Raw genomic sequence first — 70,768 nt, 5'->3', positions numbered from 1 at the left:
TGGTCAAACTGCATAACAACATACGTTGTTCCCTTTGTCATCGGTATGTTACTTGCCCGAGATTCGATCATCGGTATCTCAATACCTAGTTCAATCTCGTTACCGGCAAGTCTCTTTACTCGTTACATAATGCATCATATCGTAACTAAATCATTAGCTACATTGCTTGCAAGGCTTATATTGATGTGCATTACCGAGAGGGCCCAGAGATACTTCTCCGACAATCGGAGTGACAAATCCTAATCTCAAAATACGTCAACTCAACAAGTACCTTTGGAGACACCTCTAGAGCACCTTTATAATCACCTAGTTACGTTGTGACATTTGGTAGCACAGAAAGTGTTCCTCCGGTAAGCAGGAGTTACATAATCTCATAGTCATAGGAACATGTATAAGTCATGAAGAAAGCAATAGCAACATACTAAACGATCAAGTGCTAAGCTAACGAAATGGGTCAAGTCAATCACATCATTCTCCTAATGATCTGATCCCGTTAATCAAATGACAACTCATGTCTATGGTTAGGAAACTTAACCATCTTTGATTTACGAGCTAGTCAAGTAGAGGCATACTAGTGACACTATGTTTGTCTATGTATTCACACATGTATTATGTTTCCAGGTAATACAATTCTAGCATGAATAATAAACATTTATCATGATATGAGGAAATAAATAATAACTTTATTATTGCCTCTAGGGCATATTTCCTTCAATCTTCACCCGGACCAGTAGAGCAAAGAGTTGCTCCTCAACCTACTGAACGTACTCAAAATGTTTACTTTGAGATTCCTTCGGGTATGATAGAGAAACGACTAGCTAATCCCTTTGTAGGAGATGGAACATTACATCCCGATTTACACCTTATCTTTGTGGGTAAAGTTTGTGGATTATTTAAGCTTGCAGGTATTCCTGATGATGTTGTTAAGAGGAAGGTCTTCCCTTTATATTTGAAGGGAGATGCATTGACATGGTATAGGCTATGTGATGATAGTGGATCTTGGAACTATAAATGATTGAAATTGGAATTTCACCAGAAGTTCTATCCTATGCATCTTGTTCATCGTGATCGTAATTACATATATAATTTTTGGCCTCACGAAGGAGAAAGCATCGCTCAAGCTTGGGCGAGGCTTAACTCAATGTTATATTCGTGCCCCAATCATGAGCTCTCAAGAGAAATGATTATTCAAAATTTTTATGCTCGGCTTTCTCTCAATGATCGCACCATGCTCGATACTTCCTGTGCTGCTTCTTATATGCTGAATACTACTGAATTCAAGTGGGACTTATTGGAAAGAATTAAACGCAACTCTGAAGATTGGGGTTCCGATGATGGTAAGGAGTCAGGTATAACACCTAAGTTTGATTGTGTTAAATCTTTTATGGATACCGACAAGAAGACTTTTGTCCCATTATATTTGGTAGACCCTTATTGAATACTTTTAATGCTAGGATTGATTGTGAAAAGGATATTGTTACAATTGGCTTAGGAGATATGTCTCATGAGTTTAATTTTGCTAAGTTTCGTAGACAACCCCGTGATAAAGAATCGCCTAGTAAGGATGAGATTATTGGTCTTGCATCTATTGCCGTACCTCCTACTGATCCGTTAGAACAATGTTTGCTAGACCATGAAAATGATATGCTTATGAATGAAACAAGGGAAATAGATGAAGTATTCCTTCAACAGGGTCCTATTCTGAAACACAATTTTCCTGTTGAAATCCTAGGAGACCCCCCTCCACCCGAGGGTGATCCCGTGTTTGAGCTCAGACCATTACCTGATAATCTTAAATATGCTTATCTTGATGAAAATGAGATATATCCTGTTATTATTAGTGCTAACCTTTCAGAGCAGGAAGAGGAAAGATTATTGAAAACTCTGAAGAAGCACCGTGCTGCTATTGGATATACTCTGGATGATCTTAAGGGCATTAGTCCCACTCTATGCCAACACAAAATAAGAGTGGAGAAAGATGCCAAACCAGTTAGAGATCCTCAACGCCGGTTAAATCCTAAGATGAAAGAAGTGGCAAGAAAGGAGATACTAAAGCTCCTTGAGGCAGGTATAATTTATCTCGTTGCTGATAGTGATTGGGTAAGTCCTGTCCATTGCATTCCTAAGAAGGGAGGTATTACTGTTGTTCCTAATGATAAAGATGAATTGATCCCGCAAAGAATTATTACAGGTTATAGGATGGTAATTGATTTCTGTAAATTAAATAAAGCTACTAAGAAAGATCATTACCCTTTACCTTTTATTGATCAAATGCTAGAAAGACTATCCAAACACACACATTTCTGCTTTCTAGATGGTTATTCTGGTTTCTATCAAATACCTGTGTCAGTGGAGGATCAATCAAAAACTACTTTTACTTGCCCTTTTGGTACTTCTGCTTATAGATGCATGCCTTTTGGTTTATGTAATGCACCTGCTACCTTTCAAAGATGCATGATGGCTATATTCTCTGACTTTTGTGAAAATATTTGTGAGGTCTTCATGGATGATTTCTCCGTTTATGGATCCTCTTTTGATGACTACTTGAGCAACCTTGATCGAGTTTTGCAGAGATGTGAGGACACTAGTCTCGTCTTGAATTGGGAAAAGTGTCACTTTATGGTTAAAGAAGGCATTGTCTTGGGGCATAAGATTTCCGAGAGAGGTATTGAAGTTGATAGAGCTAAAGTTGATGCTATTGAAAAGATGCCATGTCCCAAGGACATAAAAGGTATAAGAAGTTTCCTTGGTCATGCTGTTTTTTATAGGAGGTTCATTAAGGACTTTTCCAAAATCTCTAGGCCTCTGACTAATTTATTGCAAAAAGATATTCCTTTTGTCTTTGATGATGATTGTGTAGAAGCATTTGAAGTACTTAAGAAAGCTTTGATCACTGCACCTATTGTTCAGCCACCTGATTGGAATTTACCCTTTGAAATTATGTGTGATAAGAATTAGGTGCTGTTCTAGGGCAAAGAGTTGATAAGAAATTGAATGTTATCCAGTATGCTAGTAAAACTCTTGATATTGCCCAGAGAAATTATGCTACTACTGAAAAAGAGTTCTTAGTAGTCGTATTTGCATGTGATAAGTTCAGACGTTATATTGTTGATTCTAAAGTTAGTATTCACACTAATCATGCTGCTATTAAATAACTTATGGAAAAGAAAGATGCTAAGCGTAGACTTATTAGATGGGTTCTCTTGCTCCAAGAATTTTATTTGCATATTATTGATAGAAAGGGAGCTGAGAACCCCGTTGCAAAAAACTTGTCTAGGTTAGAGAATGTTCTTGATGACCCACTACCCATCAATGATAGCTTTCCTGATGAACAATTAGCGGTCATTAATGCTTCTCGTACTGCTCCTTGGTATGCTGATTATGCTAATTACATTGTTGCTAAATTTATACCACCTAGTTTCACATACTAGCAAAAGAAAAAGTTCTTTTATGATTTAAGACATTACTTCTGGGATGACCCACACCTTTATAAAGAAGGAGTAGATGGTGTTATTAGACGTTGTGTACCTGAGCATGAACAGGAACAGATCCTACGCAAGTGTCACTCCGAACCATATGGAGGACACCACGCTGGAGATAGAACTGCACATAAGGTATTGCAATCCGGTTTTTATTGGCCTACTCTCTTCAAAGATGCCCGTAAGTTTGTCTTGTCTTGTGATGAATGTCAAAGAATTGGTAATATTAGTAGACGTCAAGAAATGCCTATGAACTATTCTCTTATTATTGAACCATTTGATGTTTGGGGCTCTGATTATATGGGACCGTTTCCTGCCTCTAATGGATATACACATATTTTAGTTGCTGTTGATTACGTTACTAAGTGGGTAGAAGCTATTCCAACTAGTAGTGCTGATCATAACACCTCTATTAAGATGCTTAAAGAAGTTATTTTTCCGAGGTTTGGAGTCCCTAGATATCTTATGACTGATGGTGGTTCACATTTTATTCATGGTGCTTTTTGTAAAATGCTTGCTAAGTATGATGTTAACCATAGAATTGCATCTCCTTATCACCCACAGTCTAGTGGTCAAGTAGAGCTGAGTAATTGAGATCTCAAATTAATTTTGCAAAAGACTGTTAATAGGTCCAGAAAGAATTGGTCCAAGAAACTCGATGATGCATTATGGGCCTATAGAACTGCATATAAAAATCCTATGGGCATGTCTCCGTATAAGATGGTTTATGGAAAAGCATGTCACTTACCTCTCGAACTTGAACATAAGGCATATTGGGCTATTAAAGAGCTCAACTATGACTTCAAACTTGCCGGTGATAAGAGGTTATTTGACTTTAGCTCACTTGATGAATGGAGAACCCAAGCCTATGAGAATGCCAAACTGTTCAAAGAAAAAGTTAAAAGATGGCATGACAAAAGAATACAAGAGCATGAGTTTAACGTAGGTGATTATGTGTTGCTATTCAACTATCGTTTAAGATTTTTTGCAGGAAAATTTCTCTCTAAGTGGGAAGGTCCTTACGTTATCGAGGAGGTCTATCATTCCGGTGCCATAAAAATCAACAACTTCGAAGGCACAAGTCCGAGGGTGGTGAACGGTCAAAGAATTGAACATTATATCTCAGGTAATCCTATCAATGTTGAAATTAATATTATTGAGACCGTAACCCCGGAGGAATACATAAGGGACACTTTCCAGAACGTTTCAGACTCCGAAATGGAATAGGTATGTGGTACGGTAAGTAAACCAACTCCAAAACAATTCTAATGGCAATTTTTCTCCATTTTGGAATATTTAAGAATTCTAGAAAGCAAAAAGTAATTCGGGAAGGACACGAGGCCTCCACGAGGGTGGAGGGCGCGCCCACCCTTACTGGGCGCGCCCCCCTGTCTCGTGGGCACCTCGTGTGCCTCCCGGACTCCGTTTTCTTGCACGTTACTTCTTTTGGTCAGTAAAAATTCATTATATAATCTCCCGAAGGTTTTGACCACCGTATCATGCAAAAATCTCTTGTTTTCGTTTTGAGCTATTTGTCTGACAGATTTATAGCATCATGACGTCACCCTCCTTCAACAATGAGGACAAGGATGCTTGGCTATTGAAGATAGAGCTGAAAAGGAAGAACAGGAGGAGATCAACAAGGATGAAGGGATCAAGAAGGCCATGGAGGATCAAGCTCCGGCGGCAGAAGAAGAAAACATTCCTCAACCTCTACCTAACCTCTTTACTCCAACTGAGATCGAAGCTTTCAAGATGATTGAGTTAGCTCGCATACAAAACAAGTATCTCACACAGGAAAATATTTTGTTGAAGGATCATATTGTCGGACTCAATGGCATTATTCGCAAGTTGGAGGAGCTTTTACGCTCGATGTGCGATTATCCACCATCATCATCACCACCTTCATCACCTCCGAGGACATAATCACATGGGTATGGGCACTCCCCTTGGCAACTGCCAAACTTGGGGGAGGTGCCCCGATATCGTATCACCATCACACTCCTATCTTTACCGTTTTACTTAATTCGATCCTTTTAGTAATATCTTGATCTAGTAGATTGAAGTTTTGGTATGAACTAGTTTTGAGTTTTGCTTTGCGATCCCTTCTATGTAATCGAGTCCGCGAGCTATTTATAATAAAGATTACTGTTGAGTCAAGGGCTTTGCTATCCTGCTATGATCTTGAGAAAATAGAAAGAATAAAAAGAAATAAAAGAGTTCATATTGATCTTATGGATAGTAACGACTTCACATATAAAGAGTATGAGGCATAAAAGTTGTTGAGAGTTGACGAACGTAGTTTTGGTCATCGTTGCAATTAATAGGAAGTAATAAGGAAGGAGAGGTTTTCATATATAAATATGCTATCTTGGACATCTTTTATGATTGTGAGCACTCATTAAAGTATGACATGCTAATGAGTTGATATTGGACAAGGAAGACAACGTAATGGTTTATGTTTTCTCACATATCAGTTAAAGTATATTGTCATGGATCTTTCGAACATGTTGAGCTTGCCTTTCCCCCTCATGCTAGCCAAATTCCTTGCACCAAGTAGAGATACTACTTGTGCTTCCAAATATCCTTAAACCCAGTTTTTGCCATGAGAGTCCACCATACCTACCTATGGATTGAGTAAGATCCTTCAAGTAAGTTCTCATGTTGCAAGCAATAAAATTGCTCTCTAAATATGCATGGCTTATTAGTGCGGAGAAAATAAGCTTTATATGATCGTGTGATATGGAAGTAATAAAAGCGATGGACTGCATAATAAAGGTTCATATCACAGGTGGCAATATAAAGTGACGTTCTTTTGCATTAAGATTTTGTGCATCCAACCCTAAAATCACATGACAACCTCTGCTTCCCACTGCGAAGGGCCTATCTTTTACTTTATGTCTTACTTTATGCAAGAGTCAAGGTGATCTTCACCTTTACCTTTTTCATTTTATCCTTTGGCAATCACCTTGTGTTGGAAAGATCTTGATATATATATCCAATTGGATGTAAGTTAGCATGAACTATTATTGTTGACATCACCCAAAGGTGAGTACGTTGGGAGGCAACACAATAAGCCCCTATCTTTCTCAGTGTCCGATTAAAACTTCATAACCATAAGTATTGCGTGAGTGTTAGCAATTGTAGAAGACTATATGATAGTTGAGTATGTGGACTTGCTGAAAAGCTCTATTCTTGACTCTTTCTGATGTTATGATAAATTGCAATTGTTTCAATGACTGAGATTATAGTTTGTTAGTTCCCAATGAAGTTTATGTTCCATACTTGACATTGTGAATAGATTGTTACTTGAGCATAAGAAATCATATGACAAAATCTATTTATGTTGCTGTTATAAGAATGATCATGATGCCCTCATGTCCGTATTTTATTTTTATCGACACCTCTATCTCTAAACATGTGCACATATTTTTCGATTTCGGCTTCCGCTTGAGGACAAGCGAGGTCTAAGCTTGGGGGAGTAGATACGTCCATTTTGCATCATGATTTTATATCAATATTTATTGCATTATGGGCTATTATTACACGTTATGTCACAATACTTATGGCTATTCTCTCTTATTTACAAGGTTTATCATGAAGAGGGAGAATGCCGGCAGCTGGAATTCTGGCTGGAAAAGGAGCAAATATTGGAAACCTATTCTGCACAGCTCCAAAAATCCTGAAACTCCACGAAAGTCACTTTTGGAATTAATAAGAATTATTGAGCGAAGAAAATACCAGAGGGGGCCCACACCCTGGCCAGGAGGGTGCCCCCCCCTACTGGGTGCACCCCTGTCTCCCGGCCCCCCTGTTGGCCCTCCGGTGCCCATCTTCTGCTATATGAAGGCTTTCACCCTGGAAAAAAATCAGAGGCAAGCTCACGAGATGTAACTCTGCCGCCACGAGGAGGAACCTTGGCAGAACCAATCTAGGGCTCTGACGGAGCTGTTCTGCCGGGGAAACTTCCCTCCGGGAGGGGGAAATCATCACCAACGTCATCACCAATGATCCTCTCATCGGGAGGGGGTCAATATCCATCAACATCTTCACCAGCACCATCTCCTCTCAAAACCCTAGTTCATCTCTTGTATCCAATCTTGTATCAAAACCACAAATTGGTATCCTTGGGTTGCTAGTAGTGTTGATTACTCCTTGTAGTTGATGCTAATTGGTTTACTTGGTGGAAGATCATATGTTCAGATCCTTAATGCATATTAATACTCCTCTGATCATGAACATGAATATGCTTTGTGAGTAGTTACGTTTGTTCCTGAGGACATGGGTGAAGTCTTGCTATTAGTAGTCATGTGAATTTGGTATTCGTTCGATATTTTGATGAGATGTATGTTGTCTCTCCTCTAGTGGTGTTATGTGAACGTCGACTACATGACACTTCACCATTATTTGGGCCTAGAGGAAGGCATTGGTAAGTAATAAGTAGATGATGGGTTGCTAGAGTGACAGAAGCTTAAACCCTAATTTATGCGTTGCTTCATAAGGGGCTGATTTGGATCCACTAGTTTCATGCTATGGTTAGGTTTACCTTAATACTTCTTTTGTAGTTGCGGATGCTTGCAATAGGGGTTAATCATAAGTGGTATGCTTGTCCAAGAAAGGGCAGTACCCAAGCACCGGTCCACCCACATACCAAATAATCAAAGTACCAAACGCGAATCATATGAGCGTGATGAAAACTAGCTTGATGATAATTCCCATGTGTCCTCGGGAGCGCTTTTCTCATTATAAGAATTTGTCCAGGCTTGTCCTTTGCTACAAAAAGGATTGTGTCAACTTGCTGCACCTTATTTACTTTTATTACTTGTTACCCGTTACAAATTATCTTATCACAAAACTATCTGTTACCTACAATTTCAGTGCTTGCAGAGAATACCTTACTGAAAACCGCTTGTCATTTCCTTCTGCTCCTCGTTGGGTTCGACATTCTTACTTATCGAAAGTACTACAATAGATCCCCTATACTCGTGGATCATCAATCATCATCTTGTGCCTTTGATCTCCATCTCCAAAGCACTGTCATGATCTCCATGTCACCGGCTTGATATCTTGATCTCCATCGTAGCGTCGTTGTTGTCTCGCCAACTATTGCTTCCACGACTATCGCTACCGCTTAGTGATAAAGTAAAGCAATTACATGACGATTGCATTTCATACAATAAAGCGACAACCATAAGGCTCCTGCCAGTTGCCGATAACTTTTACAAACCATGATCATCTCATACAACAATTCATATCTCATCACGTCTTGACCATATCACATCACAACATGCCCTGCAAAAACAAGTTAGACGTCCTCTACTTTGTTGTTCCAAGTTTTACGTGGCTGCTACGGGCTTCTAGCAAGAACTGTTCTTACCTACGCATCAAAACCACAACGATTTTTCGTCAAGTGTGCTGTTTTAACCTTCAACAAGGACATGCCGTAGTCAAACTCGATTCAACTAAAGTTGGAGAAACAGACACCCGCCAGCCACCTGTGTGCAAAGCATGTCGGTAGAACCAGTCTCATGAATGCGGTCATGTAATGTCGGTTCAGGCCACTTCATCCAACAATACCGCCAAATCAAAGTAAGATGTTGGTGGTAAGCAGTATGACTATTATCGCCCACAACTCATTGTGTTCTACTCGTGCATATATCATCTACGCATAGACCTGGCTCGGATGCCACTATTGGGGAACGTAGTAATTCAAAAAAATTCCTACGATCATGCAAGATCTATCTAGGAGATGCATAGCAACGAGACGGGAAGAGTGTGTCCACGTACCCTCATAGACCGAAAGCGGAAGCATTTAGTAATGCGGTTGATGTAGTCGAACGTCTTCACGATCCAACTGATCCAAGTACCGAACATACGGCACCTCTGTGTTCAGCACAAGTTCAGCATGATGACGTCCCTCGAGCTCTTGATCCAGTTGAGGACGAGGGAGAGTTGCGTCAGCACGATGGCGTGTCGACAGTGTTGATGATGAGATCCGCGCAGGGCTTCGCCTAAGCACTACGACAATATGACCGCGGTGGTAAATTGTGGAGGGGGGCACCACACACGACTAAGAATAACTGTTGTGTCTTTAGGGTACCCCCTGCCCCTATATATAAAGGAGGCAGGAGGAGGCCGTCCCCCTAGGAGCGCGCCAAGTGTGGGGAGTAGTCCTAGTAGGATTCCCCTTTCCTTTTCGGAGTGGGAAAGAAGGAAGGAGAGAAGGAGTAGGAAAAAGCAAGGGGGGCGCCGCCCCCTCCCCTAGTCCAATTCAGACTCCATGGGGGGGTGCGCGCCACCTCCCTTGGCCTGCCTCCTCTTCTCTCCTATGGCCCAATAAGGCCCATTACTTCCCCCGATGAATTCCCGTAACTCCCCAGTACTCTGATAAAATATCCGAATCACTCGGGACCATTTCGATGTCCGAATATAGCCTTCCAATATATGAATCCTTACCTCTCGACCATTTCGAGACTCCTCATCATGTCTGTGATCTCATCCGGGACTCCGAACAATCTTTGGTCATAAAAAACACATAACACTTAATACAAATCATCATCGAGCGTTAAGCGTGCGGACCCTACGGGTTCGAGAACTATGTAGACATGACCGAGACTCATCTCCGGTCAATAACCAATAGCGGAACCTGGATGCTCATATTGGCTCCTACATATTCTACGAAGATCTTTATCGGTCAAACCGCATAACAACATACATCTTTCCCTTTGTCATCGGTATGTTACTTGGCCAAGATTCGATCATCGGTATCATCATACCTAGTTCAATCTCGTTACCGGCAAGTCTCTTTACTTGTTCCGTAATGCATCATCCTGCAACTAAATCATTAATCACATTGCTTGCAGGGCTTATAGTGATGTGCATTACCGAGAGGGCCAAGAGAGACCTCTCCGATACACGGAGTGACAAATCCTAATCTCGATCTATGCCAACCCAACAAACACCTTCGGAGACACCTGTAGAGCATCTTTATAATCACCGAGTTACGTTGTGACATTTGATAGCACACAAAGTGTTCCTCCGGTATTCGGGAGTTGCATAATCTCATAGTCAGAGGAATATGTATAAGTCATGAAGAAAGCAATAGCAATAAAAACTTAACGATCATTATGCTAAGCTAACGGATGGGTCTTGTCCATCACATTATTCTCTAATGATGTGGTCCCGTTCATCAAATGACAACACATGTCTATGGCCAGCAAACTTAACCATCTTTGATTAACGAGCTAGTCAAGTAGAGGCATACTAGGGACACTCTGTTTGTCTATGTATTCACACACGTACCAAGTTTTCGGTTAATACAATTCTAGCATGAATGATAAACATTTATCATGATATAAGGAAATATAAATAACAACTTTATTATTGCCTCTAGGGCATATTTCCTTCAATTTGCCCAAAAGAAAATTCCACTGATCAGTGCACAAACACTTTGCCAAATGCCACTTATTAATGACACTTGCTCTTGGGAAAATGCCACTGACCAGGGGACTTGCCCAACAGCAAGTGCCACTGATCAGTGATAGTTGCCCATGAGCAAATGCCACTGATCAGTGGCATCTGATTTTCTGCAACTGCCACTCATCAGTGCACTATCCTAAGCATGGAACATCTAAAAATAGCACCCATGTGCACCCATGCAAATTTGGCAGCATCCTAAAATGGTCCTACTACATGCACGTATAACAATCTAGAGTATGCAGCACAAAACCTAGCTTGAATATGTATAACAATCTAGAGAATGCAACATGAACAACAACATGAACATGATCCTATCTTGAACATGAAGATGCCATTTGCATGAACACAGATCCTAGCAAGACCCTAACTTGAACACAGATCCTATTAAAGCACACTAGCATTGGGGATTCTAGCATGAACACAAATCCTAGCATGAACACAGATCCTAGGAAAGCACTAGCAGAAGAACATTATCCTAGAACACACATTGTAGCAAACAAGAACAGGTCGGTCGGATTCGATTCGATTGGGATCGCATCGAATCGGATCTACTCGAATCCTATCGAATCCACTAAGTACTAGCACATGCCTAAGAAAAAAAACCTGATCTACATCTACGAGCAAGCATTGGGGATTCTTTGACTCACCGGAGCTTGCGCAGTCGCAGCAAACTGAGGCTGCGGTGAAAACCCCGGCGGGAAGGAGAGAGGTGGCGGAGCAGAGGAGGAGCCGGCCCTGGCGACGGCCTGCGGCATCGGCCCCGTGCTCATGGCCACGCCGGAGGTCGAGGAGGATGGCACGCCGACAGGAGAAAACCCTTGGACAGGGGTCAAGAAACCCCCCCTGCCCAATGGGGTCCCAAGAAGCGGCGGCTCCATGGACGGCGAGCCCAGGACCACGAGGTCCGGAATCGGCGGCGGAGCAGGAACGACCGGCACCACATTGGCCGGCACTTGTGGTGGCTGGCAACAGATGGGGGACGACGCTCGCAGTGCCGACGCCAGGTCCCCGACCGAGTTCTGGAGCCCGGCCACCCAACGCTCCTGGATGCTGGCGATGCGCAGTCGTCGTGGGTCAGAGGGCGGCGCAGCGGTGGGCGAGGCAGAGCCATCGAAGGAGAGGAGAGGGAGGGGGGTGAGGCAGAGAGGAGCGGTGGGAACAGTGCGGGCGGGGAGATGACAGAGAGTGTGTGTGTGGGGGGGGGGGGGGGGGTTATGAGACGCCCCCTTCGTCTCCCTCGCTGCCCGAGGTGTGCAAGCCCCTCGCACGCGTGGCTGCGCCGAGCAAGGCTCGCGAGAAACTGCCGATTCGGTAGTTTCCGCCGGGTCAGACTCAGGCCTGCTTTAAGGTTCGTACGGGCTACGAATCGCATGCAGTCCAGCCAACCAAACAGACCACGCACATCCGATGCGGGTCTGGTTGGGCTGCATGCGGGCAACCAAACAATAATGCTATTTGGCTACAGCCACATGGGATTTCCTTTCCACAAAGAGTTTTTTTGCCACTGACTAGCAGAATTAAGAGGAAGGAATGGGAGCCATTGGATTGGAATGGATGACTGATCTAAATACCTAAAACACCGGTACAGTATGAACGTAACAGCAGAGTTGCCAAACTCACACAACTTAACTGAAGGAAAAATCGACTGATGACAGAAAGCTCCTAATATACAGTAGGAAACGTTCCAACTCTCATTAGGAAGTTTCTAAATTAGAGTTGAACTCATGAGCAGCAATCCCAGCGGTACGCGACTGCCCTGGTGGTAGTGAAATGATCTTCTTGGAGGGAACTCGGGTTGACCTGCTTTGGGTGACTCTGCTTTTACAGGGAGCTGAGTGGCTTCCTCGGAAATGATAAAGAACCATATGACACCGCATGCTTTTACCATGCTGGAAATAATTCTGAGCAGCTGCTAGAGATGAAACTGCGAAATTTCACATACATTTGCTTTATGTGAGCAAACAAGAGTTTCTTTACAAAATACTCCCACTGTCCGGAAATACTTGTCATCAATGGATGAAACGAGATGTATTCAAAATGGATGAAAAGAGGCTTAATGGCTGCAACACTTTATGTGAGTACTTGTCTCTTCCTGCTCGTGGACGATTTATAACAACATAAGAAACTTATAGATTCTATATTAATTGTAGATTTTATTTTTTTCTGCAAGAAGACTGTGCTAACGACCAGTCGACTGGTCGTTAGCAACAGATCCGCACGATTAGTTCGCTATCTTCCCACGCTCGCTTTTCACTGATTTTTTTCCTTCTCTTAAAAACCGTGATAAATCGCTAATGGTTTTTTCTGGTTTTTCGCTGCATAATATGAAAATAAAATAAAAGTGCTTGAAAGAGGATTCGAACCTAGGTCTATGCAATACCTATTGAGCCTAATAACCAACTAAGCCACCTTTTGTTGTTGTCTATTGTAGGTAAACAATGTTATTTGAACCTTTCTTATTTCTGCCATATCAAAAAATAAATAAAGTTTGGCTTGGTAACTTTGGCATGATCAGCATGATAATTAGGGTATGAGCAACATAATAACTATACCATGATAAGGCTGATAACTACACTACGAGAAGGTTAAGGCATGAGGAAGTATGGTAATTTAACACATAAATTACCGATGAAAATGTTTAAAAAACTTTTTTCCCTTGGATGAAAGATACCATGGTGTTTAAAACGTAAGATATTAGTTATCAAATCTGTGATGTATACATTATCATGTTTTTTACATAGAAATTACCGGGTGTATATTTTTCAACAATAAAAATTCAGGTCAAAAATTATAATGGCGTTTGTATATGAGTTATCAGCTTAGTATGTGTCTATTAATAAGCTATTTACATTTAAATTACCGGGGTTGCTCCCCCCCCCTCGCCACAGACGCCAAATTATCAAGTCTGCGATGTGTGAGTTATCATGTTATTTGCAGAAGAGTTATCGTGGTATGGTTCAACAACTCCTTCCACCCTACCCCCCCCCCCCCCCGATAAAGTTATCAGGATTGGGTACATAATTTATCATTTCTACGATGTGTGACTTATCATGTTATTTGCATAGAAGTTATCGTGGTATGTTTCAGTGACTCCCCCCCCCCCAACCCCAACCCCACCAACAAAGGTACCAGGACTGGGTACATAATTTAATGTCTATGATGTGTGAGTTATCATATTATTTGCATAGAAGTTATCGTGGTATATTTCAACGACTCCCCCACTCCGGCCCCTCCGACAAAGTTACCAGGACTGGTACATAATTTATCATGTTTACGATGTGTGAGTTACCATGTTATTTGCATAGAAGTTACCGTCGTACGTTTCAACGACACCCCCACCCCGACCCCTCCGACAAAGTTATCAGGTCTACCATGTATGAATTATCATGTTATTTGCACAGAAGTTACCGTGGCATGTTTCAGCGACTTGCCCCACCCCCATCCTCGCCGACCAAGTTATCAGGACCAGGGTACATAAGTTATCAGGTCCGCCATGTTTGAGTTATCATGTTATTTGCACAGAAGTGACCATGGCATGCTTCAGCGACTTGCCCCCACCCCCACCCTCGCCGACTAAGTTATCAGGACCGGGGTACATAAGTTACCAGGTCCGGCATGTTTGAGTTATCATGTTATTTGCACAGAAGTTACCGTGGTATGTTTCAACAACTCCCCCACCCTCACCCTCGCCGACAAAGTTTTTAGGACCGGGGTACCGGGGTACATAAGTTATCAGGTCTATGAAATTTGACTTACCATGTTATTCACACGAAAGTTAACGAAGGATATTTTATCACCCCCCCCCCCCCCTTCGGTAAAGTTACCAGGAACGGGGTACCTAAGCGCGGAAAAAATCGAACACTAAATTAACTCGTTTTTATGCATACGTAGTAGAGGAGACATGTTAAATAGCCCATTTACTTTCTTTTGTTTAAGAAAGGGATCGTAGGTCAGGTGGTAGGCTAGTTGAGTTGGCTCACTAGTGGTGCAAGGATCGAATCCTCTCTTGTTCACACCAATTTTTACGTGTGTGCATGCAACAGAGAAAACAAAAGGAAACTGTGCCGCTCGGGAGGCTTTCGCGGGATCGTTCGATGCGCATCTGACGACAATCAAAGCGTGTGTGCCTATCGCTAACGAACAGTCGGCAGGAATCTTTTTGTCAAACAAAACCTACGACGATATTTGTACATAAGCTATCAGGTTTGTGGTACATATAATTATCAATCTCATTACAAAAGAATTTACCGAGATATGACAAACGAGAAGACCGTTGTTCAAATTCTATAGGAGTGAAACATTTATTTCTTTAAAAAACATTCATCACTACAAAAAAAAAGATAAATGGAGTACAAAACACGTTGCACCGGCCCTTTAAAAAACTTGGAGCAAATGGTTTTGTCTCCTCATCAAAGGCGTTGTGGTCATTTTTTTCTCGCTCTCATTTACCAAGGTAGAAATACAGATTAACCCGCACATGAAACACAACAAGTAGTCAGCTCAGCTAGTAATGAGTCATGGCCACGACCAACAGGTTGTGTGTTTGAATCCTAGCGGTGGCGCTAATTTTTTGAAGCTCTTTTTACATGACAAAGCAGAGCCGATCAGAAAAGAAAGATCGAAAAAAAAGCAATCGTACGTGCCTGGCGCTAACCGTGCCTGGCGCTAACTAACAGTCGGCAGGAAAATAGCTTTCCCCTTCAATATATTCACTTTCAATCATGACAGTACAACGACACTAAAAATAACTGAAGAATTTAACTACTAGAAGTTTTTATTTTTGGGTGAGAAATGGAGAATTTAACTAGCGAACACACAGCGAATTTGCGATGTAGGCCCAGTGCTTTTCAATTAGACCGGACACACAAAATGATATGCCACATCAGTCCGTAACTAGAAAGTCCATTGTTGGTGGTCCATGTGTACTGGTAGGAACGCCTTCACCGGCCACTGATGCTGCTGCTCAGCACCAAAGTTCCCGAAGTCGAAGGATTAGTCGGCGGCCCATAGGTCGCCACCGGCATCTTTGCCGGGAGGCTCGGCAATGGCGCTTCGAACCGCAGCACGTTCATCGCTTGCCTGATGGATGGCCGCATGCCACGGTCAGGATGCGCACACCAGAGCCCCACGACCATAACACCCTCCATCTCCGCACCATCAAATTCCCCCCTAAGCCGCTGGTCGGCGGCGGCACGGATTGATCCTCCGCCGTACAAGTCCCACACCCATGACACCAGGTGGACGGCACCACCGTCTTCCTGGACTAGAGCTGGCCGCCGACCACATGCGACCTCGAGGAGGAGGACCCCGAAGCTGTACACATCCGACTCGACGCTCGCTGTGCCGGCCAGCACGCTCTCCGGGTCGATGTACCCCATCGTGCCGGCTGTGTCAGTCATGTACGATATCTGGCCATCATTGATGAGCCGCGCGAGCCCGAAGTCGCCGAGCTTGGCGGTGAAGGAGGCATCTAGCATGATGTTGCTTGGCTTGATGTCCCTGTGCACCACACGCTGCTCCGTGTCTTGATGCAAGTACATAAGTGCGGAACCTATGCCGAGCACTATCTCGTACCTAGTATGGCAGAGAATGAGAGAAGTGAGGAATTGCTTCTTTATTTTGACAAGGAGTGAGGAATCCCTTATAAGTACCAAATTATTGTGCTAAGTTTTGTTCAAACGATTGATTAACTAGAAAGTAGCAACATACTTTTTTTTTGCGACGAAAAATAGCAACATACCTAACAGGCCATGTCAGCACGTAGTCGGATCTGTACAAATGAGTGTCGAGGCTGCCATTATGCATCAGCTCGTAGACAAGGAGGAGCTCATCGCCGCCATGGCACCAGCCGATGAGCTGCACGAGGTTGCGGTGCCTGAGCCGACTAATGATCCGCACCTCCGAGAGGAACTCCTTCCAGCCCTGACGAGATGTCTCTGACACCTTCTTGACAGCCACTTCGCGGTTCATGTCGCTCATAAACCCTCGGTACACAGACCCAAAGCCTCCTCTCCCGAGCGCCCTGTCATTGGAGAAATTATCCGTCGCTGCAGCGAGCTCCTCGAAAGAAAATCGTCGGGGCCCAGAGAGTCCTTGGTCGAGCTCGCCATCGACAAGTTCGCCGCGAAATAGTGTTGTCAACGCTTTCAACGATTGTTTGGTTTTCTTCATGTTACTGCGCCTTCGACGGTGACAGCAGAGGCAGAGGCAGACACAAGAAATTATGCAAAGAGCAAGTATGAGCACGACCAAAGCCCATGTTACCAACACGGCCCCGACGATCGCCTTTGCCCATGTTGGATCTGCATGGAAAGCATGGAATCGATGATGAAAGACAAACATGCGAGAAAGTATCATTTTAGTTATTTACAGGGCCTTGTCTAACACTTACGGAGAGAATTGGTCTCCCTGGGATGATCACCACGATAGTCTTGATTTAACATAATGTCTTCAAAGTTTTTGAACACTTTCATTTTTTTTGTCAAGTTTTGACAAATAAGGGGTTGAATATGTATTCTTCTTGTATTTTTTAATCCGTTTGGCAAAAATAACTGAAACTTTTCTAGAATGATAATCATGGCAGTGTTGATTTTAGAGAATTATTTCAAAATTCTGGATACTTTCATTATTTTTGCAATACTTGGTGACATGACAATTGACTAGGCGGCTGACTGGGTGGTCAACTAGTCAAAATCACTTCAACCCATCAAAAACTGGTTTCAGAAGAGAGCGGGGTTGAAACTTGACTTGTTTTGACATTTCGTAGTTGTGACGTAGATGGTTACATAGTTCAGACTTGATTCTTAAACATTTGTGATAGCTTAGGGTTGAATTATGGACTTCTTTTTTGTTATAGGTTTTTGTCTTATACCAATATTGAGTGCCAAAACTCAAAACCAAAAGCTATAAATAAATGATTCTTTTTTCGTGTGTTTCTAGGTTTGATTCTTTCTATCTCTAGATCTATACTTCTGTTCGTCGGGGGTGGTTACTGTTATGGTGCGCTAATTCTGTGAGGCCTTATCGTTACAATTTCCTAACTGCCTATTATAATAAGTTTGGTCTGGCTCCAGTGGGGAGGGACGATGATGGTGGCACGCTTTCTATAGATATTATTTTTGTGTTCTTTGTACACTCATGACCACTATTCAAGAATCCGTTCGATTAATCAGTTAACGGGCCAGTTAATCGTTACTCGCAGGATGACCGCATTGATTAACACCTATTCATCGTGTTAACTTGTTAGGCTGATTAATTGGCTAGTTAGACCCATTAATCGTGGTTGTTAGGCCGATTAATCGCTGATGACCCATTAATTTCTGAAATTTTCCCCCTGTAACCCCTTCCACCCCCTTCTCGCTCCTCGGTAGCTAGGGATCGACCAAATAGTAGCATATTTTGGTATTACATAGTTGAGAGCATGAGAGTATGGTATAATACATAAAAAACTAGATATATGTTGGCAATTCGTATTTAAACTACAAATTAATAGTCGATTGGTTAATCCAGTTAATAGGCCGATTCACCGATTAATCACTATTCCCAAGCTGACCGAGCAGCTATCAGTTACCGATTTCCTGAACAATGGTCATGACACGGTGAATATATCAAAAGTATTCACGCAAATAAATAAATAAATAAATAATGAGCTAAAGTCCATTTGAGGCACACCTAGTCTCGCCAGCGTCGGACCACTGTCCTCTCCTCCTCAGGTGCGATCTGGATGAGGAGCAGAGACCAAAAAGCAGTCGGAGATATGAGCTAATGTGGGAAAGATCTCCGGCGTTGGAAGACATAATTGCCAACTCCTGGACAAGCAAAGGTACGAAACGGAACCTAGCTGATGTTCGGGAGGCCCTCGCATCAGTAATGAATGACTTGCATGTTTGGAGTAATAAAACATTCGGCAATGTTACGAGAGAACTGGAGAAATCACGGTCACGACTGGAGGAGCTCACTCATATGAACGCCGACCGGCGGGAGATAAAAGCAGAAATGGATAAAATGAATGAATTACTATATAGAGAGGAGATGTTGTGGCTTCAGAGATCGAGAATTCAGTGGCTAAAGGAGGGCGACCGGAATACTCAAATGTTTCATCGTAAGGCAGTGTGGAGAGCTAGGAAAAATAGAATAAAAAGTCTAACAGATGAGCAGGGTGTGGTACACACCAAACAACATATGATGCTACAGCTCGGTAATACTTATTTCTAGAATTTATTTTCAGCTAACCCTCTGCTTGATCCTGGAGATGTGTTACAGCTCATTCAACACAAGGTATCCAGCGCAATGAATGACGAATTATGCAGAGAGTTCACGGACGAGGAGATTTTCAATGCTATGTTCCAAATAGGGCCGTTGAAAGCGCCCGGACCCGATGGTTTTCCAGCTAGATTTTTTCAGCGACATTGGGCGGTGTTCAAGATTGAGATTACAGCTGCTGTTAAGTTGTTTTTTGATACAGGGGTGATGCCTGAAGGAGTGAACGCCACCACCATTGTACTAATCCCTAAGGTTGACACCCCAACTCGGCTCACAGATTTCCGACCGATTAGCCTCTGTAATGTGATTTATAAGGTCATTGCCAAGTGCCTAGTGAACAGGCTACGACCTATGCTGGATGAGCTCGTATCCCCGGTGCAGAGCGCCTTTGTACCAGGGAGGCTAATCACCGACAACGCTTTAATTGCCTTTGAGTGTTTTCATGCAATAAAACAGGAAAAGGATCCAGAGCGGAGTTTTTGTGCGTACAAGTTGGACTTATCGAAGGTGTATGACAGAGTGGACTGGGTGTTCTTGGAGCGAATGATGCAACAGTTGGGTTTCTCTCATCGGTGGGTGTCGTGGATAATGGAGTGTGTCACCTCGGTGAGATATAATGTGAAAATCAATGGAGCCCTCTCGGATTCGTTTGCGCCGTCCTGTGGGTTACGACAGGGAGACCCCATCTCGCCTTTCCTATTCCTTTTTGTCGCTGATGGTTTGGATGCTTTACTGAAACAGGAGATTGAAGCTACCCGTATCTCGCCGCTGCGTGTTTGCCCTCAAGCCCCGGGCATCTCCCACCTCTTATTCGCGGGCGACACACTTTTGTTCTTCCGAGCTAATGCAGTGGAGGCTGCTCATGTGAGGGCCGTTCTTGAGAGGTATGCAGCAGCGACCGACCAGATTGTAAACCCGAACAAGTGTTCCATTATGTTTGGGCCAAGCTGTTCGGAGGTGAACAAACAGGAGGTGATGCACACTTTGAAGGTTGTCAATGCGAGCTTTGAAGAGAAGTACCTTGGTTTTCCTACTCCAAATGGCCGGTTATCTAAAGGGAAATTGAAGAGCGTTCAACAGCAGCTTACCAAGAGAATAATCCAATGGGGGGAGCTCATGTCTCAGGCGGGAAGAGAGGTCCTTATAAAGGCCGTAGCACAAGCCCTTCCGACGTTCCTTATGAGCATTTTCAAGTTTCCAAGAAGCACATGCGATGACCTTGCACGCATGATCCGTAGCTACTGGTGGGGCGCATACAGAGGGAAGAGGAAGACGCACTGGAAGGCTTGGGATCACTTGCTGCGGCCAAAAGCTGCTGGTGGGATGGGTTTCAAGGATTTTAGGATGTTCAATCAAGCCTTGTTGGCAAGGCAAGCTTGGAGATTGCTGGTCAACCCTGAGAGTCTCCGTGCAAGAGTCTTGAAAGAACGTTACTATCCCAATGGACGGCTAGAGGACACGGTTTTCTCCACAAATGCATCACAAACTTGGCAGTCCATCGTCCATGGGTTGGAGCTTTTGAAACAAGGCCTGATTTGGCGTATTGGTAATGGCAGATCGGTTCGCATTTGGAGGGACCCTTGGATCCCTCACCCCACTGGTCGCCCTCTAATATCGCAACAAGGTAGATGTATACTGCGAAGGGTCAGCGAATTACTTGATGAAACGGGTGCATGGCGGCCAGACTTACTGCAGCAGTACTTTTTGCCTGTTGACGTCCATCATATCATGAAGATAAAGGCCTCTCCACGGCTAGGCGATGATTTTATTGCATGGGGGGCTGAACGTACCGGTATCTTCACCGTACGTAGTGCGTACCGGCTGGCACTCGAGGACAAGTTACGTCCCTCTTCAGTCGCGGCGAGCAGGGCACCGGACGGGTGACGTGCCGTCTGGGCATTTTTATGGAGGTGCCCTGCTCCTTCAAAGGTGCGTGTTTTTGGTTGGCGTGTGGCTACGAATGCTCTCGCAACTTGGGCAAATAAATTTGCACGCCAGATGGAGCTTACTGACATGTGCCCTCTCTGTGGTCTCGAGCGCGAGGACACGTTTCATGTGTTTTGCAGGTGCCCAAGAGCTGTTGATCTGTGGCAAGCCATGGCGCAAGTTTGGCGGATACCTGATGTTAAATCAATCCGCAATACAAGACCGGAGTGGTTCCTGAATCTCATCGCGGAGTGCGACGAGGGTGACCGCCTTAGAGTCCTCATGCTTATGTGGAGATGCTGGCACGTGCGTAACGAGATCCAACATGACAAGGCACCGCCACCCATGGAGGTGTCCCGACGGTTCCTTCAAAGCAACGTCAACTCACTGTTGGGGATCCAACAATACCCGGCCGGGGACTGGGACAAAGGAAAGATGGTCATTCAACTAGAGGGAGCGGAGCAGCCAATATCAAATGTGGACGTAAGCTGGAAGTCTCAGCGCAAGTGGAGCCTGCCTCCGGAAGGTTGGGCGAAGCTCAACGTGGATGGGTCATTCTCACACGAGGATGGAAGTGCCGGTGCCGGCATGATCTTGCGCGGGCACGACGGTGCCATCATTTTCTCTGCATGCCATTGGCTTCGGTCATACCCGGACCCATTGCACGCTGAGTTGGCCGGGTGCACGGAGGGACTCGGCCTAGCTTTGCAGTGGACGGAGTTGCCGATTATCCTGGAGTGTGACAGTATGCAAGCCGTGCAGATGATCAAGGCAAAAGGACCGGATCGTTCCCAACATGCGATGGTGGTCTCAGAAGTAAAAAGTCGTAAAAAGTCTTATGGGTACAAGGGAGTGTTGTGTTACTCACATCTCTAGAGAGCAAAATAATGTTAGTCATGTGTTAGCAAACTTCGGTCGAACGGAGAACCGTACTGTGGTCTGGCTCTGCTCTGGACCTGCTAATGTCCCTAGTCTGTGTAGGGATGAATTCGTGTGCTCTTGAGTAATACAATCCTTTTACCCCCGCAAAAAAATGAGCTAAAGTCCAAAAGCCGAAAATAAGGATTTTTTTTCAAAACTATCACCTTTTTTATAGCTAATTCGGAAACTATAGTACCCATTGCCAATATACCAAAAATATGACCCTGTCGGTCTCGTGGTGGCCGAAGTGGTAGTTTTCGGCCAGAACTAGGCCGAAAAGAACTTTTCGTCCAGCTGTAGGCCGAAATGAGCCTCAGTTGGGCCGAAGAGGTCTCGTCGGTTGGGGCTGGGCCGAAAATAGTAGCTTCGGCCAGGCCTAGACCGAAATGGGCCGTTTTCGGCCAGCCCGCAGCCGAAAAGCTTTTCGGCCAGGCCTAGACCGAAAAGGTCTGGATAAGGCCAATCCCGTCGTCACCTTCCTCTTCCTGCTCGCCTCTTCTTTCTCTCGTTCCTCTCGTTCTTCTCTGTAGAGCTCCGGTCTCCTCCCTGATCTCCTCCAATTTGCACTCATTTACACAACCAAGGCACAGAATAGATAGATCATAGCATTCTCCACCGGCCTACGGTGTTTTTTTTGTTATGGGATAGTTTTTTGTGCGCTTGGGGGAGGAGCCATGGTGGGGTGGAGGAGGTCCGGTTGGGAAGGAGGTGGTGGTGAGGAGGAGCAGCAGCTGTGGAGGAGGAGGTGGTGAGGAGGAGGAGCAGCTTGGGGGGTGACCGGAGTTGAACCTCCGGCCGTCGAGTGGGCGGCGCTGCCGTTGTCCGGTGGCCAGTGCCGGTGACCGGAAGAGACACACGCTTCGAAGGTATAACCATGGCGTCACAAATTTTCTCTAAATTGTATATGTTTGTGATTGGCGGGACACGGGTGGCGGGAACATATGGCGGGAAGGGGTTGGCGGGAAACGAGTGGCGGGAAGGGGTTGGCGGGAAACGGGTGGCGAGAAAATACATTTCAGCATGAGCCATGCAACTTCGGCCTACACGAGACCGAAGTAGTACTTTTCGGCCTAGACTTAACCAAAAAGTCTATTTCGGCCAAGAGTTGACCAAAAATTAACTTTTCGGCCAGGTGCCCCACTCTTCGGTCAAGTGTTAGCCGAAAACCCTACTTCGGCCTAACTGTGGCCGAAAACTTCTACTTAGGCCAAAAGATGGCCGAAAACTACTACTTCGGCCAGAAGATGGCCGACGGGCTACTAGTTTTGGTTTTTTTGCATTAGGTCCTATAATTTCCGAAAATGCTATAAAATATATCATAATTTTGAAAAAAAATCACCAAACAGCACCCCCAGGTAGACTTGCGACCCCAGCCTACGGGGATTAACAAACATGCCCGTGAAACAGAATCAGGGGATGTGGGCAGTGCTTACCGACGTTGCATCCGTCCCCAGCCGCGTACCCGTCGCCGTACAACCCCAGCGTGCACGCGCATCGGTACCCGCTCTCCCCGCTCGGTGTCTCTACGTCGGAGCACGTCGCGGTCTGTGGGACGCACCGGCCGCCAGGCTCACCGCCGGCACATGTGCCATTGACCCACCACCCCAACTCCGCCGTCTTATACTCTTATACTCCGGCGACACCGTCCCCTCCGCCGTTTTCATCAATACGGCGGAGGTCAGCACGTCGTCACACTTTTGCTTCTCCACCTTCTCCCAGAACAGAGACACCGCCCTCGCCACCGTGGCGTTCGGCGCAGCAGAAGCAACGCACGCGACCACGGTGGAGGTGTCGTTCCTGCCGCACTGCGCCGTTCGGAGCAGCCTGGACACGGCAGACGCCGGCACGCTACACCCAGCGCCGGCCGCTGCGTCGCTGCTGCCGCGGCAGCCACCGCGGAGGATCAGAACGGTGCGGAAAGAGACGTCGTAGCTGCGGCCGGAGAGCGCCTTCCTGACGTCGGAGACGCTGCGTGCGCACGACGGCGGAAGAGAGACGACGAGGGAGGATGTGGTGGAGTTGAAGGACACGACATGGTACGGCGACGTGCCGTTGTCGCCTCTGTACTGGAGGATCGGCGTGGAGGTGTTGGCGTCGCAGGACAGGGCGATGGGGCAGCCGTCGGAGAAGCCGAAGGGGTAGGGGACCTTGGTGCTGCCGCACGAGCGGTTACACGATGCGGCCGCCGTTGTGCCGGAGAGGGTTTCATGGCGAAGCAAGAAGACGAGCAGGAGGAGGGAGCGGCGGTGCATGGTCGGCCTCTCGCCACTTGGTGCAAGAGGATTATGAGCCTTGTAGCCATATATTTACACCCATTTTTCAGTGGAGGTGTTAGAGTCAACCTGTGTCCCTTTCAGAATTTCAGGCCAAGCCATATAGATCAGGCCAGGAGAGGGGGCGATTTGGAGTTTAGCAAGAAGTTTGCTCCGAGGCTCCGGCGGAGCTCGTCGATGGCCGACTGCAGCAGCAGAACTGCCCGACCGATCGACACAAGTTGACGCATCCTAAAATTCAGTGTACGAACGTAACCCAGAGAGGAACTTACCGAGCTGCATAGTACTGTACCTCACAGCTGATTTGATTAAGCAAGCATGACCAAGATTCATGAATAATCAAAAGGGGGACTCTTCCAATTAATGCAAAGACAACAACTACTCTAGCAAGAAGGAAAGCTGAAATCATATATACCTGCACACACACTCAACGTACGGATCAAATTTCATCTGAATCACATTGAAAACATTGAACATGCAGGTCGGGAATATAAATCCCCTTTTCAAATAAGCAAACAAAATTTGATGTACTTTGGTTCAGTCTAAGCATACATATACAAACAAACTTTTTTTTTTGAAGCAGATACATACAAACTTAACGAAGTGATTTTACTAGTAGTTCTTGAAAAGTTTAGACGATACTAAAACGTCCTAAAGGCCCGGATTGGGATGCAGTTGTCTCGAGCTGAATGAGTCGAGTCGGCCCTCACGCTGTCGCTAGTCACCGATGATGAACTAGAAGAATCATTAACCGGCGGCCAAACGTGTGGTGGATAAGGTCTCTATTTTATGGGGAGGCAAAAAACTGAGGAGGAAGAGGAAGAAGTGGTGCATAAGGACATCAAGCCAAGAGCAAGAAATTGAGGAAGAGGAAGAGAAAGAGTTTACTTGCAAATAAAGATTATCTGGCAATATACATGGTGTTTGTTTCATAGATGCTCAATGGAGGCAACATTTTGTTTCTGTATATTTGTCTCTTCCTGCTAGTGCATATTTATAACCGACACAGGGAACTGAGACCCGGCAATAACTAGAAAATTTAACTAGTGTTCCGGTCGGACCGCCATCACCGGCCACTGACTCTGCTTAGCACCAAAATTCCGGAACTCAAAGGATCAGTCGGTGGCCCATACGTCGCCACCGGCATCCTCGCCGGTAGGCTCGGCAATGGCGCTTCAGAACGCAGCACGCTCACTGCTTGCCTGATGGATGGCCGCATGCTACGGTCAGGGTGCCCACACCAGAGCCCCAAGACCATCACACGCTCCATCTGCTCGCCATCGAACTCCCCCTTAAGCCGCTGATCGGCGGCGTTGAGGACTGATCCTCTGCTGTACAAGTCCCACACCCATTGGACCAGGTGGACGATATCACCGTCTTCTTGGATCAAAGTTGGCCGTCGCCCACAAGTGACTTCCAGGAGGACGACTCCATAGCTATACATGTCTGACTCGACGCTCGCCCTGCCGGCCAATACGGTCTCCGGATCTATATACCCCATCGTGCCGGCTATGCCGGTCGTGTGCGATCTCCGGCCGTCGTTGATGAGCCTTGCAAGGCCGAAATCGCCTAGCTTAGCAGTAAAAAACGCGTCCAACATGATGTTGCTTGGCTTGATGTCCCTGTGCACCACGCGCTGCTCCGTATCTTGGTGCAGGTACAGAAGCGCCAAACCTAGGCCGAGCACTATTTCATACCTAAAAATACTACTCCAGTTAATTAAGTAAAGAAGTGCCAAACCAATTTATTTTTCAAATGATTAAAAGTAAATATACCTAACCGGCCATGTCAGCACACAGTCTGGTCTGTAGAGATGAGTGTCGAGGCTGCCATTGTGCATCAGGTCGTAGACGAGGAGGAGCTCTTCGCCACCATGGCACCAGCCAATGAGTCGCACAAGGTTCCGGTGCCTAAGCCGACTAATGATTCGTACCTCCGAGATGAACTCCTTCCAGCCCTGCCGAGAGGTCTCAGACACCCTCTTGACAGCCACTTCGCGGTTCATGTCGCCCAGAAACCCTCGATACACAGACCCAAAGCCTCCTCTCCCGAGTGCCCTATCTTCGGAGAAGTTGTCGGTGGCGACCGTGAGCTCCTGGTAGGAAAATGGCCGGGGGTCACTGACTCCTTGCTCCAGCTCAGCCTCCACAAGTTCATCATGGAAGTGTGTCATTGCCTTTTTCGGCATCTGTTTGGTTGTCTTCGTCATGGTATTACGCCTTCTCCGCCGGTGTATGAGGAAGAGGGAAAAGATGCCGAGGGAAAAGATGCCGAGAGAAAAGCTGACGAGCAGGGGTAGTCTTCGTCGCTTCGAGCTTGAGACACCACGCAGGGGATGCACCTTCTCCATAGAAAAATGGGAACAACAAACAATAACAGTCGTCAAAGTTAAGTCTCTGAGATGTAGTGTAGTTTTTCTGCTACTGCAAGCTTGTTTCGAGGAATGGTTTTTCTAATTCTTAGTCGCCCTGCCTAAGTGGCTTTATTAATTTAAAGTCGGACGCGTCTAGCGTCTTCGTTCCAAAAAAAATAAATCTTAGTCGCTTCAGATATTCGAGGCGGCATCTTGATGTCTCATATGGAGATTCATTCAGGGATGAGCGCAAATCAAAACTAGATGAGACGGCTAGCATCATCGCTTAGATGTAAGTAACTCTTTAGCGGGCTAAGCTTTTTTGCGTTGTCATGGGGAGGAGCGCCTATAGTCAGCCCCCGGAAATGTAGCCATATCAACGAACCTCGTTAACAAATCTCGGTGTCAATGCCTCGTATAATTGTTTGGTCCTCGGATGATCGATGAATTGCCTCGGATTTATTCTGACATCGCCTATCGCAAGGACATGCGTACGCGAAAGGCCGCCGCGTTCTTCAACATGGAGCTAGGAGAAGCGTCGACCTGGGACTTCAACAATTATCGGTATCTTGACGCCTTCATTACAACGTCGTCGTCGGAGGAGGACACCGAGTCGGAGGAGGAGGAGGACAACGACGAGTAGTTGAACTATCTTTTTTTTATCTATCTATGCTAAGAACTATCGATGCTAAAACTAACTATGTATCGTTTTTAATTTATCTATGTATGCCTATCTATGAGTATCGAGTCGGAGTCGAAGGAGAAGACCACAAATATATCGCGTCTGCTAGAGCGGCGCGCACGCGCAATTTTTTGCAGAGGACGCGCAAAAACTGACTATTCCCGTTGGCGATGCTCTTATGAGACAAAGGGAGTAGGAGATTGGGGACAGCTCTTTTGGCCGATTCTTTTAGAATCTTGAGAATTGACCCTTCATTTATCTTCTTCCAGAATCTTAAACTCATATTTTTCTTGACGATCTTAATTGTTTCGTGTATTTATTTTTTGGCCAAGTGTGAACTGCTAGGTGATTGGATTATGTCACACATTTTTTTGTTTGCCAAGTGTGAACTGCTAGGTGATTGGATTATGTCACACATTTTTTTGTTTGCCAAGTGTGAACTATGGAGATTGGATTATGTCGCGCATGATCGACCTCAGGCACGACTTGTGAGTGCAGCTGACATGGTGCACAGCGGCACCTGGTCCCACCCAGCAACAGAACACGAGATCGTATGGCCTGCATATCGAATTTTTTTAAGCTCTCAAGACTCACCGAGGTAGCATCCGTCGCCGGCCGAGAAGCCGTCGCCCTCCATCCCCGCCGCGCACTCGCACCGGTGCCCCAACTCCCCGCCAGGCGTTTGTACGTCGGTGCACGTCGCGTTCGCCGCGCAACGCTCCACGCCGTCGGCGCACGTCCCGTTGAGCCACCAGCCGAGCTCGGCCTCGCCGAACTCCAGCGTAGCCGTCCCCTCCACCGTGAGCACCAACACCGTGGAGGTTAACACGTCGTCGCACTTTTGCTTCTCGACCTTCTCCCACAGAAGAAACTGGTCATGCACCGCCGCGGTGGAGTTTGCCGGACGGGAAGCGACGCACGCCACAGCGGCGGGCGAGGTGTCGTTGCCGAGGCCGACGCACTGCGCCGTGCGGAGCAGCCTGGACATGACGCCCATGGGCACGCTGCATCCGGCGGCCGCCGACGCGTTGATCCCGCTGCAGCCGCCGCGGAGGAAAAGACCGGTGCGAGACGACACGCCGTAGTTGCCCCCGGAGAGCACCCTCCTGGCCTCGGGGACGCTGCGGCTGCACGACGGCGGAAGGCCGACGACAACGGTGGAGGTGGTTGAGTTGAAGGCTATGACGCGGTACATGATGCCGTTGTCTCCTATGTATGGGAGGATCGGCGTGGAGATGCTGGCGTCGCACGACAGGACGATGGGGCAGCCGGGGGAGAATCCGAAAGGATATGGGACGGTGGTACCGCCGCACCGCCGGCTGCACAAGTCGCCGCCGCCGGAAGCTATGGCCGTGGAGTAGCTGGTTTCATGGGGAAGCAAGAAAACGAGGAGGAAGAGGAAGAGGAAGAAGTGATGCATATTGGATCTCTCGTGCTAGAACGAGATGGCACGGCGATGATGAAGTTGGTCTTCTAGGCGGGTCTTGTAGGCTTGTAGCCACAAATTTATACCGATTTTTTTTCCAGCTAGAAGTAGAAGGCGATCTTGACGCAGTGGATCGGTGTTTCATCCATACATTGATGGCGACGGATCTTGACGGCATGGCGCAGTGCAGATTCGGAGTTCGATGTGGGAGGATGGACTCGCGCAGGAGGACGACGCTGTCTGGCGTCGTGGTGACGTCGATGGCAGAGAGATCTGGCATGGTAGATGCAACAGTACAGCTCTAAAGATGGACTCGTGGCAGGTGGCTGCGGCGGCCTCATACCCGGCAGGCGTCCTGGTTGAGAAGTGCGCCGGACTGGTAGGTGCCCCATACCAGGCAGGCGTCCTGGTTGGAACCTCAGGTCTTAGATGTTTAGGTTTGGCTGCGATGTCTGTTTGGTATTAGGCCCAGACTATCAGCGCCCCTTCATCATTTGGATAGGCGTAGCGACAGTTGTTGCTTAGACGGTGGCTTTAGTCTTGCTGTTGTATTTCTTTGTAAGGTCTTGTGAGAATAATTAATAAAGTGACCGTATGCATCGCCCAGATGCAGAGGCCGGGGGTCATCCTTCTTTTTAAAAAAAAAAAGAAGTAGAAGGCGATCTTTCAGTTGATGAATAGTCGACCTGTGTCCTCAGAAATTTTAGACTAGGTAGGCAGAGTCAAGGTAACTTGGACTTCAGCAAGTTTGACAGACCGAAGAGCCGGCGCCCACTGCCCAGCGTCTTCTCCGGCATACGGCAGCGGCACATCGACGGGCAGGCGGGCAGCCTCCGGGTGCACATGATGGCCGGCCATGCCAATGCAGCAGCACAACCATCCCATATATATACGCAAGTTGTGCGTCCTAAGATTTAGCGCGCGCCAGAGATGAAATGACTTGGAGCTGCATGTCTCAAATTCTCGATCAAGCAAACTGTAAGCCTGACAAAGAAGACTCAACTCCAATTAATAGAGCTCCCTCCCACACGAAGGCAACAACAACTCAAGCGAAGCACGCCTCCTTCAGGCCGTGGAGGCCCTTTCCCCCTTGGCCCCCGCGTCGCTCCCGCAGGGGCGACTCGAGCGGCGCTAACCCTAGCCCGCCGCCGACCACCCCTCTCCCTCGCCACCACCGGAGGGGGTCGCCGAAATGTCGCGCGTCCGCCGGTGAGGGTGGTGGCGAGGATCTGTCCGCCCTGTCTCGCACAGGGGGCTTTGGAGCTGGGGCGGCGGCCTCGGGTGGTGAAGCGACGTCGACCTCAGCTAGCGGCTGTTGCTGGTGCTGGCCGTCCCCCTTGGCCGCGCGGGTGGCGAGGCGGCGGCGGGTGGTGGCTGTGGGGCGTGGTGGCCGCGGGGGCGTCCGCCCCGGATCTGACGCCTCTGCCCCCAACCCTTTCGGCCCCTGTCAGATCTGGTCTCCGGCCGCCCTAGGTCGCCGGCGCCGCGTCTATGGTCGGGGTGGGGGAGACGTGGGGCCTAGAGAAATTCAAGGTTGGCTCTGCTGGCCACGACGACAGCGATGCCTGAGGGCGCCATCTCCTACTTGTAGGCGCCGTCAAGGTTATCCCTTTCTCCCTTTGCCTCTCCCCTGCTCGTGTACCGGGGTGAAAACCCAAATCCCTCTGGATTGGGCGGCAGCTACGCTCGCGGTGACGTCACCTTCATGGAGGTGGCGCCTTCAGTGAGCATGGGGTGGTGGTGAGTTCGGTCTGGTTGGTGGGCGTTCGGCGGCGACATGGTTGGAGTTGGTGGTGTCTTGGTGGTTCCTTGTTCGCCTTTCTGCGGTCATGGCGCCGTCTGCAAGTTCGGTCATGTGGCTTCCCTCCATTGTTGCTCTGTCATCAGCAGCCCCACTGTGCATTTTGCTTCTCCTTGCGTGTAGGTTCCTTCCCAGTGCCATGTTTCCCTTTGTGGAGCTTGGCGACGCGTGTTGGTGGTGCTCTGGTATGGCTTTCTGGGTGGCAATGGCGTTGGTTGTACACCTTTGCTCTTGGGAGAGCGTTTGCATCGTCCGACGGATCGACACCTCGTGCCAGGCAAGGGGCTAGGGAGCCCCTTTCAGAGATGTAGGAGGTTGTCTCCGATTCGGCCGTAGCCCATGGAGCTGTCAGCGTTACTTTGACCAGCTAGTTGGGTCTCCTCAAAGCATGCTGGTGTCTCGGCGGGGTGGATTGCACTCGGTGGGGGGGCTTCATCGTCTTCAAGTTGTTCTTGTTCTTTAGATTCTTCATCTTTGCTTGTAGATGGTAGGAAGCCTATTAGCTGCTTGCACAGAACTCTGTACCCTTTCAGTTGTTTCTTTGTTTCGACTCTGTAAGTTGATGGTGCTGTAATCCTGACCGATTGATGGCTTCATTAATTCAAAGCCGGGCTCGACTTGAGCCTTCGTTCTAAAAAAAGAAACTCAACCGCAATCATGCTTAAATCATACCTGCACACAAAACTGATTGAATTTCATTCTCATCTGAATCGAATGAAAAAGTAGCCATGCCATCATCGTCAATTGGTGCAGAACTGCAGATGCATGCATTTTTTTGATTTCTGAAGTAGCTCAAATTTTGTCCGAGCTTGGTTCAGTCCAAGCATACATTAAACGTCCAAAGTGATTTTATTAGTACTTGGAAATTTCTGAAATGATCTTACAGGCCCAGATCGGCGATGCAGTTGTCTCATCTAGTCAGACTTTGTCTCGCGCCAAATGAGTCGAGCCGGCCTCCACGAAGCCGCTGGGCACCGCAGAACCAAAAGAATCATCAACAGATAAGGTTTCATGAGGAAGCAAGAAACAGATAGGAAGAGGAAGAAGTGGTGCATTTTTCGATAAAGGGCGCTTTTATTATCTCAAAATGTAGCATCAAAGTGATACAAAGCATTAAGAGTATCACCCGGCCTCTGCATAACTAGGATGCACACAGCCAAACACCAGTAGTCTGATAAGTAGAAAGATAAAAGACCGACAATTCGGCAACAGTAGAGTCTATAGACCGACACTATGCCTATGTCGAAAGAGATGGTGGACCGAGCCGGAGATTATGCTGCCATCCATGTTGGGTAAAAACCTCCGTAGCCACCTGCTCCAACAGCGTACACACCGCCTTGAACAACGGTTGGTACTCCGCTCGTTGTAGCGTACACCACGTACGAAGCGAGTGCGTACAACGGAAAATAACCTGCAAAGGCAAAACAGTTTTGTCATTAAAAACAACATCATTTCTACATAGCCAAAGCGACCATAGTAAGGCATACGCTCCCACCCTTATTAGCGTTTTGTACCTATTTGAAATACCGTCCAGCCAATGACCAAAAATATTGGCAACACTTGTGGGTGGATACAAATTTGACGCTATTTGGATGGCTGACCACGTAGAACGCGCAAACTTACAGTGAAAAAAGAGGTGTTTAATTGTCTCGTCGTGAGTACAAAAACAACACTTCTTACTTCCCGACCAGTTGCGTCTTGCGAGGTTGTCTTTTGTTAGCACAACTCCCCTACGGAGATACCACATGAATATTTTGACTTTAAGTGGTACCTTCGCTTTCCAAATTATTTTGTTATTTCTCACCGGTACCTCAGAATGCGAGAGTGCACGATACATAGAGTCTACTGTGAAAGACCCCGATGTAGTAAGGTTCCAGCGAAACACATCACGACCTTGTGTCAGGATAATCGAATCCAGACGGGACAATAGATTATTCCATGACATAAGTCGGGTGCCAATCAAATCCCGCCTAAACGAAATATTTGGCGGGGATGAGCTGAGCACTTGCGCAATAGTATTATTCTTATCGCGTGCAATGTTGTATAGGGCTGGGTATTGTTCTCGGAGGCTAGCATTGCCTAGCCAGATGTCTTCCCAAAAACGAATCTCCGACCCGTCCTTTATCGCGAAAGACCCAAAGCGAAAGAGATGTTTCTTTGCCGCCATTAGGCCGGCCCAAAAGTGTGAGTCTCCAGTTTTCCAATATACCTGAGACACCGCCTTTTGGCCTATATACTTATTGCGCAGCATGGTTTGCCAAACACCATCCTCAGTAAGAAGTTTGAACAACCATTTACTAAGTAGGGCCTCATTCTTGACCTGCAGGTCATGAATACCGAGGCCGCCCTGGTCTTTCGGCCTACAAACCACACTCCATTTGGCCAGCCTATATTTTTTCTTTTCACCATCTCCTTGCCAAAAGAACCTGGACCTAAAATAGTCCAGTCTTTGCAAGACCCCTTTTGGGAGCTGGAAGAATGAAAGCATATAGAGAACCATATTTGTGAGGACAGAGTTTATTAAAACCAGTCGTCCTCCAACCGAGAGCAACTTGCCTTTCCAGCTGCTCAAGCGTTTCTCTAGCCGCTCCTCTACATGCTTCCACTCCGCAATGGTGAGACGCCGATAGTGAATTGGTATTCCCAAATATTTGATTGGGAATTGTCCATGTGCACAACCAAAAAGGTCAGCATAATCGGCCGCTGCCTCAACGGCTTCTCCAAAGCAGAACAATTCACTTTTATGGAAGTTAATCTTAAGACCCGACATTTGCTCAAACGCTGACAGCAGAAGTTTCAGGTTTCTAGCCTTGTCTAGGTCATGTTCCATAAAGAGAATTGTGTCATCGGCATATTGCAGAACAGAGAGACCACCATCCACTAGATGTGGCACTACTCCTGTAATTTGCCCGTCCTGCTTGGCGCGCTCAATCAGAATAGCCAACATGTCAGCCACAATGTTAAATAACATTGGGGATATGGCATCACCCTGTCGTAGTCCTTTTTTTGTCTGAAAATAATGGCCGACATCATCATTGACTTTGATGGCCACACTACCTCCAGTTACAAAATTGTGGATCCACTTGCACCATTTATCGGAGAAGCCTTTCATCCTTAGGGCCTGTTGGAGGAAAGACCATTTGACCTTGTCATAGGCTTTTTCAAAGTCTATTTTGAATACTACTCCACTCATGTTTTTCCGGTGCATCTCATGGACGGTCTCATGCAGGATTACTACGCCATCGAGTATGTTCCTTCCTTGCATGAAAGCTGTTTGAGATGGCCGAACAACATGGTCAGCTACCGAGTTTAATCTATTCGTCGCCACTTTGGTGAAAATCTTGAAGCTGACATTAAGGAGGCATATGGGTCTGAACTGTTGAATCCGTTCGGCCTCCTTAATCTTCGGCAACAAGACAATCTCGCCAAAATTAAGTCTGAATAGGTCAAGTTGGTCGGCATGAAAACAATTGAACAACTCCAAAAGGTCGGACTTGATGATATCCCAGAAATTCTGATAGAATTCTGTGGGGAAGCCATCAGGGCCTGGAGCTTTGTTATGTTCCATTTGGAACACCGCAGCTCGTACCTCCTCTTCTGAGAATGGTGCCGTTAGGATATCGTTTTCATCTGCTGTGACATGTGGAATATCATCTATTCGGGTTTCATCAAGGGTGAAATTCCCTTCAGTCGGCGCTCCGAAAAGAGATTTGTAGTATTTGGTGATATACTTTTTGAGCTCCTCCTGACCTTCGATCCTCCCCTCATCTTGTTGGAGACTGTAAATACATTTCTTCCTATGCCGCCCATTGGCGATCAATTGGAAGTATCTTGTATTACTATCACCCATTAAAATGAAATCAGCTTTGGATCTCTGGTAGTATTTGATCTCCTCTTCTCGCAATAGACGGGCAACCATCTCATTAGATTGATTTTTCAATTCAATCTCTTGCTGAGACAATGTGCGCGTCTCTGCAATTTTGTCGAGGTCATCAATGATGGTACAGAGCCTTTGTTTTTCTTTTTTATATATTCCGTTGGTGTGTTTTGCCCATCCAGAGAGGTGTCGCCTCATGGCTCTTATTTTAAAGATCCATCGTTGAATAGGTGTACGACCAACAGCGGGCCTCTCCCAAACATTCTTGATCATGTCTACGAATCCGTCCCTATTCAGCCATCCCAATTCAAATTTGAAAGGGCGTCGGGTGGCTGGGTTCGTAGAGTTAGAATCCAGAATGATGGGTGCATGATCCGATAAGGCCTCGATACGCTCTAGGGCTCGCACGGTTACCAGAGGGAATTTTAGTTCCCATTCGGTATCCATTAGTACCCTATCGAGCTTCTCGTATGTCGGCACAGATCGGTTGTTCGCCCAAGTGAACTGACGCCCCGACATACTGGCCTCCCGAAGATCCAAACTGTCTATCACAGCATTGAATAGGAAAGGCCAATGAGTGTCGAAGCGGTCATTATTTTTCTCTTCCTGGTACCTCAGAATGTTAAAGTCCCCCCCAATAAGCATTGGGTACGGGTTATTCTTAGCCAGGTTAACCAATTCCCGAAGGAAAGCAGATTTATGCTCATCTTGGGCAGCCCCATAGACAGCGACAAGAGTCCATGTAAAGTTGTCAGCTCTATTCCGCAGGTGAAATTTTATATGAAATTCACCGATCGAAAAAGCCAACAAGTCCATGGTTGTTGTCATTATCCCAAGAAGGATTCCTCCAGATCTTCCACGAGCTGGTAGACTATGCCATGCGTAGTCGAAACCACCTGATAGGTGATCGAGGACATGTGGGCGAAAGTCGCACTTGCCAGCCTCAGAAATTGCCACAAAATCCAAACCGTGTTCCCGGACACAATCACTGACGTGTTTATGTTTAGCCAAGTCTGAGAGACCTCTGCTATTCCAAAACATGCCTCTCATGTGGAAACTTGTGTTTGTGTTGAACTCTTCGCCTTCTTGGGCGGTTTTTGTTTCTTTTTAGAGGAGTGCGATTTAGATTTCCGCGAAGACGCCATGAAGTCACAAAACATGGACCCAGGTCTTGCATCATCCAATCCAACCTCCGTAACCTCACCAACCAAGTGGGATATAAGCGGGCCATCATATTTGGCATCCGCTTCATCCTCCTCCTCGGTTTCGGGGTCAGGTATGGTGATTTTACATTTCGGAGAAACCTTTAAGCGGTCGATCTCCATATGTTTAAGCACCCGTACCGACAAATTAATTTCATTATCATTATTTCCCATAGATACACCGACTTTATTTAAACTGGTAGAAATATGGTTGTCGGACAAAGAGAGAGATGACTGAGCAGACGAGGTACCTGTCATGGGGTCCAAATTCCTCGAAGCCTGGAGACGCATTGCCTTCGCAAGAGAGTGCTCATCAGTCGAGGAAGAACCATCAACATTGAGGGAGTGACGGTTACTACGTCGCAGGGGTGTAGCCAACCCTCCGGACGTAGTCCCCGTCAAAGTCTTCGACGGAGTAGTTGATGTAGTCCTCTGCAAAGCAGGCGTCGTCCGAAGCGTCCCAAGGGTTGGTGAAGAGGGAGGCGTCGTGGCTCCCATCCGAACGCCCGCATCAGATGCCGAAGAAGATCCTCTAGCACGATCCGCCGCTGGGCCAAGTGGCACCATGGCAACGGCCGCACGAACTGGAGACTCCATCATTGGCGATGTCTTGGATTCCCGCACGCCAACCGAAGCAGGAAGTATCGCATGCGCTGCTGGGGTCAAGGTTGGCTGTAGCGGCGTCAAAGCCGGGGTAGCACCATGCACAGTACTGTGTGCGTTTGGTGTCGTGGCCAGATGCACGGCCGACTGTGCGTGCCCAGCAACACAGACAGAAATTGCCGCGGTTGGCTGCGCCGGTGGCCCGTGAACAACTGTTGTTGCCTTCACGTGAGCAGCCGAGTCGTTTCCAGCATCCGTTACATGCATAGTGGTGCACCTTGTGGACCCGCCCTTCTCCAACTCGTCTTGCATTGGTATGCATGCATCCATGGACTCCTGCACCACCGGTACGTGTATGTGTGTATCCATATTCTCTGGCATACTCACAACAGATGACTCAAGAGTAGCAGTATGCACTATTTGTTGTGTAGACTGTATGGGGACTGCAGCACTTACTTGAGACCCCGACGCCGAATTTTGATCAACAGCTTGGATGCATTTTGACCTCTTGTTAGCATCCCTATCAGGCATATCCTCATCTCGGTTAGCGCCGTCATCATGTCCATTATCATGGTTTTCCCAAATCCGGGGAATAAAATCAACGTCGGGAACAAAATCTTCCTCCTCCAGTACAAACCGAAATGCATACCCATTAAGCTTTATATAGACATCCGAGGAGACCGAGGCTTCATCAGAACCATCTTTTTTGGAGAAAATATCCAAAGAGTGGACCGCCACCTGGATGCGCACAATACCATGACGGCGCAAACAAACCAAGTCAACGTCTTGCGTGGCGCCAATGACTGATCCTACCGCCCACAAACCAAGAAAATGGCGGAGAGGTGGTGGGACACCGGTGACATGTACCCAAACAAGTTGCAAAGGGAGAATCGATGAAACCTCTTCAACTTTCCATTCACTAAAAGCAATCTTCACGTCTTGTGATTTGACATTATACTCAAAAGCTGACACGCGCTTCAAAACCTCCACGGACGGGAAACAAACTAAGAAAGCATTGTCTCCATGGGGTACGGCTTCCCACTTCCAAGATGCCTGAACCGATGCGATCTTGGCGATCTCTACCTCAACCACAGCAGCGGACAGAGACCCACCGGAGATCGTAACCAAAGCAGTCGGCAGGGTTGGAGGTGCAAGGTGCTCCTTGAATAGCAAGTCCGGCAACTGCAGGAACATAGCGTTAACTAAACCACATCCACCGAGCGACGCGGTAGGCCTCGGTTGCTTAAGCACATGGCACCGATGCAAAGGGTGCTTGTAATTGTCGCAAATATGACAGAAATGAATCGCCGTGCAGTCCTTGGAAAGATGATCATCTGAACGACATTTGAAACACCAAAGACCAGTTCGGTTTCCTTTCGGCCCACGTCCAGTGGCTTCAGCGGAGGGCACAACCATCGGAGCAGTGTCTCGAGCCTCAGGAACATGCTTGGTGGGGGCGGGCACCGTAGCAGGCGGCGGGAATATCGGTGGAGGTCGCGCAGCCGAGGGGACGGCACCGGCAGTAGCGGCTTCACGGCGCCCCCCCTTGCGCTTGGTCTTATTGCGGCGAGCAGTAGCGTCCGGCGCAGTCTTGTTGCCGGCCCCAAAGACAACCGGTGCCGGCGCAGTCGGAGCAGCCCGCTGTCCGGAAGGATGGGCAGACGATGACGAAGCACCAAAACGGAAGGGTCCGGCAGCAGCACCAAAGCCGGCGGGTGGCCCGGGGTTCGGCGTCGCAACTCCGGCCAGAGGAGGCCCCTTAGGCGCGTTGCCGTTCCGGCCAGCCATGAGCTGCGGCGAAGGCCGGCGCAGGGCAGCAGCGTACGTTGGCGGCGCAGTCCGAGAGTACGCGCAGACGGAGGCAGTATTAGGGCGTAGATGCGTTTGGCGAAGAAATACGTCGGCCCTTCTGATAGTACGTCCCAAACGAGCAGCATGGCCCTTGCTGGGCCCTTCCGCATGCAAAAGGCCCATGGGACGAAGCGTTGTTTGACCGGATGCATGATCGTTGCATGCATGCGCTGCCGCGAGCGTTACGGCGCCTTGACATTGCTCCGCCGAAGATGACGGATCGGCCAGCGCATCCGGCATGAATGCGGCCAGCGCCACCGGCGGCGTGATCCGCGGACGGGGGAGTGGCCCTCTCCAAGGCTTGATGCATACCCCTCGGCGCTGCCTTGGTGTCGCCGGCGATGGCTTTGGCGATTTCGGCGCTCCATCTGGCCGAGCGGACGGCTCATGAGACGAACCCAGGCACTCCTGGCCGGCCGATGTCTCCGGGGACGCGGAACCCCGACGTTCCCATACTCGCGACGCCGGCGTCGGAAAACCGACGTCGTTCCAAAATTCCTGCACTAGCTCCTCTTTTGATTTCTTCCGGCAAGACACGGAGGTCCAAGGACCGCCCTCTTCATCAAGATCTGCTTGGGAAAGGACCATATTTGCCGCCTGGACCGCCACCCCCTCCGCTTCAGGCAGATCGGCGACTTCGTCCATGGCCAGGGGCTCAAAACGTGATCCCGCAGCAGGCGACTTTGCCGCCGAACCACAGCTAGGATCAATGGCCCCCGGCGCCAAGGTGAGTCTGCGCCGCGCCGGGAACAGCCGGTGGCCAACGCGAATGAGGCAGTCCAATAGCACCATCTCAGTTCCAGGCGAGATCCATTCCTTCTTTCGCAGCAGTCTTCCCTCTACGATCTTCCCTCCATCATCCCGTAGGAAGAAAAAGTTGTGTGGCTGGTCGAGGAAGAGGGTTCCGGGGCGCCAGTCCGTCCTGCCGTCTAGAGGAGCCGACGAGAACGTCGCCGACCACCGCAGGGGCGGGGGTGGCTCCGGGGGTGGCATCTTCAGAATTAGATGCTAATGTTCGCGCATACCCTCTCACCCAGAATCTTTGTGTGACGGCTGCCTACCGCCCTGTTAGAGAGCTCATTCAGAAAGAAGTGGTGCATAGGGACATCAAGCCAGGTGCAAGAAACTGAGAAGGAAGAGGAAGAGTTTCTTTCCAAACAAAGATGATCCGGCAATATACATGGTGTTTGCTCTGTAGATGCTGAACGGTGGCAACATTTTATTCGTGCATACTTGTCTCCTGATCGTGGACGATTGGTAACCAACACAAGGAACTAAGATTCTATTAACTGGAGAATTTAACTATTGTTCTGGTGGGAACACCATCACCGGCCACTGACGCTGCTCAGCGCCAAAGTTCCGGAACTCGAATGATTAGTCGGTGGCCCATAGGTCGCTACCGGCATCCTATCCGGGAGGCTTGGTAATGGCGCTTCGGACCGCAGCACGTTCAACGCTTGCCTGATGGATGGCCGCATCGCACGGTCAGGGTGCGCGCACCAGAGCCCCACGACCATAACACGCTCCATCTCCGTGCTGTCAAACTCCCCCTTAAGTCGCTCGTCGGCGGCATCTAGAATTGATCCTTTGCCGTACAAGTCCCACACCCACTGCACCAGGTGGACGACGTCACCGTCTTCCTGGACTAGAGCTGGCCGCTGCCCAGAGGCAACCTCGAGGAGGACAATTCAAAAGCTGTACACATCCGACTCGACGCTCGCCCTGCCGGCCAACAAGCTCTCAGGATCGATGTACCCCATCGTGCCGGCTATACCGGTAGTGTGCGATTTCCGGCCATCATTGATGAGCCTCGCGAGCCCAAAGTCACCGAGTTTGGCGATGAAGGAGGCGTCTAGCATGATGTTGCTAGGCTTGATGTCCCTGTGCACCACGCGTTGCTCCGTCTCTTGGTGCAGGTATAGAAGCGCCGAACCTACACCGAGCACTATATCATATCTGAAATGTTAAAAGTATCAAAGAGAAGTGAGGAATTGCATATATATTAATTGTTGTAAGACCACTAGTAGAAAAAGGGTCAAATCTGAGACACAATAGTGCTGGTTTGATTCTGAGCCGGCACTAATGTGTCCATTAGTGCCGGTTCCAACGGCTAGCCGGCCGCTCTCATTAGTACCGGTTTGTGGCGAACCTTTAGCACCGGTTCGTGCCACGAACCGGTACTAAAGAGAGTGGTGGCAGGATGTTGTCAGTCTGGGGCCCTCCAGCACCTTTAGTACCGGTTCGTGGCACCAACCGGTACTAAAGGTCGTCATACATAAACCCTTCATCCACCCGAGCTCGCTCTGTTCTTCTCCTTTCCCCTCACTTCTTCTGTTTTTCCCCTCTCTTCCTCGAGCTCATCACAAATTTTGCCCAAAAATTGTCAAGATTTGAAGGCCCCCATCCATTCAAATGATCACAAAGGTTAGCAACTTTGTCCTTTCATCTCTCATTGCTAGACTAGCTCTTGCAATGCTTTGTATAGTGATTAATTTGTGAGTTTAGTAATTTGGAAGGAATTATATGTGCTAGTATTTGATTTATATGCAATTTAAGGTCAAAAATAACACTTAGTTTGCATTTGTAGGTGTGGTTTACTTAGTGCCTTCTAAATCTCCATCGTAACCACCGTCGATCGCCCGCACCGTCCCGCTGCCGGCACCACCTTGTGGTGTGGCTCTTGTTCATGAATGTTTTACATTAACAAATTGATGTTTGTGTGATTTGGATATATAGTTACTCGTATAATTATCTTACCCGGTATGGCATAGACTATGAGGACACTTTTAGTCCGGTTGTTAAAGCTGCTACTATTCGCCTCGTATTGTCTATTGATGTTTCCAGGTGATGGAGTCTCAGACAGCTAGATGTACAGAACGCGTTCCTTCATGGTGTTCTGGAAGAGGAAGTATACATGAAGCAACCTCCTGGGTTTGAAAGCAAAAGCAAACCATCTTATGTTTGCAAACTTGACAAAGCTCTATATGGACTAAAACAGGCTCCCAGGGCGTGGTACTCACGACTGAGTCAGAAACTGCAAGCACTTGGCTTTCTCCCTTCAAAATCTGACACATCCTTGTTTATCTACAATAAGTCAAATACATCTATATTTGTTCTTATTTACGTTGATGATATCATTGTCACAAGTTCATCTAATGAAGCTGTGTCAGGACTGCTAAAGGATTTGAGTGCTGAGTTTGCTCTTAAGGATCTGGGAGACCTGCATTACTTCCTGGGTATTGAAGTTAAAAGGCATGGAGATAGCCTTCATCTCTCTCAGGAAAAATATGCCACTGATCTGGTAAAGAGAGTTGGATTGCAAGGATGTAAGCCTTCACCAACACCACTATCTAGCACAGAAAAACTGTCACTTTTTGAGGGAAAACCTTTGAGTCAAGAAGACAGTACCAGATACAGAAGCTTAGTGGGAGCTCTTCAGTATCTAACCTTAACAAGGCCTGACATTTCCTTTGCTGTTAACAAAGTATGTCAGTTTCTTCATGCTCCCACTACAAATCATTGGACTGCTGCAAAACGTATAGTGAGATATGTAAAAGATACTATGGCCCTTGGTCTTACGTTCAGCAAGTCCTCTTCAACCCTTGTTAGTGTTTTTTCTGATTCTGATTGGACAGGATGTCCAGATGACAGACGCTCCACTGGAGGTTTTGCAGTATTCTTTGGACCAAATTTAATATCTTGGTGTGCAAAGAAACAAGCCACAGTGTCACGATCAAGCACAGAAGCTGAGTATAAAGCACTAGCTAATGCCACAACAGAGATTATCTGGGTTCAGTCCATGTTGAAAGAGCTTGGTGTGAAGCACACTCGAGTCCCGTGTCTATGGTGTGATAACCTTGGTGCTACCTATTTATCTGCTAATCCAGTTTTCCATGCCAGGACCAAACATATTGAGATAGACTTTCACTTTGTTCGAGAAAGGGTGGCTAATAAGCAATTGGAGATTCGTTTTGTGCACTCACGAGATCAAGTTGCAGATGGGTTCACAAAAGCATTACCTACAAGGAGTCTTGAGGAATTCAAGCGTAATCTCAACTTGACCAAGTTGTGATTAAGGGAGGGTGTTAAACCAGCACATGTGTACATGATTCGGCAGTCTAGCTAGCCGGCACCTTCCTTCCTTTCCTTGTAGCCGAAGACTAGAGGTAGAGATAGAGATAGTCAGTTTATATTCTCTGTTATCCTTTGTAACTAGATATCTCTTCCTTCTCTCCCAAGTTGTAATCTAAACCACTTGTACGCTATCCAGGGAGTCGCGCCCCTGGCAATATAACATGCAGGCGTCCCCCAGAGCAGGGTACGACGTTTCCCACAGCATCATCAGCTTAGATTAAGGAACTCTTATTAATTAACAGAGATACTGTTATATACTGGGAAAAAACGCTTAATAGCAGCTTACTACAACTTAATAAATCATAGTTCCACTTCTCTTCTACCAACTCAGACTCATATAAAAGACCTTCTACCAGTTCAGTAAGTTAAAGCTTACGCAACGGATGTTTCGGGCGCTCAGCAGCGGAAACCATACTCGGTTGATGACAGACTTCCCCGATGATGTAACCCGATACGTCGGGAATACTAAATCTACGGAAACTATAAATCTGACAAAAATTATGCGGACTATTCATCACTACTTATATATTCAGACATGTATTGGAAACAAAATCAGGGGAAGTGTAAGTGGAAGCAGTGCTCACCGACGTAGCATCGGTCTCCAGCCAAGAACCCGTCGCCGTTCATCCCTGCCACGCACGTGCACCGCCCCACCGACCCGCTCGGCGTATTTACATAGGAGCACGTCGCGTTCGCCGCGCAACCCCCGCCGCCGACGACGCACGTGCCGTTGAGCCACCACGCCAGCTCCGCCACCTCGTTGGCCAGCGACAGCACCCCATCCACCATGTCCAGACACACCCCCGACGCCAGCACGTCATCGCAGTTGGCCCTCTCTACGTTTTCCCACCGCAGGAACTGCCTGTACGCCAACCCGGCGGAGGCGTTCGGCGCAACGGAGGCGACACACTTCACGGAGGCATCGCTGCCGTCGCACCGCGCCGTGTCGAGCAGCCTCGAAATGACGCCCGCGGGTATGATACAGCTGGATGCCGACGCGTTGTGGCACCCTCGGACGGAGAGCATGGTGCGCGCGGAGACGCCGTAATTGGCGCCCGAGAGCGCCCTCCTGACATCGGGGACGCTGCGGATGCACGACACAGGGAGGCTGACCATGACGGTGGAGATGGTGGAGTTGAAGGAGACAACGCGGTACGACGTGCCGCTGCCTCCTGTGTACGAGAGGGTCGGCGTGGAGGTGTCGGCGTCGCATGACAGGGCGATGGGGCAGCCGTCGGAGAAGCCGAAGGTGTAGGGGACGGTGGTGTCGCCGCACCAGCGGTTACACAAGGTGGCGGCTGTTGTGCCGGAGACGATTTCATGGGGAATCAACAAAGTGAGGAGGAGGAGGAAGAAGGGGTGCATCTTCGACTCTTGGTGCTAGAACAAGATGAGCACGGTATTGATGGAGTCAGTCTTCTAGGCAAGTCCCGTTGCACAAATTTACACCGATTTTTCTCAGTCAGATGTGGAAGGAGATCTTTCAGTTCATGAATAGTCTCCCTGTGTGCTTTTGAGAAATTTCAGACCAAGGCAGGCAGAGAGCTGGAATTTCAACAAGTTTGGCTTCGGCTCCGGCAGCGGCGTCTAAACGAGCGCAGCACATCGACGGGCAGTGTTCGGGTCATTAAGGAGAACAACATAAGTGCCATATCGAAAAACCATTCTGATCCATTTACGCCATCTCTGACAAAAACCTCTAGCACCCAGGATACCGAAAATGGTATTGTGTTAAATCAAGTCAAACGCTTTTTCAAAATCTAATTTGAGTACTATAATTTCATTTCTTTGACTGGTGGCACTGATAAAGGTATTCAAAGGCCGAGGCAAGACCGTCTTGAATTGATCTTGACTTCAAGAATCCAGACCGGTTTATATGTGCCAGATTTATAATGACATCTTGGAACCTATAAGCCAGCAGCTTTGCTGTGATCTTAATACAACAGTTAAGAAGAGAAACGGGTCTGAATGAAGCAAGGAATGAGGAGGAAGAGAAGAGGAAGTGGTGCGAACCAATTTCTCGGTTCTAGAATGAGATGGGCACAACACTGATAAAGTCAGTCTTCTAGGCGAGTCTTGTAGCCACAAAATTATACAGATTTTTCTCATCTAGAAGTAGAAGGCAATTTTTCAGTTCATGAATAGTCACCCTGTGTCCTTTTCAGAAATTCAGAGCGAAGAGCTGGCACATAGAGGCAGGGAGTGACTTGGACTTCAGCAAGTTTGACAGACCGAAGAGGGAGTGCCTCAAACAAACGCAGCGCATCAACAGCCAGCCATGCCAATGCAGCAGCAGAATCGCCCTATCGACCCAAGTAGCTGCATCCTAAAATTCAGGGCATGCCAGAGATGAAATGAACTCCAATCTGCACCTCGAACTCTCGATCAAGCAAGCATGATAAAGATTCATCATGAATACTCGAAACTAAACAAGAAGGCAACTCCCTTTCGAAAAATAAATAAATAAAAAGAAGGCAGCAACAACTCATACCTGCACATAGAACGGATTGAATTTCATTTCCATCTGAATTGAATGGCAAAGCGACTGTCATCGTCGTCAACTAACTGGTGGGAGATCCTAGATGCAGATGCATGCATTATTTTGAAAGTAGCTCAAATTTTGTTAGAGCTTGGTTCAGTCCAAGCATACATTAATATTATAGTACATATGAAGTGACTTTTTTGTTACAAGCAGGTAAATGAAAATTTCTGAAACAATCCTAAAAGCCCAGATCAGGGATGCAGTTGTCTTGTCTACTCGACTTTGCCTCGAGTAGAATGAGTCATGCCGGAGTCCACGCTGCCGCCGCCGTGGCTGACAACGGAAGAGCCGAAAGATTCATCAGCCTCTGGCCGCATCATGTATGTCGCCACCGGCATCTTCCCCGGGAGGCTCGGCGGCGGCACCTCCAACCGCAGCACACTGACGGCCTGCCTGATGGACGGCCTCAAGGCAGGGTCAGGGTGTCCGCACCAGAGCCCGACCACCATGACACACTCCATCTCTTTCTCGTCGAACTTGCCGTCCAGCCGCGCGTCGGCTGCCTCGAGGATGGCTCCTCTGCCATGCGACTCCCATACCCACTGCAACAGGTGGATGACGACTCCGTCATCGTCGTCTACGGCCACCGCTGGCACCCGACCACACGCCATCTCGAGCAGGACGACACCAAAGCTGTAGATGTCAGATTCCACACTGGCTTTGCCCGCAAACACGCACTTCGGGTCCATGTAGCCGAGCGTCCCGGCTGCACCCGTCGTCAATGAGCCCCGGCCATCGCAGATAAACCTCGCAAGCCCGAAGTCACCAAGCCTGGCATTGAAGGACGCGTCCAGCATGATGTTGCTCGGCTTGATGTCCCTATGCAGAACGCGCTCCTCCGTGTCCTGGTGCAGGTACATCAGCGCTGAGCCCACACCGAGCGCGACCTGATACCTGACTGCCCATGGCAGCAGCTGGTCCAGCTTGTAAAGGTGTGCGTCCAGGCTACCATTGGGCATCAGTTCATACACGAGCAAAAGACCATCATCGTCACCGCCATAGAACCATCCAACGAGCGGCACGAGGTTCCGGTGCCGGAGACGGCTAATGATCTTCACCTCGGAGACAAACTCCTTCCAGCCCTGACGAGAGCTCTTGGACACTTTCTTCACAGCAATGTGAAGGTTCATGTCATGGAGGAACCCTCGGTACACAGAACCGAAGCCTCCTTCTCCCAGCTTGTTCCTACCAGAGAAGTTGTCGGTGGCAGCGGCGAGCTCGTCATACCTAAATTTTCTCAGCCCAGTCCCTTGCTCGAGTTCGTCTTGGCGTGTACTTTTGCCGGGCAAGTAGGCCGCCTCTTTAGGAGGTTTTTCCATGTAAGATCTCATGGCAACCCTGACCGCTGCCACCCATGTTCGCCACCGGTACAACACTGATCTCATGGCAACCCTGGCCGCTGCCACCCATGTTTGCCACCGGTACAACATGAACCAAACCAATAGGACGATCAGGCAGACAAAAAGCACCACGGAGATGGTGATAAGGCTGGTGATGATGACAACCTTTCGTCGGCTTTCTCTGAGCTCCACCAGCATCTTCCTCTCACGCTCATTTTCCTCTGTCTCATATCCCTCCCTATACCGGTACCTCTCAAGCCGCACAGTGCGCGGGCGCGGCTTGTCAGCAAGGATGGCGTAGCGCAGGTAGCAGCTTGACCCTTTGATGGCGCCACCGCTGTTGCTTGGGAACAACCGTGGCAGCTGATCGGTGTAATAGGTGAGGCAGCGGGTGCACTCACTCGCCGGCAGATCCCTCGTGCACTGCACCACCGCCTGCACCCACTCCGGATCGGTGAACTTCTGTCTGCCCTCAGCGATCCGTTCATCCCTCTGGCAAGCCTTCACCATGAGCCGATGGATCAACTTAAACCTTGCGTGGCTCATACCGGCAGTGTCCACAACGTACCCTACGAGTACGACTCCTTGGTGCCAACCTTCAGGGTCTCTGTTGTTCCAAGTTGGGTAAGGGGTTTGTTCCAGCTGGGGCGCGACCGAAAGGTCGACCGTGTCAACCACGGTAAGGTCAGCAACAGAGAAGAAGGACTTGTTGGAGTATTGGATGGTGCAGGCGCTGTAGACAGCGCGGACCGTCCGGCTGTGAGGACACACCTTCATGATACCTTCGGGGGCGCGGGTGAGGCAGTCCTGGCACTCAGAGTCGGCGTCGTCAGCGTAGCACATGAACATGCCAAAGACCTCGTCGCCCACCGCGCCGAATGTGCCGTTGAAGAAGCCGTTGGAGTCGGCGGCCACGGGGATGGCCGTCAGGAGCCGGTCGAGGTTCACATGGTACTTGCTTCCGTCGGTGTAGTTGCCGGCAGTTGAGCATGAGATCATGGATGGCCGCAGGGGCTGGGGCGTCTCATCGATGACGGCACCGCCGTCAAAATGTGGGCGGGCGTGGCATGCTGCGACGCCAGCCAGGAGTAGCAGCACAAGACGAACCCATGGAGTAGTCATGGCGGTGGTGATCTTGGTGAGTGGTGAGCGACAGCTCACACGAGACACCCTTTGATATATTGGTGAGTGGTCTACAGATTTCAATATTCCAACAGCTTGTGGTGCATATTTGATCTCACGGTGAGTGGTGAACTAGATGGGCACGGCATTGACGAAGTCAGTCTTGTAGGTGGGTCTTGTAGCCACAAATTTACGCAGATTTTTCTCAGCTAAGTAGAATGCGGTCTTCCTTTTTCATGAATAGTCGCCCTGTGTCCTTTTCAGAAAATTTAGACCAAGGCAGGGAGTGACTTGGACTTCAGGAAATTTGGCAGGCAGCATCTACTCCTCCTACAGTGGTGCCTCGAACGAGCGCAGCACATCGACGGGCGGTCCCAGCCGGCCATGTCAATGCAGCAGCAGAACCGTCCCATCGTTGCGAGTTGCTGCATCCTAAAATCCAGGGCATGGCAGAGATGAAATGAACTACGAGTTGTGTGTCTCGAATTCTCAATGAAGCAACCATGAAGAAGCTTCATGAATACTCGAAACGAGAGCTCCCTCCCAGTACAAAGGCAACAATAACTCAAGCGAGGTGATGGTGGAAACGACGACGACTACAGCAGTGTTACCACGGTGACACCCGAGCTGGGAGGACGAGAACGAAGGAGAGATAGACCCATAGACCTGCAGCAAGGGCTGGCCCATCAAGCAGTGGCGGACTCTGAGAACACATGCCTCGGCGCCGAGATCAGAGAAGAGACAGCGCTGCATTTTGCACCTCTACAAACTTTCAGTCAGAGAATCTATAATGCATAGGCAGAGCTCCTGCCAGTTGCCGTATAAAAATAACTCTAGAAGGAAATCAAGCTTAAAAATCGTACCTGCACACCCAACGGATCGAATTTCATTTGAATCATGGAAAAGCAATCGTGTCAACACTGTCAATTGGTGGGAGATACTACATGCAGATGCATGCATTATTCTGAATATGCAATGTATTTTTTTTGAAAAGGATACAAATATACAATACATACAATGTGATTTTCAATAATATTTGGAAATTTCTGAAACGATCCTAGTTAAAGGCCCAGATCGGGGATGTAGTAGTCATCTACTCGACTTTGCCTCGAGCCGAACGAGTTGTGCTGGCATCCCCGCCACTGACCACCGAAGAACAAACAGATTCATCAGCCGCTGGCCGCATCAGGTATGTTGCGGCCGGCATCTCCGCTGGGAGGCTTGGCAGCGGCGCCTCCAAACGAAGCACGCTGATAGCCTGCCTGATGGACGGCCTCAAGCCGGGGTCGGGGTGCCCGCACCAAAGCCCAACCACCATGACACGTTCCATCTCTTTCTCGTCGAACTTGCCGTCCATTCGGGCGTCGGCTGCCTCTAGAATGGCCCCTCTGCCGTATGACTCCCATACCCACTGCAACAGGTGGACAACTGCTCCACCATCGTCGTCTCGGACCACCGCCGGCATCCGGCCACAGGCCATCTCGAGCAGGACAACACCGAAGCTGTAGATGTCAGATTCCACACTGGCTGTGCCCGCAAACACGCACTTCGGGTCCATGTACCCGAGTGTCCCAGCTGCACCCGTCGTTAACGAGCCCCGGCCATCGCAGATGAACCTCGCAAGCCTGAAGTCACCGAGCTTGGCGTTGAAGGACGCGCCTAGCATGATGTTGCTTGGCTTGATGTCCCTGTGCACAATGCGCTCCTCCATGTCCTCGTGCAGGTACAGCAGTGCGGACCCGAGGCTGAGTGCGACCCCATACCTGACTGCCCATGGCAGCAGGTGGTCCGGCTTGTGCAGGTGAGCGTCCAGGCTGCCATTGGGCATCAGCTCGTAGACAAGCAGCAGACCGTCGTCGTTGCCGCCATAGTACCATCCAACAAGCGGCACGAGGTTCCGGTGCCGGAGCCGGCTAATTATCCTCACCTCAGAGACAAACTCCTTCCAGCCCTGACAAGAGCTCTTGGACACTTTCTTCACGACGATGTGAAGGTTCATGTCATGGAGAAACCCCCGGTACACGGATCCGAAGCCTCCTTCTCCTAGCTTGTTCCTTCCAGAGAAGTCGTTGGTGGCGGCCGCAAGCTCCTCGTACCTGAATCGTCTCGGTCCAGTCCCTTGCTCGAGCTCGTCTTGCCATACGCATTTGCTGAGGAAGTAGGCCGCCTCTTTCGTCAGTTTTTCCATGTATGATCCCATGGCAACCCTGCCTGCTGCCACCCAGCCTCGCCACCAGTACCACATGAACCGAATCAACAGGCCGATCAGACAGACCACGAGCGCCACGGCGATGGCAACAAGGCTGACAATGATAACAATCTTTCGCCGCTTTTTTCTGCGCCTCGCGTCCTCATCCGCCATCGCCCTCTCACGCTCCAACTCCTGGGCCGCCATGTCCTTCTGATAGTTCTCGCTGTACAGGTACCTGTTAAGCCGCACAGTAGATGGCTTGTCGACAAGGATGGCGTACCCCAAGTAGCAGCTATACCCCTTGATGGCGCCGCCACTGTTGTTCGGGAACAACCGCGGCAGCTGATCAGTGTAGTAGGAGAGACAGCGTGTGCATTCGCTTGCCGGCAGGTCCCTCGTACACTGCGCCACCGCCCACACCCATTGTGTGTCAGTGAACCGTTGTGTGCCCGAGGCGATCCTGTCGGCCACTTGGCCCGCCTTTCCCATGAGCCGGCGAATAAGCTCAGACCTCATGCGGCTCATGCCGGCCGTGTCCACAACGTAGCCTACGAGTGGTACGACTCCCTGGTACCAAGCTGCATAACTATCTCCACCTCCGCCGTACTGAGTACGCTAAGAGGACCGTTCCAGTTCCATGTTTGGCGCATCGGAGAGATCGGCTATGTCTAGGTCGGCGATGGAGAAGGACTCATCAGAGTACCGAAGGGTGCAGGCGTTGTAGACAGCGCGAACAGTCCGACTGTGCGGGCACAGCTTCATGACACCCGCAGGTGCACGGGTGAGGCAGTCCTGGCACTCAAGAGTCAGTGTCGCCGGTGTAGCACATGAAGAGGCCGAAGACCTCATCGCCCTCCATGCCGAATTTACGGCTGAAGAAGCCGCCGTCGTTGGCGGCGGCCATGGGAATGGACGACAGGAGCCGGTCGAGGTTCACATGGTACTTGCTTCCGTCGGTGTAGTTGTCGGCAGTTGAGCATGACATCGCGGATGGCCGCAGGGGCTGGGGCATCTCGTCGCTGGCGGCATCACCGTCAAAAAGTGCGCGGGCGTGGCATGCGGCAACTCCTGCTAGGAGTAGCAGCACAAGGCGAACCCATGGAGGTGAAGCCATGGCCGGGCAGCGGTGGTGACCTTGGTGAGTGGTGAGCGACACAATCACAAGAGACACCCTTTGATATAATGGTGAGTGGTCTCACTGCATGCTTTCAGTATTCCACCACCACCAATGGTCCATCCAACAGCTTGTGGTGCATATTCGATCTCTCGGTTCTAGAACAAGATGGGCACGGCATTGACGAAGTCAGTCTTGAAGGCGGGTCTTGTAGCCATGGCTTTACCTCCATGGTTGATCTTGTAAAGCCATGATAGCTGGGCAGCTGTGGTGCCTTTGGAGAGTCGTGAGAGACACAATCACAGGAGACACCCTTGAGACCCAATTCCGTGTGAATTGCTTTCAGTATTCCACCAATATTCCACGCGGTGAATTGCTTTCAGTATTCCGTGTGGATTGCCCTTTCAGTATTCCACCAATATTCCGTGTGAATTGCTTTCGGGATTCCACTAATATACACGCAAGAGAATGAACCCAACTCCGTGTGATGCCTTTGGTGAGTCGTGATTCGGGTCCCCGGCCCCACCATCTGTGACATTCAACTTGAAAGCGACTTGGCATGACAATAGTGTCACTACCAGAATTCAGAGAGACTGGCTCACAAGTGCTGAAGTGGATCATATGGGCCAATGGGCAGGTGCCCAGAGATCATGAAAAAAGATTGTACATGATCAACACTGGCATGGAGATATTAGAGTGTCATTAGCTAAGAGTACATTCGTGAATTTTTTGAAAACTCAGCTCTGGGGCAAAGTAAAAACGGAAGACTTATACCTTAGTCTGAGATGCGTCATAGTTTTTTTTTCTAGCTGTTAAAAAAAAGGTAAGGATTGAACTCACCTTTGCTCCTGGCTGATGAGCTGATCCTTTCAAGGTTTTGTACGGTACAATTTCTTCTCCTGTGCAGGGCTTTTTTTTCCTGCACTTGATCAAATGATTTAGTTTTTGCTATATATACTGATGAAAAAGAAATCTCCGCTGATCTATAATGATTTTTTTTCTTATATTGGGAAATGCTATGTATTTTGAGTTTTATTGACAGAGATGTGTAATTATTATTTTGGCATGACTTGTGGAAATTTGGCCGTGCCTTGAATGACACGTTGTGTCCATATGGCTCCTTCTATGAATAATCCACTGTACAGGCAATCAACTTCGAATTCTGATAGTGACAAAATTGTAATTTTGGTATCAACCAAGAGAAAAATCAACGGAGACTCGGTCACCGTTGGTCCTCGGTGGGAGTTAGCTACGAGTCTTTGTCTCGTGGTAAGAATCTACCAAATGCTGAGCTAGTGCCATAGTCCTAGTTGCTCCCAACGTAGTATCATATAAGCCCTACCAAGGGGTGCGTTGCGTTATCCTGTCGACCAAGTCACCACTGGCCGGCCATGGCTCCAACTCCATGCTTCCACCTTCTGCTGGTCCTATCCGTCGGCGGTGCACTCTGCACCAGCGCACTTGTAGACTACGTCCACCAACCCCCGATCCGGTGCTCTGCTGACAACTACACCGACGGAAGCCAGTACCACAAGAACCTCTACCGCCTGCTGCAGACCATCACCATGGCAGCCCCGCGAAAAGGTGGCTTCTACAGTGGCACCTTTGGCGTGGGTGCCGACAAGATCTTCGCCCTCTTCATGTGCTACGCCGAGGTCGAATATTCCCCGGAGGTGTGCCAATATTGCCGTACCTCACCTGAGGAGATAATGAAGAAATGCCCGCAGAGCCGGACGGCTAACGTCTACATGGGGAGCTCCTGCTTCATCCGGTACTCCGACAAATCTTTCTTCTCCGTCGCCGACCTCTCCCTCGAAGCGAGGCAACAGCCTGTATAGCACCGCTAGCCCCCTACAACATGAGCAGTGCCAGCGGGACGAGGGACGAGCTGATGCGTCGGCTCACAGCGAGGGCCGGCAAAGACGCAATGCGGGTCGCTCGAGGCACCCAGAGTTACAACGAGAAAGACCCTCTAGTAGCTATGTCTGGGGTGGCGCAGTGCACCAGGGACCTGCTGCCAAGTGAGTGCACACGCTGCCTCTCCTACTACACCGATCAGCTGCCGCAATTGCTGTCCAACAACAGCGTCGGAGGATCAGTCACAGGGTTCAGCTGCCATATCGCGTACAACACGTACACGATCAGCAAGAACGGACGCCGCAAAAGGGTAAAAGCGGCTGTCGTTGCTGGTGCCATGGCGCTCATGCTCTGCCTGATCAGTCTGTCGGTTTGGTTCTTGTCACACCAGAGGCGAAGGAGGTCTAAGGCGGCAGTGAGATCAGAGCTGGAACAACCACTGAAAGAGGTGGTCTACTTCCATGGCAGAAGCACAGACCAAGACGAGCTCGAGCAAGGCACCGGGCCCGTGCGATTCTCATATGGTGAGCTCGCGGCCGCCACCGATTGTTTCTCCGACAGTAATAAGCTAGGAGAAGGAGGCTTTGGATCCGTGTACCGTGGGTTCCTCCATGACACAAACCTCGACATCGCCGTGAAGAAAGTGTCCAAGAGCTCCCGGCAGGGCTGGAAGGAGTTCGTCTCCGAGGTGAGGATCATCAGCCAGATCCGGCACCGGAACCTCGTGCGGCTCGTCGGATGGTTCCACGGCGGCGACGACGACGATCTCCTACTTGTCTACGAGCTGATGCCCAAAGGCAGCCTCGACGCTCACCTCTACAAGCCAGACCACCTGCTATCGTGGCCGGTCAGGTACGAGATCGTGCTCGGGCTTGGCTCTGCACTGCTGTACCTGCACGAGGAGACGGAGCAGCGCATCCTGCACAGGGACATCAAGCCAAGCAACGTGATGCTGGACGCGTCCTTCAATGCCAAGCTCGGCGACTTTGGCCTTGCCAGGATCGTCGGCAACGGCAGGGGCTCGTGCACGACAGGAGCGGCCGGGACCCTCGGCTACATGGACCCAAAGTGCGTCTTCACTGCCACTGCCAGCGTGGAGTCCGACGTCTATAGCTTCGGCGTCGTCCTGCTCGAGATTGCATGTGGCCGACGGCCGGCGGTAGTCCAAGAAGATGACGATGACTCCGTTGTCCACTTGCTGCAGTGGGTCTGGGAGTCGTATGGCAAAGGAACCATCCTTGAGGCGGCCGATGAGCGGTTGGATGGGGAGTTTGACGGGCAGGAGATGGAGCATGTCATGGTGGTCGGGCTCTGGTGCGGGCACCCTGACCGCAGCTTGAGGCCATCCATCAGGCAGGCTGTCAGTGTGCTGCGGTTCGAGATGCCGTTGCCAAGCCTCCCGGCGAAAATGCCGGTTGCAACCTACATGCCACAGCCATCAGCTGAAGATTCTTTTGGTACTTCAGATGCCAGCAGCAGCACCGGCAGCATTGAGGCCACCACGAGCTCTGCACAGACTTGATTAGATTACTACTGCATCGCTTATCTGGGCCCTTCAGAACTGTTTCAAGAATTATTATTTTGTACTAGTAGCGCTGTTTAAAATAAGAAAACGGAACTGGAGTATAAGGACTGTGGCCACTCAGGCCATAAAATCGCCTGAAACTCGAATTTGAGTTATCAGTGAACTTTTGAATTTTAGGTTCGAGGCCGCCACGAGCTCGACAGACTTGATTAGATTAGTACTGCATCGCTGATCTGTGCCTTCAGGACTCTTTCAGGAATTTTCTGGTACTAACATTTATCAATGGCTTTGAGCCTGATTAAAAGAAGAAACGGAACTGGAATACAATGGCTGTGAGTTTGTGACCACCCAGGCCAGAATCGCCTGAAACTCGACTTCGAGTGATCAGTGAGATTTCAAATTATGGGGACCTTGCAGTGAAAGGTAGTGGAGATGACTAGAGATAAACCAGCGTGATGCAGTAGGAATACTTCAACTTAGCTGGTCGTTATCCAAGTCAGGAATTTTTGGTCAACAGATATAGGGAATGAATCTAGTTAACGGGGCATGCACATTTGTTGTCTATGTAACGCTGATTTTAGAAATCTAGTGCTGGAGAAAATTCATACCTGCATGAAGTGTGAGATACGCCAGACATGCGCGTCCTAACTGCCCATGTCCCTGGCTTAGTTAGTGGTAAACGTGCTGGTGGTGGTGGTGATGGTCGTCGTGGATTCTGACATGGCTAGTAGTCCAATGAGCTACACACAGATTTGTTTCTGTGCCTGAAAATTCCTCTGCTTGAGCTGTCAAGGAGACAGATGACCGAATCCATTGACTTCACGGATCCTGTTAACTTCCCAGATTCTAATCAGCAAAATATCCTCTCCTGTCCAGTCCTGCACACACAGTAGACCATTGCTATTAGTAAACGGCAATTAGTCATAATTCATAAATAATTAGATCGACCTGCTAGTGTATCGCCTCTTCTACTATACCTCATTCCCCTTTGCAACTCTCTTGACCAAACGATGGTGTCAAGGCTCTACTCTTGCGTTTGCTAGTTGCTGCCGCTCGGATGCAAGTGCCGGGCTGTGCTTTGAGTGCAAGCTGTCCAAGGGGCATTGCAGCTACACCCAGATTCAGGAATATCCATTTAAAAACAATAAAAATCACAACAATGTGATTTAATAACACATTATAGATACCGTGTCGACATCCAGTGATAAAATTCATTTATGTAACTATGTACATCTCTTATTTCTCCTGCAAACTTGCATGTCATCAAAAAAAATGTGAACACGTTAAGAAAACCATTGTGGACCTTCATTCGGGGTTCATTTAACATGGTTTAAATGACCTTGATACTTGCTTACGTTTACTTGCAGTAGTCTATGCAAATTTCAGATACCTTGGGCAAGATATTTGGTGGAGACTTAACCTAGGACCATAACTCTTTTTGCTCACAAAAAGAGAAGCGTGTCACTTTGACTAGGGGGTGGGGATAGTGTAGAAGAAGTGATTAATTCATAAATATCAAAATGGAAATGCCAGAAAACGGTAGAAATTCATACTAAATCAAGAAAAGGTACCAAAGAATGCAGGCACATTTAGGGATCTCTTCTAAGTAAAAAATGGCAAGTGTGATGTTCATAAATGCCGAGAAAGATTGTGAAACTTCTAAAGCTTTACATTTTATCAATTATGCATATTGCAACTACTCAAGAGTCAAGAATGCTGTTCCATTTTTTGCATACGCTGAACATGTACAGAAAACAAGAGAAAATTGTTAGAAATATCTCTCAGCCCTCTTTTACTAGATGTTTTGCATCTTCACATTCATGTTCATCTTTTACTAGATCAGCTTCAGTCATGTGCATTTAGTATAGTAAGTAGTAACCATGTTCAGTTTATCGGAAAGATGCCATGACCGCATAAGTTCTCGACAAATTAAACCTGGGATTCATGATGAAAGCAACAATAAGTCTGCCCTCTTCAGTAACTTGCAATGCACTTCTTCCTATTGTGTGACACTACAAATTACGTGTTCCCATATCAAATAATTCATGCCTCAGTTTTCTGGTTAGGTGGTAGTAAACAAAGTCCAAATAAACCAATTTACTACTCCCTCTGTCCGAAAATACTTGTCGGAGGAATGGATGTATCTAGACGTATTTTAGTTCTAGATACATCCATCTTTATGCATTTCTGCGACAAGTATTTCCGGGCGGAGGGAGTACTAGATTATTTGGACTTTGTTTACTACCATCTAACCAGAAAACCGAGGCATGAATTAGTTGAATGGAATCATACTTTTCCTTACATGTTTGCTGGGCTACAAGGCATACAGGTCAAGAAAGAGATTGAAGGGAACACCGAGGATTAAGTCCTTCCTACAAAAGAATGCAGTAGTATATCCGAAAAGATACACTTACACACAAATGAAAAGAATGTGGAAGAATCATCAATGAGGTAGCCGGCATCAGCAAACTTCTCATGTCATTGCCCTTACGATTTTGCTTGGACAGAATGAAGAGGGCACTAATCTATGACTATGCTTTGAATGTTGTTACATTGTGTCTTAATGGCGAGATCAAAAATATTTAAGGAAAATGGTTAGTTGGTGGGTTGTGGTATACAGCTAAGTGCTAGTAACCGACCAACTATGACTAGAGTCGTCGAGATGCTAAAAGGGAGCACATGTGGCCTGGAATTACCGCCACAGGTGCTCTTAACTTGGTAATCATAAGTATTGTTTCTATGCTGTTCACTTTTTCCAGTATTGCACAACTGCAAGCAGGTAGATCTCATGACTTCCATTACATGTCATGGTTTGTCTGTGTAAGTAGTGGGGTATCTATGTAAAAGTTGGCCATATACCACTCTACGACTATAATACTGAGTACGGACACTCTTTTGTGCAATTGTACTTGGAATTCGATAAGTGAAATGTGATTCAGTAGTTGGCTCAGGTTTCAAATATTTCTCAATGCCTACAAGATAGAATGCAAATCAGAAACAGCAACTAAAATTTCCATTTGCCAGTACACAAATCCATACCACAAGGTCGCACAAACTACAACTACAATGCCCAGCTGTTAATAATTCAAATGTAAATAAGGAAGGCGATGTGGAATCAGAGCTTACCTAATGCAGAGAGGACAAATCGGTGGATCACCTAGCCCACCATGGTTGCCTCGCCCAGAGACTTGCCCCGTCTGTGATCAGGCATCGGAATCAATTTTGCATCTGCTGATGGAGTGTGTTTTCGCCAGATAAACGCAACTGGTTGCTACACCTACATGCACAATGTCTGCAACCCAGTGAGGAATTTAAGACCTGGTTTGTGAAGGCTGCAGAGAGAGCTGGAAAGGCTAAGGTGAAGGGTGCGCGATCACTAATCCTTCTAACCATGTGGGGTCTGTGTAGAGTGTGAAATCCCTGAGTATTTGACAATGGTTCTCCGTATCATGCCGACGCTATCATCTGAAGCCAAGCTCCAGGCACACAGGCGTAAAGGCCCCGCGAAGGCTAGCTCATACAGTTTTTGTTTCTTTTCCTGTTGTTCTTTGGCTTTAGTTTAGTTTTCAGATGTGAGAAACATATCATAGGCCATATCCATGATGGTGCCGCCTGAGTCGAGGCCCAGCAAGCACAGCCGCACGGGAATACAGAAGCAACAGATAGTGTGGAGACAGCAATGACATTGCAGGCATAGGACTATCGAGCCAGGGAGGTGTCCCTGCAAGCCTGGCTAGGTGGGGAGCAGTACTATGTGGTGATGACGATAAATTATCAGTTATCTCCACAGTACATAGGGGCATGTAAAATGAAGGTGCATGGAAAGGTGCTGGGCCCAATGCAACTGTTCTTTTTCTTGCTATGTAGGGTTGCTGAGCACAATGCAACTGTTTTCTCTTGCTATGTAGGTTCGATGAGGAGTCAAGTTTGCGGCATCCATGCTTGTAGTAGGCACCAGTGCTTAGCAACTTAGCAAGGTGCTTATACATATTCTAGGAAACAAGCTTGACTTGAACTCGGTACCAAACATCATATATGCATATCCTAGGAAACAAGCTTGACTTGTACTCAGTGGCAAACATCTTAAATGCATAATATTCTAGGGAATGGGAACACACGCTTTTCAAATTAGATATCTAACTGGAGCTTGAGTAAAGCTTTTTAATTCAAAGCTAAAGGGGCACCAAGCGGTTCCAAATAAGAAAGAAGAGTGGTAAAAACAAGACACACACACAAAAAAGGGGCGACAGTCACTGACTGAAAACAGTGGTAACCACAGGATTTCTTGACCATCCCAAGCGAAGAACTTCCCGTTGTCAGTCTTCTGGCATTGCCGATGATAGACAGTAGCTTCTGTACAGAGAACTCCCTAAAGAGCTTATCCTTGGCCACATTTCTTTGGAATGGCTGTCAGAGGTCAATGTCAACTGTTGCTGGATGTAGAAAAATGCAGGCGATGTTGTCTTCTTGCCCAACTCGACTGATGCACTCTTTATCACTGCAAAACTTCACCAATGCATGCATTTTAGAAACCTAAAAAAAGAAAGGTACATAATTGTGCGATGACTAGTTTGCTTTGGATAGAATACACAAAACATCAGATGAGAGAAGACTATAATGATAACAAGATTAGTATAAACAGAGGGCTGGTAAAATCTGGATGGGACATGAATCTTACTGTTCACATACATTGATTCAGTGCTGTTTTAGAAGCCTTATACAAATGCCGGCCTCCCAGACCATTGTCTCCTGTCGAGCCTACTCTGGCTGGCGCTCATATCTGCAACCAACGAGCAACCCTTCCCTGTTTCCAAGGTCGCTCCAATCTTCAGAAATGGACGCATGTGCTAACAAAAAAAAAAATCAATTCAGTCCTCAGAGTACAATACAAGATACTTTCAGACATTGGAGTAAGAACACCCCAGAGACTAGAGGAATGCCGACACAATTGGGAGCAAAAAGGAAGGCAGCGGTCTCTACCTTGATGACTAGAATAGGACCGACAGCATCGACTTCATATGCCACAAGCAGGGATGACTTCTGACCTCTGCTCAATGAGGTGTCTGCAACATGAGATCAGAGCAACCTGATTTCAGATAAGCCATCATAATCCCATAACCCACCGAATGCAAACTGGAAACCAGTGCTCAAATGTGAAGAACAGATGGAAAAATTGTGAAGGGCAGACCTGGTTGTATAACATTTTTGGGATCAAAAGTAGATAGAGAGATCCGTGGGTCTCTCAACTGCGGGCGCGGAGGCCTGCAATCGAAACAACAAAACATTCCCCAGCAGTGTGTCACTGCATCAGCTTGTAAAAATTTGGGGAACAAAGGCAGGAGAGATTTTCGTCCATTACCTCTATGGTGCTCTCGTCGGTGACGTCCAGCGGCAGCACGGTGAGGTGCCGCGCGCGCTCCCGCCTCAGCTCCTCGAGCTCCACGGCGGAGTCGGGGGCGCGGCACGTCGTCCCTGGTCGCTCCTCCTCCGCAAGCTGCCTCACCTGCAGGCAGAAATCAAGAGGCGGGAGATGAGATCAGCGAATCGGAAATTCGGAGGAGTGGGGGGAAGGGGGATAGGAGGAGGAACGAGAAGTAGGAGTCGAGCTGGGGTTGGGTTAGGGTTGTGGCACTCACGAACTGGAGCCCGATGCCCTGCGCAATGGAGCCGCCGCAGCCACCAGGGCCCACGGGCGCGGTCGCCGGCGGACGAGAACGCTCTTACCGCCGTCGCCGTTGCCGCTCTGAGCGAATTCGCGTGCATCATCGTCCCCGCCCCTCTTTCCGGCCGAGGGCGGCGCGTAATGGCGTCGTCGTCGTCCCACCTCCCGTCACATGGTTGGGCACCGTACTCGGGTTGCAGCCTTGCAGCCATGGCGGGGCGGCGAACGGGACGGGACGCGGCTGGAGGACGGGACGCGGCCAGCAACAGAAGAAACAAGTGCTTGCTATTCAGTCCCACCTCGCCGGTCTAAGCGGGAGGAGGCAGCAGCTTTGCTATATAATGACGCTGGGTTGTGAGCAGGGAAGGTCAGGAGCACAAAGCTAAACTATTCATTCCTGCATATATCGGTGTAAACCATCCACGGGAGGCGATCCAAGTTTGGGGGTGATGATGCCGACGTCGGGCAACGATGCCGGTGCCTGTGACGGCGACGGCTCGCCGCACGGGGTCAAGAAGATGTGGACCAAGGAGGAGGACGATCTGTTGCGGGAGCAGGTGCGGCGCTGCGGCGGTCCGCACAACTGGGACTCCATCTGTCAAGGCCTGCCCGGCCGCAACTCCAAGTCGTGCCGCCTTCGCTGGTGCCAGCACCTCGACCCCAGGGTGGAGGCCATCAAGCCCTTCACCATCGAGGAGGACATGCTCATCGTCAAGTACCAGGCCGCCTACGGCAACCGCTGGTCCACCATCGCCGAGTTCCTCTCCGGCCGCACCGACAACGCCGTCAAGAACCGTTGGAACTCCATCCTCCGCAAGCGCCAGGAGCACGCGCCTTCCCAACAGGGCCAAACGCGCCCGTGGGCTCCTTCCGCCGCCCGGCAGGCCACGGGCCCCGAGGTCACGCCGCGGTGCCTGCCGTTGTTCCCTGGTTTGGCCGAGGAGGTGCCGGAGGAAGACACATCTGCGGCGGCGAGGAAGTGCCTCGACCTGTTCCCTCTGGCGCCCGGGGATATCAGGGCCAATGCGGCTGCTGCGGTGCCGCCCAGTGACATGACTTGCAAAGCTGACGACCCGCTCACCGAGTTGAGGCTCTGGCCGGCGGCGAGGGTGGTGTTTGACGTAATGCCGCTCCAGGCTTACCGGATGTAGATTCATTCTAGTCTTCTACCTAGACTTGGTTGTTCTTTCATCTTACTTTTAGCTGACCGTGGGGAATTTTGCTATTGGGATTTGACTTGTAATAGAAGAGCTCTGGCTGATCGAGAATGTTGGTAGGACTCCATTGGATCTTGGTATTAATAGAGCGTTGGATTTTCTGTAATCGTCTTGCTTGCTGGTTAGGTAATCAAGAAAGTTCTGAACTTTGTGTAATTCTTCGTGCTTCTTAATGATCAATAAATTTCTGAACATCTTGTAATTTCCATGACCATTGCAATCGACAAATCAATCTTTAGCAATTTTCTTGTTCACTGAAGATTACTGAATTTTTCTTGCTTGTTGGTTGTTGGAAGTAATCCAGAAAGAGTTTACGTTCTTTGTAGGACCTTTTTCTTGCTTGTGATGTGTCGTTTCTCGTGTTCAGTACTTCAGTTACTCCTGGTCTGCGTGGATTCAGTACTTCAGTATAATTGTGCCTCAAGATGAATGACCTGCATGATAATGTGTCAGTAGTTCTTCCAACAAAAAACTGAAAATTGAAAAGTTACTCATGATCTTCCAGGGCCAAACGCTGTCAAGACAAAGCAGCCTTTTCCAGTTGTTTTCACTGAATCTGAATTCTGAAACACTGGGATTGGAACGCTCGATTCAGTACTCATGGCTATTTACTATTTTTTGCAAAAGAAAATAAATACTCGTGGGTATTTCCGAATTTGCTTGCTTGTTGGAAGCATTCACACAGATTATACGTTTTGGGTCACGCTAACTGTCACACGTGTGGCAGGAAGGTAGACGCACCACACGTCTCTAATGTAAACAGATTGCCACGTCATCGCATGCATGCATGCAGGAATCTTTTTGGATTTTCAGTTTTTAAAATGTTTTATCTCCTAAACGAAAAATCCGATTAAAAATCCGTTTTCACCATTAAATCCCTCGCGATGAGATCTTCGAAACTAGATCCCATGTTGATATGTTTTGATGAAATTTTTTTTGGATTAAAAGTTGCCATGTCTATTGCATATGAATTGCCATGATGTTTACACTGAAGTTGCCATGATATGTTTCAGCTATTTTCTTCTACATTTAGAAGTAAATTTTGACATTTATAAAACAGAGAATTAAGAAACTAGACTTGCCATGAACCATAAACTAAAATTGCCATGATACATGCACGTAAAATTGCCATGGTTCATACAAAAAATAATTTTCATGGTCAAAGTACTGGAGTTGCCATCATCAAAATACTAAAATTGCCATGATCTACAAACTAAAATTGCCACATGGCAACTTTAGTTTAAGCCCTATGGCAACTGCAGTGTAAACATCGTGGCAACTTCTGGCAAAAAAAAAATTCGTCGAAACATATCAACATGGGGTCTAGTTTTGAAGATCTCGTCGAGACGGATTTAATGGTGAAAACGGATTTTTAGTTCGCTTTTTTATTTAGGAGATACAACATTTTTAAGCCGAAAACCAAAAAAAAATCTGCTGATATCATCTATTCATACGTGGCAAAATGAGTGGTGATGGAGGCGTGTGGGCGATGTGCAAACGCCCACACGTGTGGGCGTTAACATTTCCGTACGTTTTTGGTGCACCTTTTTTTGCGTTTTTTGGCACATGGATCAACGGGGATCAAATTTGTTTTTGGAGAAAAAAATGGGAATCAAGATACAACCCTCCTTGAGAAGTTTTTGCCCTGAATTCACCTTCTATTTTATACTTTATTTGAAAATTCGAAGCAGATTTGCTTGTTTGCATTAAACTTTGAATTCTGAAACAATTGAGTCGGAGATTAGACTACTTTTCTTTTACAGGGAAAGCCTTAATGAAAACATTGACACATCATTCACGAGGTTATTAAGAATAATGCTTGGTGTTCATTGGCCCAATTACAAGATTGTCAACAAAAGACCTTTTAGCTAACTTGTGTCCCACTCCATTTGCTTCCTGATGGCAATGCCGAAGTTCAATTGTTCCAATATCCCTTGCAATCTCAGTGTGCATATATCGCTGCCGTTGGATCATACCATTCTTGTTATCCTAGGCACAATTCAATTACTTACACAATGCAACAGTTGCACGGATCTTGCGATCTTGCTTACAGGCTATTACTATGATCACAGTGCCAAACCATAATGAAACAAGAACCAGGGCTTGTAAACCCGTAGATGGTGCTAACCTTCATTTGTTAGGTCTTTCACGAATATGACAATTAATTCTTGCCCGTTGAAGCCATTGGATCTCTTGCTTTTTTAGAAGGTGTTCTTATTTCATAATAGAGTTCATTCTTCCTCGGCTCCTCGCCTCATTCTCATCAGACATCGGACCACACATCCTTCTCTAGATCACGTTGTACCATGCGCAAGCATTTCTCTGGCTTCTTGAGGACTTACCCATTCTGGTTGCCTCAAAGCACTGCCTTCCTGTTCTCCTTTGAGCATTTACCACACGGTAGTAGTCGGTATCCAAACAACAACGACCGATGATCACTGTGATTAAACTCTAAGTGGACAAGAGTTGCATGAGGTTGCATAGTTTACCATGCACCGCTTGACATTGCCCGACCAAGACGCTTCCTGGTCCAATCCTTTCTCCTGGTGAAATTATCGTCCATGAACCCAATGTTCTTGAGTTCACAACCATTGAGAGCACCCCGAAAAGTTTCCATATACTTTCGGGGACGAGGGTTGGCCTGCTTTCTCCTCCATGAACATGATTTCTTTTATGTCACCCACCAATAGCCATGGGTGGTCAGGGTGTTACTTTAGGTAGCACATGCGCTCCCATGTCTAGTGTTTCTCCTCCCAATGGAATTCACCATAAGTTCCAGTGAGTCTCCATTCCCTTCCACCCCCTTCACCACCTTAACATCAATGTAACTAGATGATACCCTGCGCGTTGCTGCGGGAATGTGTGCTGCTATAAGGAGGGGGTTTATCGAGTAAAAAGTAGTGAGACCATTAAAGGGGTGTATAAATAAATATATGTTTGTTTGAACCTTTGATAGAATTATATGAGGAGTCAAAAAAATTACTATAAGGTTTTAGGGCATTGGTTCGCCATATTAAAATTAATTAACAACTAATATCATTCTGGCCTTTATGGTCATTCCTTGTGTAAGATCCAAATAGAGTGCTTAAAAAGAAGATAAAAAAGAGTTGGGCGCCACTTTAATGGACTCTTATGATTACAAAATGGCAACCAATGGACTCTCTTTATCTGATAATGTTCATGGTCGAAGAAACGGGCAAGATAAACCAAGTCATGAACGACTTATTGATTTGAGACGACCAATCCATATATTCCCGAAACCAATCAATAGTAACTTGCTCGTAGGAAACAATGCATATATCTATTGTCTTCAGTATTGGACAGCACATGTAGGTAAACAACCTGACATGATATACTCGATTCAGAAAAAAGTGAGGGGCCTTTTTTCACCTAGGAAGTATTCTAGCATGGTACATGATACTTACCAAATTAACTTGTTCGCAACTGATTTTGATGCAAATATAAGAGAACAATGGCATATTTCAACACAATAATTAGTACAAAAAGCTGCAAAGCAAATGTTTCTGTGATGTGCCATATATGAACTCAATATGCCATCCTAGTAGTATTTTTGCAAAAGAAAGAGAACATCATGTCCCTGAATATGCAGATACAAATAGTAACCTGGTACATAAACATATATAAATTAGTAGCCTAAAACCAGATCGATGATAATTAGTAACTGAAATCAGTTATATATATTCATGTGCTCTGTAGTTCATTTAAGGGAATCCTACAGAATAGGTGAGCAAAGACATACCAAGATTCAGGTTGGACATGATGGATGACAGGATGATTTTCCTTTGCAAGCACTCCTGTACAGTTCCACGGGATAATCTCATATATGTTCCACCTGAAGATAGTGAAAAGACAACCGTGCTTACTAATATAAACAATACCAATAAACATCATCAAGACTAAAGCAGCAGTGTCTTCGACTTTCCATTGAAACCAAACTAAGACCTATGATCAAGGTTTTGGTTACCAGTCGAAATTTCAAGATTTCCCATGGTTACCACGTATTTCCGTGCCCCTCGGTAAATCGTCATACCGAGCAAAAAATACCATTTTTTTGAAATTTTTGAATTTAAACACTCGATTTACAGTAAGGTATGTAGGGTCTAATTAATGCAATGAAAGTTGGTTATGGCATGTTGGTAGCAACCTAGTTCCTGTTTTGAGAGGTCTCTGGTTTGAATATTCGTTCATTTTCTTATTTGAATTCAAAATTCAACTATAAAATTCGCTCGAAATATTCTCGGTATTTGTCGGTATTTCTCGGTAACCGTGGTAACCACATTTATCAGTCCCCCTCGGTAAAATTACCTCATTCGGTAACCAAAACCTTGCCTATGATTAATCTTTAATAATGCAAAAAAGAGAACGGAGAATGGAGAACCTGTCACCAATTCACCACAAATCGAGCCATTGCCTGTCGGCCACCCATTTTCCCGGAGAACGGTGTTTGAGGCGTGGACAACCCTGCCAAAGTTTTCTCTGAGGTGCGACAGAGCATGCCTTCACCCACAACCACGGGGAACGACCCGGGAGGAGGCATCGCAGTGGAAGCGGAAATACTCGCGGTGGTGGTACGAAACAACAGCAAGTCGAGTTGCATCTTTTGTCGATCTAGTGCCAGAAGTGGGGACAGAAGAGTGCTAGGAGGAGGGAGGCCCTCCTCGATGCTGCCCCGCGGCGGCGCTGTACGGAGCCGCTTGATGGGTCGCTCTCCTCTGTGCGTCCTACACAGGCAGGAAAGGAGAGACCATCAGACCATCACTTCGTCGTTGGATTGGATCTCTCCTTTTCTTGTTTGCTTTTGGTGGAGTGGATGATTGACAGGAAGGACAAACTACACGTGAGATCTATCTTCCATCAGAGTGCAGGTGAATTTGGCTACTGTACTTCGGAATGGATCGACAATGGACAGTAGATCACACGAGGGGATTAATAGCCAAGGAAACTACCGGAGAACGAAGAGACGGAGAAGGGAATTAATAGCTGAGCAAACTGCCGGAGAATTAAGAGACGGAGAAGGAACAGACAGAAATATTAATCTAGTGGGGAGATAAAAAGAATAGGCCTTATTACGGTTAGAAAACTTGGTCTTCATTATCGATCAATTCACGCCCGAGGAGGTGGACGTGGTGTACGTGGGGAATGCATGAGTGTGACGTGGTTCATTGCTGATGTGTAGATGTTGCATGTTAATATAGGATGATGTGGCACATTACTTGTGGATAGTGTGCATGATGAGAGAATAGGGAGTAGTGGGGAGCAACTTCTAACTTCTGTTCTTCAAAATAGCACTAACCACCCTTCCTCATCACTCACCGAGACAATTTGAAATTTTGTATGCAACTTTCTAGACAAACACTTAACTTGATAGTTGTCGAGGTGTGTCTCCGACAGAAGTAAAACCTCGGGGTTACAACAACGCTGGGCAACCAGGAATGCTCGAACTACGGCAGCGTTACCAAACCACGGTAGTTCAAGAATTGGACTTTTAATTTTTGCCGGCGCTCCCATCCGAGAGAGACTGCTGATCCTGTTGAAGTTGAACTTGCATCACCGTCCTGTCTTTTCTTATCGTTCCGTTTTCATGGTTGCAGCCTTGCAGCCATGGTGGGGCGGCGAACGAGACGACACGCGGCTGGAGGAAGGGACACCGTATGGGCCGTGCCGCGCGGCCTGCGGCACGGCACACGATTAAAAGGGCTAGGTCGGCCTTCAGCCCGCCACGGAACAAAGCCGATCCTGAGCGGCCTTAAGGTCGGGCACGACATGTCCCTTTTAACTGCGGGCCAACACAAGCCAGCTTGTAACTAAACTTTTTTCTTTTGCTCAAAAAAAACTAAACTTTTTTATATCCTTCTTAGAATTTTTTATTTTTTCTTAATTTTTAAATTCCCCTGTATGTTTTCTTAATGTTTTGGATTTTCTGCAGTTTTTCTTTATTTTTTTAGACTGAAACGACCACAAAGCCAAAGCGGGTCGGCCTGCAGCCGTGTTGTGCCGGGTCGATCCCCATGGCTAGGCCTTCAGGCCGGCACGGCACGGCCGGCCCATGTGGCTAGGTTTGTGTATGTCTCACTTTCCTTCAATTTTTCCTTTTTCTTTCCCGTTGTTTATATGTACTAGTAAATATGTCAGTGCGTTGCAATGGGAGAAAAAAAATATCCCGGATGCATCCTTCTACATGAAAAATTCCTAAGAATTCTTACCATTGGGTAATACCTCATGAAAAAAATCCTAAGAATTGAAATAGATAGGGCTTATAAATCCTTCATGTTTCTTGTTTCTTTGATTTGGAAGTTTGGTAAACTGAGTGAGCCCTGAAATGATAGGAGCTATGGCTCGAGGTTTGTTTAATACCCCCTCTGTAAACTTTTATAGGACCTTTTATAGTGACCTAGAAGGTCCTATAAATTTTTATAGAGTATTTCCAATGGTCAAACAAGTTAATGAAGGGGACATTATGTCAATGGTCAAGTTAAATATCTAGATACAACCTTTTAATTAGCATTAGTGTTTGGAGTGCACTCAAAAACTACACCTTAACACCAAAAGAATGAAGGGGATCTTATTTGTGGGAATCGCTCGTGCTTCCCTTCGAACATTCTTCACATCTCTCTTCCGCTCTCTCATCTTGATTGATCACATACAGGTCATACTCATTGTCGCCGTCGTTGTCGTCAAACCCAAGGCGCGGCGATGGGCAACACGATGGTTGCTGCGGAGGCCATCCGCCTGTGCCCGAGCATTGAGCAGTGGTACGTGGAGGGAGGGTGTGAGGCTGGCGTTGCTTCAAGGATTGGAGAGGGATGAAATATTGTATAATAATTTAGTGTTGATCTGGTTACACACCGAACAGATCAAATTCGACTATCTTAATGAGAAGATGAGCGAAACATTGACATATGTGATATGAGCATGAAATTTTGAAACGCTAAAGAAAAAATGTGTCAATAATTATAAGAACAGAACACTCCCAAGGGTCAAAAAAAAGTCTTTGAATTATCTATCTTATAAAATGATATCAATGACCTAATATAAACGACATGTGTAGTATTTTCCTACAGAAAACATGTCTTAAAATAGTTTATGGCCACGGGCTGCAAAAACATATGTAAATGGATCCCTTCCAATGTTCAAATGGCTCTTTGAACCATCTATCACTATGAAAAATTGCATAACCTGGAGAAGTGCGGTGTCGTCGTCGGTCACATATGGACAACAATAAACCATTGTTTGTATCTCGATCGATGAAGCAAATAATCAAACTGAAAATCTATTTATATTGAACACTCGATTCCATCTCGATAAAAATGAAAATTGAATTTCAATGCACTTCATTTTACAAACTTACAATGAGCTTTACATGTTTTTTTCTTCATACTGTGCTATTCCTCATAAAAATATCTCCTGCTAGAAACGGCTTCCTCTGCCTCGCCGGTCAAAACTATAGCCTTCGCGGCGTTGACTGCGCGAGGCGGCGGATGAACTCTCGTTTCAGCCGGCTGAGTGTAAGCTTTTCCCGTATTCTTTTCAGGGCAGTTGTATTTTTATATATGGAAAAGATAATTTGTGTCCAGTATGACATATTGTATTTTTTTTATATGAAAGGAATCTGAGAAGCATTTTCTCTTCAATAATTATATAAAATATTGTAAAATTATATGTTTAAATAACGGACAAATTATATATGAAAATAATGGGCACAATATAATAATTACCATTCATTTCTAAAAAATGTCCACTTCATATTTAAAATTTGTTGACTATGTACTAAACAAATATCCTTATAAAAACTTCACACATATGTGAAAGTTATTCATGTTGATTTAATATAAGTTCATATGTGTTAGAATACATATTTCATATAATTTTAAAAACATATTTACCTATTTTGTCCAAAAAGGTGGAAAAAATAAAATACACAAAAGAAGGAGAAACCTGAAAGAATACAAAAAATATAAAGAAACCCAAAAAGGAGAACAAAAAATATGAAGATAAAAGTGTTGCTCATGTTTGAAGCTCTTCACCCGACGACGGCTTAACTCCAGCGACATATGTGCGTGCGTGCGTGTGTGTGTGTGGGGGGGGGGGGGGGGGTGCGGTTGGGTAGGTACTTCTTATTTGCCGTTCAACGTGGCACACTTTCAACCAACGCAGAAGAACAACTGGGGCTGCCCATTTTGCCAGCGGTACATTCTAGGAATGTTGTAGCTCTGGTTATCCCGGTTTTAAGAACCTTCTAGAGGTTTGTGTTCAGTTCTTGGTTTTTCAGTTAATTTATCTATTGTTTTTCCATAGGTTTTTCTTATCTACTACTTTGTTTCATTTTACTCTTTTCTGGTTATAAATTTAGAATACTTTCAGATTTATTGATAAAATGTTCATAAATTTACAAATATCCACAAATTTAAATAATGCACACATTTTTTCTGAAAATGTTCAGAGTTTTTTATACATGCTCACAAAAGTTTAAATATGTTAATTATTTCAAAAAAGGTTCAGTTAAGTTACAAAATGCTCCCTTTCTCGAAAATACTTCGCTTTCTAAATATTAATAATTATTCATGTCTTTTTCGAAATGAAAATGAAAAAAATGAACTAATACTAATTAATCAAGAAAAAAAACATAGCACTAATGCTTGCGACAGTGGCACGGCATTGAGTGCAAAGTGGGTTGGCCAAATCACACTACTCTTGTGCGCCTGGGCAACAATTTGCCGCGGTGAGTGTCTAGTAGAAAAAGAACTGTTGAAAAAAGCAATAGAGAAAAGAACATAAAAAATAAAAATTAGACACAAACCTTCTAGAAGGTTCCTAAAACTTGAAAAAACAGAAGTATGACATTCCCAAAAATTGAAGTATACCGCTAGCTAAATGGTTCGTCCCAATTGCTTTTCCAACACACCAAAGTTCAAGTCACGTTGGTGCTTGCATTTTTCTGAATTTATTTAAGGCTTTTCCCGCGATGTGTGTTCAGTGGGAGGAGACGTTTCCGTCGACTACGAAGACGTCTGTGGTGACTTCGTCAATCTCAAGATGATGTGCCAGCTTAGTCTCTCGGAGGTGCTCACATGGGTAGGGTGTTCGTGTATGTGTTCATATGGGCGAATGTATATGCGTATGTATGCGTGTTTGTGTTTACACTGTGTTAAAAAAAATGTTCCTCGCGTTGCCCCTCTGCGGTCAACAATCTTCTGCGACAAGTAGCAAATAGGAAATACCCAATCTAGAAGGATGGTTCTAAAGCCATCGATTCCTATTCAACGCTTCAGGCGCCGGTTATAGCATTAACATATCGAGCGCACACCCTTCGATCTAATCGGCCTAGCCCATGTAAGCAGGTAGTGGGAAATTTGTCTTGATTTTTGGGAAGCTTCTGGAAGCATTTCCAGCCTGGTTTTGCGAAGTTTCGGAAATATTTTGACCTTTTTTTCTTTTTGTTTCTGGTTTTTCCAAACGTTTTTTTCTCTTCCTTTTCCTTTTTTTCAAATGTGTGATTTTTTTTTCAAAATTTGACTTTTTTTTTACAAATTCATAAACTATTCTCAAATTTGTGAACTTTTTCAACTTCATGAACATTTCTAAATTTCATGAAATTTCTGTAAATCCCTGAACCTTTTCAGTTTTTGCAAACTTTTTCTTGTGAACTCTACACAAATTTCAAGAAAAATAATTCAAACCTGTGAACTTTTTTAGTTTTGCTATTTTTTAGTGATTTTTAAAATTCATGAACCTCTTAAAATATTGAATTTTTTGTGTGAACTATTCCAAATTCATGGACTTTTTTCATTTTTGTGTACTTTCTCAAACTCTTCTACTTTTTTAAATTCATGAACTTTTCTCAATTTTCTTAAACGTTTTTTCGAAACTGTGAGACTTTTTCAAAGTCACATTTTTCTTTAATTCTATGC

General features: G+C 47.2%; 5 protein-coding genes and 4 pseudogenes across 6 annotated transcripts; 2 read left to right on the top strand and 7 right to left on the bottom strand.

The window, feature by feature from the left end:
- Positions 1-15,660: 15,660 nt before the first annotated feature.
- LOC123110429 (L-type lectin-domain containing receptor kinase IX.1-like) lies at positions 15,661-24,326 on the bottom strand. Its single transcript, XM_044530928.1, is given in 4 exon segments — positions 15,661-16,532; positions 16,699-17,260; positions 23,501-23,699; positions 23,702-24,326. Coding segments are annotated over 4 exon segments (2,013 nt in total). The 5' UTR covers positions 24,320-24,326; the 3' UTR covers positions 15,661-15,898.
- A 924-nt stretch (positions 24,327-25,250) lies between these two features.
- Positions 25,251-28,801, bottom strand: LOC123110428 (L-type lectin-domain containing receptor kinase IX.1-like; annotated as a pseudogene).
- A 2,952-nt stretch (positions 28,802-31,753) lies between these two features.
- Positions 31,754-39,128, bottom strand: LOC123110425 (uncharacterized). The gene is made up of 2 exons (XM_044530926.1): positions 35,933-39,128; positions 31,754-32,013 (listed from the first exon to the last, which is right to left on the bottom strand). Exons 1-2 carry the CDS (start codon positions 39,126-39,128, stop codon positions 31,874-31,876), a joined length of 3,336 nt encoding a protein of 1,111 aa, XP_044386861.1. The 3' UTR covers positions 31,754-31,873.
- Positions 39,129-39,354: 226 nt separating this feature from the next.
- On the bottom strand, positions 39,355-43,634 carry LOC123114639 (ephrin receptor 1-like; annotated as a pseudogene).
- A 1,168-nt stretch (positions 43,635-44,802) lies between these two features.
- LOC123110426 (cysteine-rich receptor-like protein kinase 10) lies at positions 44,803-47,958 on the bottom strand. The gene has a single exon (XM_044530927.1). The coding sequence runs from the start codon at positions 47,271-47,273 to the stop codon at positions 45,024-45,026; it is 2,250 nt and encodes a 749-aa protein (XP_044386862.1). The 5' UTR covers positions 47,274-47,958; the 3' UTR covers positions 44,803-45,023.
- Positions 47,959-48,317: 359 nt separating this feature from the next.
- LOC123110423 (cysteine-rich receptor-like protein kinase 24) lies at positions 48,318-51,708 on the bottom strand (annotated as a pseudogene).
- Positions 51,709-51,908: 200 nt separating this feature from the next.
- LOC123110424 (L-type lectin-domain containing receptor kinase IX.1-like) lies at positions 51,909-54,364 on the top strand (annotated as a pseudogene).
- Positions 54,365-57,993: 3,629 nt separating this feature from the next.
- Positions 57,994-60,068, bottom strand: LOC123115680 (uncharacterized). Of its 2 annotated transcripts, none has more exons than XM_044536789.1 (5): positions 59,597-60,068; positions 59,149-59,463; positions 58,941-59,023; positions 58,650-58,807; positions 57,994-58,466 (listed from the first exon to the last, which is right to left on the bottom strand). In XM_044536789.1, the coding sequence occupies exons 1-4, from the start codon at positions 59,832-59,834 to the stop codon at positions 58,676-58,678; spliced, it is 768 nt and encodes a 255-aa protein (XP_044392724.1). In that variant the 5' UTR covers positions 59,835-60,068; the 3' UTR covers positions 57,994-58,466; positions 58,650-58,675. The 2 variants fall into 2 exon arrangements, with proteins under 2 accessions (XP_044392724.1, XP_044392725.1); XM_044536790.1 differs by having other exon boundaries at positions 57,994-58,458.
- Positions 59,940-60,924, top strand: LOC123115681 (transcription factor MYB44-like). Its single transcript, XM_044536791.1, has one exon. It carries the CDS (start codon positions 60,072-60,074, stop codon positions 60,771-60,773), a length of 702 nt encoding a protein of 233 aa, XP_044392726.1. The 5' UTR covers positions 59,940-60,071; the 3' UTR covers positions 60,774-60,924.
- The last annotated feature ends 9,844 nt before the right edge of the window (positions 60,925-70,768 follow it).

This window comes from Triticum aestivum, chromosome 5B (assembly GCF_018294505.1).
Source record: "Triticum aestivum cultivar Chinese Spring chromosome 5B, IWGSC CS RefSeq v2.1, whole genome shotgun sequence".
Classification (NCBI taxonomy): domain Eukaryota; kingdom Viridiplantae; phylum Streptophyta; class Magnoliopsida; order Poales; family Poaceae; genus Triticum; species Triticum aestivum.
Note: the sequence above shows the minus strand (reverse complement) of the source record. Positions and strands in the feature narration are given on the sequence as shown.

What these genes read in the sequence shown, in the direction of transcription:
- LOC123115680 (XM_044536789.1), bottom strand. Translation starts at nt 59,834, where the DNA reads ATGGCTGCAAGGCTGCAACCCGAGTACGGTGCCCAACCATGTGACGGG. An exon ending in CAAAAATGTTATACAACCAG is followed by an intron (nt 59,024 to 59,148) that starts GTCTGCCCTTCA and finishes CTCATGTTGCAG; the next exon opens with ACACCTCATTGAGCAGAGGT. An exon ending in GTCCTATTCTAGTCATCAAG is followed by an intron (nt 58,808 to 58,940) that starts GTAGAGACCGCT and finishes TTTTTTTGTTAG; the next exon opens with CACATGCGTCCATTTCTGAA.
- LOC123110425 (XM_044530926.1), bottom strand. Translation starts at nt 39,128, where the DNA reads ATGCCACCCCCGGAGCCACCCCCGCCCCTGCGGTGGTCGGCGACGTTC. An exon ending in GAATTTGGACCCCATGACAG is followed by an intron (nt 32,014 to 35,932) that starts GTACCTCGTCTG and finishes TTGCCTTTGCAG; the next exon opens with GTTATTTTCCGTTGTACGCA.
- LOC123115681 (XM_044536791.1), top strand. Translation starts at nt 60,072, where the DNA reads ATGATGCCGACGTCGGGCAACGATGCCGGTGCCTGTGACGGCGACGGC.
- LOC123110426 (XM_044530927.1), bottom strand. Translation starts at nt 47,273, where the DNA reads ATGACTACTCCATGGGTTCGTCTTGTGCTGCTACTCCTGGCTGGCGTC.